Source organism: Girardinichthys multiradiatus, chromosome 4, assembly GCF_021462225.1.
Source record: "Girardinichthys multiradiatus isolate DD_20200921_A chromosome 4, DD_fGirMul_XY1, whole genome shotgun sequence".
NCBI lineage: Eukaryota > Metazoa > Chordata > Actinopteri > Cyprinodontiformes > Goodeidae > Girardinichthys > Girardinichthys multiradiatus.
This window is the reverse complement of record NC_061797.1, coordinates 1817914-1884678: the sequence shown is the minus strand read 5'-3', so window position 1 is coordinate 1884678 and position 66765 is coordinate 1817914. Positions and strand designations below refer to the sequence as shown.

Sequence of the window (66765 nt, the reverse complement as noted above, 5' to 3'; positions counted from 1 at the left end):
CACAAAACGGCACTTTTACCACACGTCTGGTTAAAAGGTCACGCAAAAAACACCGTTTTTATAAGTCTGAACGCCGTAAAATATGGCGAAAATCCCATCAACACGTCGTTTAATGTGGCATTTTAAGAGCACCCGCAGAATGCCTTAAAAAACGGCGTTTTTCTGGTCACTGAACGCCACTTTTTACGCATGTAAATCCCATCAAAACGTCGTTTAATGCAGCGTTTTGAGAGCATCCGCAGAACGCCGTAAAAAAACTGAATTTTTCTGGTCACTGAACGCCGCTTTTTACACGCGTAAATCCCATCTAATTCTGTGGTGCTCTTTAAACAACATAAAAAACTCAGTTTTTCTGGTCACTGAACACCGAAATCCGCTTTTTACATGCGACGGCGTTCAGTGTCTCGAGAAAACGCAGTTTTTTACGGCGTTCTATGACACTTTTTACGCCGTCTAAAACGGTGTTTTCTCAAATGAAGCAAGGCCCTGCCCACACTCTTCTTATCCAGTAAATTTAAACTCCAGCCACCCAATAAGAGAAGTAGAACTGCAGACTCCACTAATTCATAACAGATCAACTGTGCTGAAATGAGATCTGATGTTTCTATCTGATAAATGTCATATATTCTGCAGCACTCAGTGTAAGCGTTTGCTTCTGTAATTATTTCAATGTTAATTTTAATATCTTTAAAGTCAAAAGAAGAGAAAAAATACACAATAACTGTCTGAAACAAGTGAAGATCGACATGCAATTTTGAAATCCGAATTGTAGCTGTAATACTATTCTCCTCCACCAGATGGCACTCGCACGGGAGCTGGTCTACAGAAACGCTATCTGTGGACATTTGGTGGTTGTAATGTTATCAAATACAGAAAAATGAATCTTGTACTCCGTGTTTGCTGTTATTTTTCAATTCAATTCAGTTTATTTATATAGCGCCAATTCACAACACATGTTGTCTCAAGGCACTTCACAACAGTCAGGTACATACATTCCAATTAATACTAACAATTGAACAGTGGAGTCGGAGTTAGCTTTTTATTCAAATTGGATAAAAAGTTTTTCTATCTAAGGAAACCCAGCAGATTGCATCCAGTCAGTGACTTGCAGCATTCCCTCCTCCCGGATGAGCATTTAGAGACAGTGGACAGTCACTGGTGTTGACTTTGCAGCAATCCCACATACTGAGCATGCATGTAGCGACAGCGGAAAGGAAAAACTCCCTTTTAACAGGAAGAAACCTCCAGCCGACTGGTTGTTTGAGAGAACAGAGCAGAGACACAAAAAGAACAAAGAAGCACTGATCCAGGAGTACTTTCTATGGGAAGGAAAAGTAAATGTTAATGGATGTAGTTCCTTTAGTCGTTTCACCGAGAAAGAAAGAACAGATCAACTCTGAGCCAGTTTTCAAGGTTAGAGTTTGAAAGAGAGCACATAGAGTTTGTTACAGTTAAGCTCAGTCAATCGCCATGTCTAGGAGAGAGAAAGGGTTAAACATTAAAGACAGGGCTATGTGGATCATTGGTAGAGGGTGAGCATTAAGTTGTTGCCAGCAGAAGCTCGGACGATTCCCCTCTCCAGAAAGGTGTCACAGGTAGAAACAGAGCCAGGCCAGGTGTAGCTTCTAGGAAGAGAATAGAGAGAACAAGGTTAAAAGCTGAAATAACAGCAAATAATGCAAAATTGGAGAGTAGTGTGAGAATGTAGCGAAGAGGGTGAAAGTGGTCGTTATGTCCTCCAGCAGCCTAAGCCTATAGCAGCATAACTACACAGATAGTTTCAGTTCAGATTATTTAGTTAAACGGCGCTTATTTACAACAACGTCATCTCAAGGCACCCCACAAAGGGACCCACTGATGGTCATTGTTACACTAAAAACCACAAGGATTGGGATACCTCTCTCTGTCAGACTGATTATAACCATTGGAAAAGAGAAGGGGTCACACAAGTAGCAGAAATGGAGGGTGTGTTTGCACCTCAACCATAACTGAGCCGGTTTAGGCTAAACCTGACTCCCCCTTACTCAATCCAACAGGGAGGGAAGAAGGCTCCCTCCCTGATAAACTAAGCCACTCTAACTATAAGCTTTATCAAAAAGGAACGTTTTAAGCCTAGCCTTAAAAGTAGACAGGGTGACTGCCTCACGGACTAAAGCTGGGAGCTGGTTCCACAGGAGAGGAGCCTGATAACTGAAGGATCTGCCTCCTATTCTACTTCTAGAGACTCTAGGAACCACCAGTAAACCTGCAGTCTGAGAACGAAGTGCCCTGTTAGGAACATATGGAACCATCAGATCTCTGATGTATGATAGAGCTAGATCATTAAGGGCTTTATGTGTGAGGAGGAGAATTTTAAATTCTATTCTGGATTTAACAGGGAGCCAATAGGCTATAGGCTTAGGCTGCTGGAGGACATAATGACCACTTTCATCCTCTTCGCTACATTCTCATACTACTCTCCAATTTTGCAATATTTGCTGTTATTTCAGCTGTTAACTTTATGTTCTCTCTCTCTTCTCTTCCTAGAAGCTACACCTGGCCTGACTCTGAGTCTACCTGTGACACCTTTCTGGAGGGGGGCATCGTCCAAGCTTCTGCTGGCCACAACTTAATGCTCACCTTCTACAGATGATCCACTTGGCCCTGTCTTTCAGTGTTTAACCCTTTCTCTCTCCTAGATATAGCAATTGACTGAGTTTTTACTATAACTAATTATATGGCTCTCTTTCAGACTCTATCCTTTAAAACTGGCTCAAAGTTTATCTGTTCTTTCTTTCTAGATGAAACGACTAAAGGAGCTACATCCACTAACATTTACTTTTCCTTCCCATAGAAAGTACTCCTGTATCAGTGCTTCTGTGTTCTTTTTGTATCTCTGCTCTGTTCTCTCAATCCCCAGTCGGTCGTGGCAGATGGCCGCTCACAGTGAACCTGGTTCTGCTGGAGGTTTCTTCCTGTTAAAAGGAAGTTTTTCCTCTCCACTGTCGCTACATGCATGCTCAGTATGAGGGATTGCTGCAAAGTCAACGCCACTGTCGCTACATGCTCATCCAGGAGGAGTGACTGCTACAAATCTCTGACTCGATGCAATCTGCTGGGTTCCTTAGATAGAAAAACTTTTTATCCAACTCTTCAATGGTTAGGATTAATTTGAATGTATGTACCTGACTTTTGTGAAGTGCCTTGAGACAACATGTGTTGTGAATTGGCGCTATATAAATAAACTGAATTGAACTGAATTCATTAGGTAAGGTAAGGTAAGGTAAGTTTATTTATATAGCTCTTTTCAGCAACGAGACACTCAAAGCGCTGTACATACAATTGCAATACAATCACAAAGCAAATAAACACAGATACAGACACAGAAAAACAAATCAAATGATAAAATCAAGCAACAGGTAATTTAAAAAAGTTAAATAAAATAAAATAAAGAGAATAGAATGATGGACAAGAAAATGAAAGGAAAATTGGACTGAAAACACAGCTAATCATGCCTAAATGGCACAGTCAGAGGCCACTCTAAACAAATAAGTTTTTCATCTTGATTTAAAGCAACTTAGGGTTTCGGCGCTTTTACAGTTTTCTGGCAGTTTAGTCCAGATTAGTGGAGCATAAGAACTAAAAGGTGCTTCTCCATGTTTAGTTCTGGTTTTGGATATGCAGAGTAGATTTGAGCCAGAAGACCTGAGAGGTCTGGGTGGTTGATACACTGACAACAAGTTGGTAATGTATTTTGGTGCTAAGCCATTCAGTGATTTATTGACTAACAGAAGTATTTTAATGTCTATTCTCTGAGCTACATGGAGCCAGTGTAGGGACTTTAGAACCGGGGTGATGTGCTCCACTTTCTTAGTTCTAGTGAGGACGCGGCCAGCAGCGTTCTGATGTTTTGATTCAGCTGAAGAAAATGTAGGCCCATCCATGCATTGATTTCTTCTAAGCATTTATCTAGCACTTGAATGGGTTCATGGTCACCTGGTGACATCGTAACGTATAGCTGTGTGTCGTCTGCATAGTTATGATAACTTACGTTGTTGTTTATTAGAATCTGAGTTAGGGCGAGCATGTAGATATTGAATAGGAGGGGCCCTAAGATGGACCCTTGGGGAACACCACATGTGATTTTTGTGCTCTCTGATGTAGTTACCTAGTGACACAAAAAAGTCCCTGTCCTTCAAGTAGGATTTAAACCAGTTGAGTGCTGTACCAGAAAGGCCGACCCAGTTTTCCAGGTGCTCTAATAAAATGGACTGATCAACAGTGTCGAATGCTGCACTATGGTCCAATAATACCAGCACTGTGGTTCTTCCACAGTCTGCATTTATACGGATGTCATTGAACACCTTGACAAGAGCAGTCTCTGTACTGTGGTGAGCACGGAAGCCTGACTGGAAGACATCGAAGCGGTTAGTCGATTTTAGGAAGTTGCTTAACTGCTGAAACACAGCTTTTTCAATAATCTTACTGATGAAGGGGAGGTTTGATATAGGCCTGTAGTTCTGTAGTAGCAGCTTGTCCAAGTTGCTCTTTTTCAATAGAGGTTTGATAATTGCTGTTTTTAGGGCCCGGGGGAAAACACCTGACAAAAGGGACGTGTTTATTATTTGAGTTGAATCATATGTTATTACAGGCAAAGTTGTAGGTTATATCTGTATAGTCTCTCTTTATAGATAATATAGTGAACCTGGAGTCCAGTCTTTCGCCACCTGCGTTCAGCTTTTCGACATTCCTTTTTGTCACTTCTGATTGGTGGAGCACTTCTCCATGGAGACTTTTTCTTCCCAGAAACGAATTTCACTTTAATTGGAGCAATTGAATCAATGATGTCCGAGATTTTAGAATGAAAGTTATCTACCAGCTCATCTACAGTGTTACAGGGCAAAGTGGAGGTAGAAGAGTAAATCTGGTTAAAGGTTTCAGCAGCTGCGTCCTTAAAGATGCGTTTTCTTATCATGTCTCTTTAGCAAACTGAGTCATTGCAGATGATGCTTTCAAAAATAACAGAAAAGTGGTCAGTTAGGGCAACATCAGTTACAGACACATTGGAAATGTTTAGACCCTTAGTGATGATCAAGTCCAAAACATGTCCCTGTTTGTGCGTTTGCCGTTTAACATGTTGAGTCAAACCAAAATTTCAACTGAGTGTCACATAGATCTATTGTACTTCTGTCTTCAGGATTGTCCATGTGAATGTTGAAGTCTCCCACAATAATTAAACAGTCATAATAAACACAAATCACAGATAAAGGCTCATTAAAATCACTGATAAAGTTTGTTTTGGACTTAGGAGACCTGTAAATATTCAAGAACATGGTTCGGACAGGGCTCTTTACCCAGAGAGCCAAATATTCAAGAGTCAAATTTGCCCAGAAATACTTTTTTACACTCTAATAAATCTTTAAACAAAGTGGCCACCCCTCCACCTTTTCTTTGCTGTCTGCTCTCACAAAGAAAATTGTAGTTCGGAGGTGTCGCCTCTATCAGAATGGGAGCTTCATTAAATTCATGTAACCATGTTTCTGTGAAAAACATAACATCAAGATCGTGGTCAGTAATGAAGTCATTGATTAAAAATGATTTTCCTGACAGAGATCTAATGTTCAGTAAAGCGAGTTTATATGACTTAGTTGCTGATATTAACTGTGTGTGGTTGTACCTGACAGTTTATGGCTTTTGTTGATTGTTTATTACTGTCTCTTATCCTTTTGGCTTTGTTCTTTCTGTCACGTATAAGCACAGAGATTTTACAACTATCTCCTTTTAAGGGCCCAAGTTTTTCCTGGACATGCTCATTTCTGATAGAGTTACCATTGGGGCACACACTGTATCACAGAGAAGTGATTTGAAGGTCCTGATTAGGAGGAGATAGATTAGGAGGTGGTGGAGGTCTGCGGCATTTGGAAGATGTTGGTTTAGTAGCAGGGCCTCGGCCACAGGGGGTGTTGAATGGAGACGATGTCCTGGTTTTCATTCAGTCGTGGGGCAAATCTGTTTTGGAAGGGAATTCCATTATTTCCAGCTGTCTCACTCCTATCAGTTGTTGTGACAGAAGCTCGCTGTCGAAGTCTCCTTTTCACAGGGGAAACGGGGGCATTTCTCTGTAATTCTGGCCATTCTAATTTATTTAATTGCTGAGATCTTCCAGTGTGTCGTCCACCTTGATTTTTTGGGCATGCCACTAAAACATGCCAGGGGGGTCTGCCGGTAGGTTTATTCTCAGTGTTCTGATTGCCAGGTGAGTTGTTGAGCTGGCTGTCACTGTTTGGGATCACAGGCAGAGTTGAATCATCGTTGTACCCCATATTCACCTCCACATTCACTTCTAGTCGATGGATTTTCATCTCCAAAACAGCCAATTTCTGTAAAAGTTTGTCGAAGTCCTCTGTGGTGAAGGGAGGCATTTTGTGCTGATTAGCTGGTGTCAACTTGTCCTGCTTTCGAGTTTGATTATAAAAACAAAGTCCTTTTAAAAAAAAAAATAATAATAATCCTTGGGAGTCGCTGGTAAGAAGTTGTTTTAGTCCAATATTTCCGTAATTTTGGCTAAGAGATAAAAAGTTAGGAGTAAAAGAATGCAAGCAAGCAGGGAGCTTAGGAGAAAAGCATCTGAGCAGGCAGAGAGGTGGAAGTATTCTTTAGAGTACATATTTCCCTTAGGTGTTACCCATTTTTTGTAACTTCTATATGACCCGCTTGTTTCTGGCACAATATCACATCAGTAAGTCAAGGTCTGACAGCTGACTTCGGACCAATTCTTATTTCATTCTTTCAGTGTTTAATTTATTTCATGGAGTGCATCATTTTAACTAAATGTGAACTGAGGTCTGCGTTTAACCTCATTTCTTTAGGGTTCCATTTAATTTGGACTTTGATCTCACAATGGAGAAATTGCTCTTTGCATTTAATTCATCTCTTAGGGAGCAGTGGGCTGTCACTGTGTCACTCAGGGGGCAACCAGGGGCTAAGGGTCTCGCTCAGGTACCCAAAAACAGATGGAACAGGAGTTCAAACTTGCAACTCACCAGTTACAGGACGAACTCTTACCTGAGCCAGTCACCCACAAAATTCCCTATTTTGTGTAATATTTAAGAGGCCATAATAATCAGGTCATGTCTTCCCCTTTTTGATTTTAGTTTTCAAAGACAGCAAAAACCATTAAATTTATCTCATGGGTTCAAGCATATGGTTACTGCATTTCATTCTGTTGTGTAAAGCATTTAAAATTCAGCAATACTTCAGAATCTTATGTCAATACACTACAACATAAATTTTGCCAGCTTTGTAAACCAGTAACCCCTGTTACACAAAATAAATAAACTGCAGGTAGATTCAACAAATTTATTGAAGTGAAAACATTGACATCCAGTGATGACAAACAAAATACCCAGAACAGATACAGTCCAGCCCTACTACACCTTCCCAACCCCCATTGAGCCCTTCCGTGCCATGTGAAGAAGTTCCCTGAATTCTTCTTCATCTCCAACTCCTCTCGGAAGAAACAGGGTCAAACTGCATTTTGATGCATAGGGTATGCGCCGACTTCCTGGCTCCTGGTCATAGAAGTTGATACTGCAGGACTGCGGAAACCCCAGAGGTGGCAAACAGTCAGTCCCGGTAACAAAGACCAACACCTTTTCGAGTGTCTGGTCCACCTCTTTCCCTGTTGAACAAGGAGCATAACCTTGTGACGTTAAAGAAACAAAAAAACAAAACAAAAAATGTTTTGTTGCTTTGTTAACACTACCTTATCTTTCTGGATTTACTAGCAGTTTTATAGTTAATCTGTATAGATTATGAGCTTGTTCAGACTCAAATAGTTCCATTCACTTGTTTCAGGAATCACCCAATTTCAAAATGTTTCATAAAACCAATCTTAACACACAGATTTGATCAAATCTGGGTAAAATCTGTAAGACTAATAAGCCAGTGTGAACATGTGTTTCAAGATGTAATTTTAATAGAGGAAGAGAATCAAAATTCCTATTCACTGGAGGGTGAGTGTAAAAACAGAGTAGCAGGTAATGGAAGCTCTGCTCCCCATGATATGACACGCAAAAGGAACAAGATGAGTGGCAGACCAAGATCTGAGAACAGGTAGCAGTGATGTGAAGCAGGTTACAGAGATTAGGGGCAAGGGTATGGATGTACTTAAATATGACAACATTTAAGTTTATCCTAGCTTGTAGAAGCAACTAATGACACTGTTGAAGAACTGGGCAATGTGTTTTTTTGTTTTCTTTTTGGAGTACAAGACATGACTCCAGCTGCAGAGTTCAATAAGTTTGAGTTACTTATTGTGAGACCAAATAAAAGGGTTGCAACAATTCAGGAGATAAGACTATGGGCAAGGATGGTAGCAGCATGGCCAGTAAAGGAGGTACGAAGTTGATTAATGTTTTGTAAGTGATTATATGCAGATTGGGTGATATGACCAATGTGAAACTGAAATTAAATAAAGTACTATACAGTATGACAGACTCTTTACCTGCTCACATCATGCAAAACAATCACATTATGTTACTAGGACACCTTCAATGGCCATAATCCATCATTCTCACTGGAAAATGGTTGCCTCTTCCTCCTCCAGATGTTTGCTCCCCACGGGACTCCAGGAAATGGTAAAGAGATTCTGGAAACTTTGCCTTGAAAGTTTCTGTCCATTGTTGGTAAAGACAAGAATAAACTGCTTCCAGTATCTCTTTACCATTTGCCAGAACTGACCACAGGAATTCATGCCATCAACATACTGCTGGATCATGCTGGCCACCCTGTTGATTACAAAATATGTCATTTAATTTGATTTCCAAGCATAATGAAAAGGCACTTGCAAATAGAAAGGTCATCTTTTGTAACTTATGCCATACAGAAGAGATGGGTAGTAACAGTTTATATTTACTTGAGTAACTTTTTGAAGAAAGTGTACTTTAGGAGTAGTTACCTTTCTGTTTTACATGAGAACTAGTGTAGTGAAATATAGCTTCTCTTGAGTAAAATTTCTGGCTACTGTACCCACCTCAACTATGGAATTAATCTACCATATTTTCTTCAGATATCTACAGTCTGTTAAAGTGAGACCTCTTGTTTGAAATCAAGGAGTTTGTTTTAATTATATTTTCCCCATCTCCTAAACTCTTTTTGGAGATCAAGTAAATATACAGTAAACAGCAGATATGGTCACTGGAAATGTTTTGCACTGTTCTAACAAATATACACTGCAAGTACTCATTCCATTAAAAAAAAAAAAGGCACTTATTAATTTTGTTTATGCAAATCTTTAAATACCAGAATTGATACAAAACCTGCCATTTGTCTTAACTGATTTTCAAATATGAAATCAGATGTTACAATCAACTACTACTTTAGTAGCCCTTTTACTGTACACCTTTGAATATTTTCTTAGACTGTCACTTTTTACTTTTAGTTCCATAAATGTTCAAGTAATGTTACCCTTACTCAAGTACAAGTTTTGGCCTACTCTACCCACCTCTGCTAAAGAATTAAAGAGTGACTAGTTAATGGTGAACTAGCCCACATTTATGATACATTACCTATGAAACACAAAGTGAGCCAAAACCTCATTTCTCATCTGAGGTAGATCCAACAGTGTGGCAGAGAAAATATCTGGTATCCCACAGCTTGCAATCCGTCCCCAAGACTGGATTTCAACTCTGCCAGATCTTGCAGGTTGCTACAGTTTGAAACCTAACACAGACAGGTATTTAATTGAATTATCTAGAATATATATTACATAAGTCTACATTACATCAACATGGCATCTTAGTTGAAAATTTTAGTGTCACTTTAGGCGTACATGTGTTTTACCAGTTCAATTTTACTTTTGATCTCATCATCCAAGAAGACTCAAAGATCAATTTTATCAAAAGATGGTATCTGTCCACACATCATTTCAAAGAGCTCCTTGTTGAGGCATCGAGGTCCAGGCTCATTGTGAATTATTGACCATTCTGTCAGTTTTCCGGCTGTATAATATTTGTTGCTTGAAAGCAACTGCTAACTGTAACAAAACAGGAGATTTTCAGGCTGACCCTCAAATATTCCCAGAGATCCCTGAACGTCGATCATAAGTAAAATGCAGGGAGAAGTAAAACTGGTTATAATTATGCCACATATAGAAGGTAAAATAAAGCACAAGTGTTCGATTAGTAAATGTCAGAGTTGAAACCAAGTTACCGAAGAAATTCCCGCCTTGGTCCTCCATAGTCATCTGCCAAGTCTCCCACAAACTGCACATTTGGAGTTTTGCGCCACGGAAAGTATGTCTTTGAGAGTGCCATGTAGGCACTCTTAAGAATATGCTTTCTGCAGGCAATGACAACAGAATTCTCACTGGTGTCAAAGTGGTCCAGTTGAAAGTCCTGCAGAACTGAGGCTAGTTCCACTTCATCCTGAAATGAATGAAAACAGAACCAGATAAATAAATAAAAAATTTAATAATCAAGAAATACTGCAGTTGTTTGCTTTTTTGATCTGAACATACATCAGTCTCATTTGGAATGGTAGAGGCCAATGCAGAGTCCTCTACATCTGAGATCTCAGAGTCAATAAAAAAGTCCTCCCTAAACAATACAAAGCAGATCATTTTTTTTAATTCATGTGCAAAAATAAATAAAGCATTACATTACATTCTGAATAGTCAACCAACTCACTTTCAAATGTGAAGATTGGGCAGACAGGCTAACATGAGAACTAGAAGGCATTATATTATTGGAAGCTAAAGTCAAACAATATCACATGTTCGAAAAGAAACACTGCATTAATATTGTATTCAGTAGAATCAAACCTTAACAGCAATTTCCATTATAAGCAATTAAAAAATAAATTTATCTAAAAGAAAATTTGAATGCAAGCACTCAAAGACCCGATAAACCAAATGTCAGCTTAACATTGTCTGAGTGATCAACAAGGTTGCCTGCAATGCATGTGCTAGTTTAAATGAAACTGTAATTATTACATGAAGAACCACTCACCTGACAATCTCTTGCTGTTCGACCTCTGGATTCCTAACAACTGGAAGACCCACGCTATGGTCATGCGTCTCATTTACTGGCAGCACACAGCAAAATGAGAATTTATTAATGGGTTTAAATTAAAATTCAGTTAAAAATATGTTAATCCCAAAGTAAATTTATATGTTGCTGTAACTCATATACATAGGTTTCTGTAAGTGGTAGCTGTAGACCCTGATAGCTCATTGTTCAAACACGGTTTTTCATGCATTTATAGTGTTAGCTTCATGGTTGACAAGAAAAACATCAAAAAAACATACCTTTCCATTTCACTGTGCACATTTTGGGAACCAGTTGAAGCCTCATTGACATCTGTTATCTAAAAGAAAAACAAAACACTTTACAATAGAGATAAGCTTTAGTAAACATCAGTTACAATAACTTTTTTTTATCCCCATTGCTAGGATACAGCATACAAATATTGTTTTTTTATAACTAAAGTTGCTTCAGACTGAAATGTGGCTAGATACAACCTTTATCATAGTGTACTGTCTTAAACATAATCAGCCAAATGAACCAAGTGACAAACACAGACAATAAAGGACTTAAATAGTAGAGTGAACAACTGCAGACAATGGGCAAGATGAGGAAGTACAGGTGTAAGAGATAAAGAAATTAGCAGCCAGAGTTGTGAACGATGAGTAGATGGATCTGTGAAGAAACAGGGTCATTAAAAATAATACAAACTAAACAAAACACAGAAAGCAAGACCTGATAAATACTAAAATAACTAAAGACAGCAAGTAAAGGCACATAAATAATAACATGAACAAAAATAGATGATAATGAAAATAATTCTATAGAAAACAAAGTGACAAAAAGAACAGAATGTGGAATAACCAAAAAAACAAAATTAACTCAAAAGCAAATACTATGAAAAAATGTAAAACATTTAACAAGGCAGTACATGACTATTAAAGTACCTTTGGTTGAATGTACAAATTTGAGACTATTTTGGTTTTTTATTTCTCTTGGTGTCTGCTCTTGCAGGAACAATGTGAGAGACTAAATGTACATCCTTCAATCAAACGAGGTGGGAAACTTTTGACAGGTGGGCGGGACTTCCGGTGGCGGGACTTCCGGTGGCGTAACCGGATATCGTCATTAACCGGATGTTGTCATCACAAGGAAGCGAATCTTTCTAATTGTATGTTTTTAGATGTTTTTACATCTAAAAACGAAACATGTAGTTTATCCACTTTAAAGGTCACTCAGGTTAATGCAGGCACATCACACAAAATTCTTATAAACTTAAAGGTCACTCAGGTTAATGCACGCACGTCACACAAAATTCTGATAAAAAGAGAGAACCTGACAGAATTGTAAATTTATTTTGTTTTAATGCAGGAGTTATTTAGATAGATGTTTTTACATCTAAAAAAAACAAGAAAGACAAAAAAAGTAGATACAGAACCTTTCTTCCTCTGCTCAAATGTTTGAGTAATCTAATATGCACCAGCAACTTGTAGAGATGATCTAAAAAACAGAGAAACAAATGAACTGAAAGAAATAGTTAAAAAGTAAGCCAAACATGGAATTATCTAAAATCTTATGAGTGCTCACTATGCTGTTTCCAAATTAGAAATGGATTCTACAGCTAAAAGACTTTGTTTGGAATCATGAGAGACTCCATTTGGTAAAATGGATGATAATTTTAGTTACCTTAAGCTTTTCCTTTTTCATTTTAGAGCAATAGTTATTGAGGATTTAGAGAAAACAGTTTTCTCCTCATCCCACGTGGGAGCCAGAGGTTGTGGAAGGATTGTAACTTGGTTGTAACCTGTATGTGTGGTCTATGTAAAACGTCACAAGAAACTGAAAAAAAAAAAATAAAGGTTAAAAAATCCTCAGACATGTCACTGTTTATTGAATTAAGGCAGACATCCGCAGCTGTTTCTTGTGTATTGTCTCAGACAAAGTCTTCACACTGACTGTAGTCAAAGTAATTAAGACGGCCGTGCTCTTTCCTGGCCCAAAGTGTCAAGCATTGTCTCAGTCAATATACATCCACTGTTTATTGAATAGGTGATCAGACCTCAGACATCCGCAGCTGTTTCTTGTGTATTGTCTCAGACAAAGTCTTCACACCGACTGTAGTCAAAGTAATTAAGAGGACTGTGCTCCTTCCTGGCCCAAAGTCTCGAGCATTGCCTCTGACAATTCACATCCCCTGTTTATTGAATTAACGCATCTGCGCTGTTGCTGAGGTGTCTCCGGGGGGTGTGACCAAGGGGCGTAACTATGCACGCTGATAGGATTTCGTCATTGGAAACAGAGAAGGTGGCGTAGTCCGTCATCCTGGTTCTATCGAGAGATACAACCCAATCTTTACTGGGAGATCAGCTTCAAATCTGGTAGCTAAAAGTTTATTTTTAACCAATTACACTGAAATATTTTTAGAACACTTGTAAAGAGAAACAAAAAATGTCGGAACATATTTCAGGAAACGAAGAAGGTGGTGAAAATTCTGCTTCTATCGAGAAATACAAAGCAATCTTCAGTAGTAAGTATTCATCTTTAAGAATTCCTTAAGTGCTTGTGAATGCTCGTTGTATAATAATAATGTTTAACTTATATTCTTTAGAACCCACGAGTGACGAGCTGGATGGTATCGTTTTTACACAGTCCGGCTATGGTAATTATTAACTGCAACAACATCTAGTTTAGTCAACTGATGAATGCTATTTTGTGATTTAAAAAATAAATGAAATAAATTCTACTTACAGATTTAACAAGAGACGTATTCCTGGATGTTGGAGAGGTCAGCGTTTGTAACTGTCTGCCTCCGAAAAAACCAAAGTTGAGACGGAAACTTGTCTTTAAAAAAGACAATCCGAACCCAGCTAAACATATCCATGAAAGAGAGGGCGTAGCCATTCATGCGCCACAGTCCCCTGACTGTGCGCCGGAAAAATTAACAGCTCCGAAAGAGGAGAGTAAGTAAAAAAAGAAAATATATATATATATATTGTTGGAAACATTTAAAATACTTAATAGGGTCTGAATTGCTATGCTCAAGTTATGTTTAATAATGTGTGAAATAAAATGTATTGTGTAACTTAGTGGCCTGCCTAACAGGCCTCTGTGTGTGTTTGACTTAGATATAATTTGCCCGGCAACAGTGAAGATATGGAAACAAAGAGTTCAACTGACATCTGATAAAGTGTCTGTTTTTTCTTGCTTTTGAATAAAAACTGCTGAAGCTGGGGAGGAGATCAGAAGCGTTCGTGGTGAGCAGCAACGGGGCCGCAGCATTTCTCCCTGGCTGGCCAGGCAAACATAACTGCGCAGTCTTCGTGATTTCTTTTATTATTTAGTTTTACTAAAACAGTATAGCAGGACTTAGCTTTACCAAAACAAATGAGCACGCAGGAGTTCTGGGGAACAACTCCAACAACTTGGTGACCCCGATGTGATCTAGGGAAAAGCAGAGAGATTCGGATAAAACAGAGATCCACCAACGGACATCTGACACCGGGTACCTATCTAAACTACAAAATAAGGTAAGCAGAACCTGTTTAATCAAAGTCTGCTTTTGGCATTTTTCGATAGGCCTAAATTAAATGGTGTCTTATGTCCAAGTAAGTGGAAAACTCTGCTAAATGTATTAAGAAAAAGTGAACGAGGTCAATAATAACAATAATGTTCTAAAAGAGGTTGAAGATTTTTTCCTGAGCTTGGCAACTCCACATGTTTTTTGACGAAAATTCATGATTGTGCTGGGTTTGAGGCCCGTAGTCTGGGAAGCTACGAATGCTGTGTGAAATATAAGTCAAGATTATACACTGAGACCAGGCAAAAACAAAAGGGTGTGAATGCTGTGTTTTATGCGAGTTCTGCCTCGATAAAACCAGATTACAGATGTAATAATACACAAAGCACACACTATAAGTCCTGTGAAGCAATGAATTACTGTGAACAGATTATATGAATCTGTGAGACCAGTAATAGTGAGAGCATGACTGTGAGTTATAAATGACATTTATAACAAGACCAGCATGAGAGAACTATGAGCTGAAATTAGGATGATTCAGCAAGACTAGTCATAACTGGACGGCATTTAGTGCATTCCAGAAAAAATAGAAGTTGCACAAAACACAAACACATAAAATATATGAGCTGTTCACAGAAAATATAATCTGTGATACAGACGTTGTCAGGAGGAGTGAGTGAGTGAGAAATAGCGTGAGTGGAGAGACGCGCTGGTCTCAGCAACTCTCATCGCAGGTGACCAAATGCAGTTATCTGTCTGGCAAACCTCGCGGTGTTAACAAGGACAGATGATTGATTGCTGTTTTGTATGAATTACTGAAACACTTGTGGTGTCTTGAGAATTGATTAGAATAATTATCAATTAGACCGGAAGCTCGGGACATAGCGTGCCATACGTTCCGGTTGGCCACAAGTGTGTGAAAGATGGACTGAGAGTTTGATAGGGAGATGGATGACTCAGGTTGGGGTACTGAGGTGCCGGAGTGGAAGACGTTTGAGGAGCAGGTGTATGTTGTCAGGCAGCTGGTGCAGCAGACTCAGGAGGGAAAACAGGCTGAAAAGTTAATTAAGAAAATTAACCAGAAAATACAGCAGGAAGTGGAGAGAGATGGCACAGATAAAAAGAGTAGAAAGTGTTGGAAGATGGTTTTGGCTGAACATGAAGAAAGCTAAAAAAGAAAAGGAGTTGGCAGAAGAGAAATGCAAGGAAAGTGGATGGTTTGAAGGCAAGTGGAAAGATTTAAGAGACAAAGCAGCAAAAAATGAGACTTTCTGGTCTCAGATGGTGTTAATATGGCAGGGAGGAAAACATGCAATGTTTGATAAACCTGACACCACACACACAGAACCACACACTGACAGGAATAAGGAAGTAGCTGACAAGCCACCACCCTATGCACCTCCCACTGGTTCTGCCCAGTATCCTCCCCCTCCTACATCTCCTCCCACAGGGCTGTACCCTGTACTTGACGTCAAAGAAGGGCATGTAACTGTTCGTGGCTTGCCCAGCCCACAGGCTGTTCTCACCGACTGTCCCACCCCTACAGCTCCACAAGAAGAACAAAAGGACTTAATTTCTTTCTCATCTGAATCACAAGACTCTCTGTCTGTAACTGACCCAGCTTGCTCTGAAGCACTCTCTGTTGGCTCTTATACTCAAGTAAGCCCAGATGGGTTTAAGCTAAAAAAATGCGAGAAATCTTGGATGGTGTAACAATTCCCATTCCAACTTTAACTCCATCTCAGCACCATCCCTCACCCCATTCACCCTGCACAGATTATTCACCCCAAAGCATGACCATGGCAACACCTGCCCCATCTAAGCAAGTAGGCTCAGTGACTGTTGCTGTGTATGGTGACTGGCAGCCTGATGCCACACTTCCTCATAGATTGACACACCTGAGCGCAGTGCCCCCCAACCAGAAACTCAAACCATGCAACCACGCGTCCTCCGTCAGGTGGCATCAAGAGGGGAGCCTGGGTTCTTTAAAAAACAGATGCCCCTCCTTCATCAACCTGGGTCCGGGGGTCAGCGTAAATACAAGCCTTTTTCCCTGGGGGATCTTACCACACTCTGCGACAAGCTCCCACCCGTAACTGAGGGTGCTTCTATTTGGTTACAAACATTAGATTCTCTTACTGCAGGCACCACTTTGGCTCTAGGGGATTACCGGGCTATTGCAGCGCGTTGTATGAAACCACACAGCTGTAGAGAGGTTGAAGCGAGTGCTCGCTCCCTTCTCTTCCCAGATATAGATAATTTCTCTCTCCATGCCCAAGACTTAGGGGACGCGCTGAGGGAGCTATACCCTGTAACCAGGGGGCGCACCATTCCTAAGTTCGAATGGAATCCCAACACTAACCCCAGAGAATATTTGGACCAATGTAAATCCATGTGGCAAACGCAAACAGGAACCAATCCAGATAGAGAAGGGTCACAGAGAGATTGGTTTACCCACTCAGGTTAAAACCAACATGGAAGATAATCCTGACTTGCCAGGATCTGACACTAGAATGTGGAACCGTCATTTAATTCACCATTTATCTAAAATAAGAGAGGAAAATAAGAAAGATGAGGAAGAGCTCAAAACATTACAAACTCAATTACTAAAAATGCAGCTAGCAGAGGCTAAGCAGAAAGCAGGAGACAAGAAAAAAGAAAATAAACCTACCAAAATAATGTATGAAGGTGCTGTGTCTCACCCACCCAAAGCTCCTCCATTTCCTGGACATCAGGACACGTTTGCACAGTGGCCACTGGCCTCTGGTCCTCCTCAGGGACTTGCTGGTCGCTTCCGGGGGCGGGGTGGGCCTAGGGGACGTGGATTCCAGCGAGGACCACCACGGAAGTCGAGTATTGCTGATGTATGTTATTACTGCGAGGAACCAGGTCATTGGGCTCGCGAATGTCCTTACAGGACTCTTCAGGGCAGACATGGACAGCATGGTCCTTTTGCAAAACCAGCAGCTCGCCCTTACAGAGGGAGAGGTGGTCCACCACGTGGAGGTCAGCAGCAGCAGCTTTCACTCCAACTGCCAGCCTGGGAGGAACCCGGTCTCTGGCCGGACCACCACTGACGGTCCCCACAGAACCCCCCGGACAGAGGGACTGAGGACCCCTTATTGTCTGTGACGGTGTATGGACAAAGTCTTCCTTTTCTAGTGGACACTGGGGCTACATGCTCAACCATCAAACAAGCCCCTCCCTACACTCTCTCCACAAGGACTACCACTGTCATGGGGTTTTCTGGGGCTAAACAGGTCCTACCGTACACCAAGCCCTTAAAAACTGAAATAGGAGGGCAAACTTTGAACCACAGTTACTTAGTGTCCGCAGACACACCAGTAAATTTACTGGGCAGAGACATATTGATCAAAATGGGCGCAACTATTCTGTGTGGTTCTGATGGACTACAGGTGAACCTCCCTAATGGCACCCAACTTTCCTGTGACAGCAGCACCTCCTTCTCATCTGGACAGTACTTAATCCAGCCCTTGCCCGATCTTATGGCTGACATTTACTGGGTCCTGTTACACCCAGAAACCACAGCATGCAGAGGAGTTCTCTCTTCTTTCCTTCGGTGGAAATCCTGGATCTCCACCCTGGCACCCTACATCCCTCCTCCTGTCACCTTGTTTTATGACAGAAATAACTGTGAATGCTACCAGGAAAGCTTTGCTGACAAGCTGGAGGGTAAGAAGTGGGACATTGTCACCACTGACATTTATGTAGCTCCAGAGGGCGTTGTCGCCTCTGTAAAGTTATCCAAAGAACAGGAAGGGTGGTTTAAAATGTGGTCTGATGGCATTCCGCACATCAGAGTTCTGGGGAACAACTCCAACAATATATATATATATTTCTATGCATATGTTTTCACAGGTCTATGTGATATTGCAGACTTGTCTTAACCCCTGATAAAATATTTTACAGATATATCGAATGATTTAATCCAGAACCTAAACCTGGATAACATTCAGCAGAACTGTACCAGTTCAGTGCAGGAAGAGTTGGCGCTGCCCGGAAACGTTCAAATACCCCGTGTATGGAGTAAGTTATAGTATTTCAAATTCTGTTCTATCCAAATCTTAACAGAAACAAGATTTTTTTTCAAAAGACCTGCATTGTAAGGTAACTTTATTTTGTTTCACAGAATATCTTAAATTGAGGAAAAGACGGCGAATCTGTGCTCTGTATACCAGGGCGAAGCTTGTTAGAGGTTTATTGAATGGTAAGTTTAATTCTTCTTATACTCATTTACCTACTGAATTAATTTGTATATTTCATTAATTTATTTTTTCTTTATCTTTCCATAGTCAACGTTGATGGTGGAGCAGATTTCATCGAGACCTGGACAGCAACAGCGCAGACAGAGAGTTTCCCTATCCTTATGTGACCGTTGTAAAAAAGCATCAAGTTTAACGCTTCTGGCTGCATGTCAGACACTGTTACTGAAACATTGTCCTGATATCAAGGTAATTTAAACTAATCCCTGGGTCTTATTATTATTATTGAGTTCCGTCAGCCGTCAGACCCCAGCGAGCGGGCCGAGATCCAATCCCGGAAAGGGTCTGTGAGTCTTCCTGTTGAAGCCTGCCATGCGCACAGTCTTGGCTGGAATCTACCAACCCGCTGGAATCCTCAGGCGTAATTGGAATCCGGCTCCGAAGGACCAAATTAATGTCAGGTTTAAACAACCTAAAATACTTATAACATCACAAAAAGAAGAGAAAGACAAATAATTAGTTATTTACTCGCTGCGAGGAGAACGGACAGAGATGTGCTTCAGTTACAAATCTCCTACCGCTCTGAAAACCATCTGTCCGCACCTCTCTTTTTATTATCTTTCGGGGGCCCCTAGTTACAAATAACATTACTCTCTAAGGATGGGAAAAACAGCTGCATCGTAAACAGGTCATAAACACCATTATCTTTTAACAACACACTTCCACAGTCTCCCCATCTTAGGATCAGTGCGTCTTCTGGTTAGCGCAATCAGCCTTCATCTTTATGACTTCCTCAACTGCTTCCTTCTCAGCTCCACTTTTGATGTTTGCCTGCAGACAACTCACACATCCTTTACTCACACAAACATCATGAAATGTTATAAAATCAAATAGTCAAATTAAAGAAAACGAAAAAATATAAGATAAAAGATAAAAACTACATACAATTATTCCAACAAGTTCACCTAAGAATTTTAGGAAGGGGTGTTTCTCCTGACGAGGTCTCAAGGGGTTCTTGAGGTTTCTCAGGTTTGGCTCCCCACCCAACCAGATAGACTCTGGTTGCCGTGGAGACGAAGTCCACGCATAGTCATGCTGACGGGGGTTTCGGATCTAGTTTACCTGGATGGTCGGTTTCCCGTTTCGAAGGTTGTGGTGGTGCAGTGGCCTCACGCACCGCTTCTGTTACCATCTTGCGTAAGGCCTCCATGTACACAGAATATTCTTCCCTTAAAGCTTCGCAAAGGGTTGAATAACGGTCTCGGACTGCGGGGGTCAGGCTCTCCATAAAAACATGGACGCTCCTGGATGTTGTCTTCCAGATGAACTTCAGTTTTTCCCATGCTGATCGGCAATACAAATCTAGAAGACAGCATTCAACTTCCCTAAGATAATCATCAATGGTCGATTCTGCATTATTAGGGTTGAAACGCTCTATGTCTTTGGCCAGAGACTCAAGCTGGCGGGTACGCAATCCACTCTCAGGGATTGGTGCCAGCCCATCTGAGTCATCATCAGAGTGTTCACTCCGGCTGCACTCAGGGTGTACCACTGCCTCATCCTCGGATGCTCATGGTACAACGGTGGGCCCTGTGCTTCCCGGACTTGGGTCCTGGGCAGCGGTTGAGGGCGGTAGGAACCACCTGATTCCCAGAGGCGGCTTTCTTGTTGCCTTGGCGGAGGTGAGGGATCGTAGAGGACCGTACTGTGAGTCAAGTTTGAAGGCTGCTCGCCTCTGAGCCGTGAACTATTTACACCTGCTGGGTCCCCAGCCAGGTACCGTTCATGGCTGCTGATTATAGTGGGGTGGGGCACCGCACCACTGAACCTATTCTGACTACTTACACCTGTTCTTGCCTTGGTGGATGTATGGGGAACCCCATGAGCCTGGAAAGGTAATCTCTGGAGAGCAGCTTCTACATCCTCCAGATCTGACCTGCAGGTTCTCTCAGAGTTTCGCTGGTGTGGCTCACCTTCAAAGGTTTCAACCTGTGAGGTGGGTTTCGGTTCGCCCCCCCCATTCCTCCAGGGATGGGGGGGGGTGGCATGGATACCCTCTATTGTCTCCAATCTATTTCCAACTTCTGTTAGTTCACCTCTAAGGACATCCACCGTCTGCAAAGTATCATTCAGCTCAAATTGCAGTTTAACACGCTGGTCAACTTCCAACATTAACCTTCGCTGATATAACAGAGTGAACTGTCCTAACACATCTGAGACCCGTCTGTCCTTTGGTGGGTTTTTGATGACTTGGAGCAACTCCTGAATCCTGGTTTCACATTGCTCAATGCCATAATCATTGAGACCTTTACGCTCCTCTGGGGACAACAGAATCAATGACCCAATCACCTCTTGTGCCTGCATTCCTATGGGGTCCTCCACCATACACACATCTCCAGCTGTAGTCTGGGATGTTCCCTCCATCTTTGGCCCAAAATGCACAATGCAAACACACAAAACTGTTTATCTATGAACCACCACTAAAGAAATTAGCAGCAATGCAACAGACTGAGTTGTTCAGTGACCAATGATTACTAAATTAATTAGCAGCAGCACAAACAGGCTAGGCTGTTCTATGATTAAAGAATTTCTAAATTAATTAGCAGCACACAACAGGCTAGGCTGTTCTATGATTAAATGATTGCTAAATTAATTAGCAGCACACAACAGATTAAGCTACTCAGTGATTAAATGATAGCTAAATTAATTAGCAGCACACAACAGGCTAAGCTGTTCAGCTAGCTGTCTGATTCATATATGTATCTTCCAGGTGTATGGGTTTGCTTAAAATGGGCACACAGGTTTGACCATTCAAACTGTAGCTTACCCAAGTCTATGCTTTAGTGGGAGTAGTCAAGCAAACACACACAAAAAGGGAAAGAAAGAAGAAAACAAAAATGGACATAACCCAAAACCAAATTCAAAGTAAAATTTAAAAAATGGGGAATGAAACTAAACATTCAATGCTGTTCTTAGCTTCAAATAAATGTTAGTGCTCTCTAATATGGATCACCTACCTTCCTGTTAAACAACTAAGTTAGTTTTATGAGTTAGATCAAAACATGCTTCACACAATAAAACCCAGCACAAACACTTACATTTTATCCAAAAGTGGTAATGGATGATCTGTAACTTCAACTTTCAACTTTAAGTTATGCCCTTTTGATCATAGGTGATGGAATTATCTGCCTGTGTTAATGAATTGAATGATTAAAATCAAAGTAGGAAATACAATTCTCACTAGTGACCACCAGATGGTACCGAGTGCAGGTCTGTGGTTTGGGAAATCCAGCTGCAGCTGCAATTTTATTAAATGGCCACCAGATATAGGTGTTGTTCTCTACCTGACTGGGAGAATGTTGATCACAACTGTAATTACGCCACTGGGGGCAGGTCTGCTGCTTATCAGCGCTGGTTTTCTGCAGCTGATGCAGCAGGCTGGCCGGCTGGAAATTAACTTTAAATTTTCCATAAGTTAAACCAACTTTCACCTTGCATCCACAACAAACACCTATGAAAGATTATTTTATCCTCTGCAGCAGAACTTAGCAAACTCTAGTCAAGATATCCCCTACTCACGAACGCTTTCTGCAAAACTCAGAAATCTCACAATAAAATGTCTGGTTAACCGAGATCACAATTGTTTATTCTGTGCAACAGTGATGTGATGTGTGTCTTTAATTAATCTTTATCAATAATTATAATTAAAAATCATAATTTGACAAAATTTATTTCTTAACCAAAATCCTTATTTATGAATCGAGACCAGAGTTGTCTTCTGGTGTTGTAATTGTGGTTCAACGCCTTTGATAATTACAACTGTTAAATACTCAGTAATAATTAATAACTATTACCAGAGATGCCACTGTGGCGTCCAACAACGTGCAAATGGTCCAATATTCAGCAAACAAGTGGTCCAACACAATATAACTTCAAGTTGATACAAGTCCATTCAAAATCACACAAAACCCATATTCCTTGTACTCATGTCTTTATACACAGTAAAAAAGATGTTTGCCTCTGTCCCATCTCATCACACCTGAGCACCATTGAACCTAGGTTAAATAGGCGTGAAGACAGTGACAGGTAGCATTTCTGGTTCCTTTTGTGCTGACCACGTGCAATAAGACCCATTACATGAAATGGCTCTAACAGGATCTTGTTACAAACAACACAGGTATTATGCCAGCAAAGGAATGGGAGCATGTTTATGAAATGATTTCATTCCCAAGGGTGGCGGTGTGATAACGTAGGCATGTGCCATTTGAATCAATAGGAAAATCCAACTTCAGTAGATACTGTTCAAGCCAAGGGAGGCAATACGGCTTCAGGATTGATATTGATGAATTTAACAAGTGCACATGGAAATATAAAAGAAAAATCCAAAGTAATACAAAGACAGCCCTAGGCTAACTTTATATTTCAAAAGAGGTTAATATGAGGTTTAGTCACTTTTAAATCTTATAAAAATATGTTTTGTTTTTGTGTTTTGCTATTAATGCCTCACAAACAATTTGAGTCGGACTGGTTTCAAAAGTAGCTTACCGCAAAAGTTTTCTTATAGTACTGACTGAAACATTGAAAATTTCTGTCATCTGACGAGCTTTGAAGCCACATGAAATCAGGACTGACAGCCGTACGCTGGTGATGAGGTAACGGGCTCGACCCCTACCGCTTCCCCAAACCAATGGGGCCTGATATCCAACACAGCCTGCAAAATACCTATTTATTGACATATGTTCACACACGTTCACAAATTTGTTTAGGCATTTATAGAGTGAGGAAAATCAAGGTAATACATGCACACTTTGTTGGTTAGGTTGAGTTGACAATCTGACCTCTTGAATCAATTCAGCCAAATCACTCAGCAGTTGATCAGCTGCATTTACACTGATCAGTCTTCATCTTGACCACTGGAGACTTCTCTGTATAATTTCAAGCCTAAAATCACATCACATAATCTCACATTATGGTAATATCTTAATAGCCTACTTGCAAGCTGTATTGCACAAAGAAGAACTAAAAGTCAAGTCAAGTTTATTTATTTAGCGGTTTTCAGCAACAAGGCACTCAAAGCACTGTGCATGAGGAAAAACATTACAATGATACAGAAAGTCAAACACAGAAAAATAAATCAAACGACAATAATAATCCTTGGGAGTAATAATAATTAATAATACTTCTGGGTTTACTGGTAGAAATTGGTTCCAAGCCACTCTCAATAATAAAGCATCTTATGCTAAAAGAAGATGATAATATTAATAGTCTCATCATTCCACTGAATTCTAACTAGGGAAGCTGAGTAACTGGTTCAAAACAGCTTTAATCCACATTTTCAGGTGTTAAAAATATATTGCTTTTACTGGTGTTTAATTTTTTTAAATGTTTCAATGTTTTAAATTCTGGGGGGAGGAGCTAGTTAAATTATTAACATTCCATCATAAGACATAAATATATTTTGAAAAAACATCAACATACCAAACTTGTTATACTGCAATGTTTTCTAATTGCAAAAAATTGTCTCGCCAAAGATTCCCGTAGCCATGAAGTTTTAAAGCAAGTGTAGATCATACCTCCTTAATGTCGACTGTTGAACTTCAGGGCCAGCATCATCCATAAGCTTCCTCCTTATGCAATCATTGAGAATACTCCTGGATCTCAAAATGAAAATTCTTCTGGCCATTGCTACCTTTATATACTTTTCCCCTCTAAGTTACAAAAGCTACACAAATTATTCTAGCTACATTCATATGGCTAGGTTTTTCCTCAAATCAAGCCATTGACCACTCTCATTCTTCTTCTTTACCTTGTTGTGTGGCGAAAATAACGTTAGGTGCGCATTCCCGCCACCAGTTGGTACAAAATGCCACAAAAACATTGGGATGTTAAAAAAAAACTATTCAAAGTCCTGGTGATATTTTGATGCCAAAATGCTCTTCATTGTTTTCATTATTTGTGTTTCACAAATAATACAATACCAGTATTATTTTACAAAATGCTGTACATTTCTCTTGTTTACAATGGAGTATTAGGGCAAGACTAATAGTTTTTTCTAACATAATAAAGTTGTGACATTATGAGAATCAAGTCGCAATTTTACCAGAATGTCTTAATATCATCACTACTTAATTACAAGAATAAAGCCCTAACATTACGACAATTAAGTCATCATATTGGTACGACTTTATGCTCATAATATTACAAATTTATTCCCGCAATATTACGCGAAAGTCGTAACTTGATGAGAACTGTTTGCTTCTTCTTTCTCCAATCACGTTTCAACATTTTCTGCTGATCCAATCACCTGTTGTCGCGCCATCCTTACGATTTTGGGATTGTCAATATATAGGACCAGGGTTTTGGTGGACTTTTGTTGGAGAATGATGTCAGATAGGAGCCGAACGTTAAGGCGTAGAGTGACAGAAATTAGAGATAGGATGAAAGCGCAATTCAGCCGCTTACTAAATGAAGATGATTCTCAAGAGGGGACATCTCTTTTAGAAAGGTGAGCTATGTATTGGCAAATATTTGGGCATTGGATACTAAAAGTAAGCTAAGTTTAGAATTATGTGATGTAGGCTACGTCAATTAAAATAATATTGGGCTTACCAGCCTTCAAGAGATGTACTGTGTGGTTTATAGAGTATATCTTTCCACAAATGCACCAATGCGTAATAACAGTCCAATTTTAGAATCATTAACATAAAAGTATTTATCTATCTGTGCTACCAATGTTAATACTAGTTAAAATATTAGAGTTGTCTTGAATTTGCATTTAAAATGTAAAATACATTTCAAATATGGCATTGATGTTCGACTGGCTGCACACATGCCTGGAATTTGAGGTGAACTGAACCATGCCCCATTGGAGCCGAACTGCTGTGTGAGATGGGAGATTAGAAAACAGAGAAATAAATGTGAAAAATCATGAAGACATATTTATATTTTAACCATACAAAAAGGTTGTAGGGGTTCTAACATGTGCATGTGTTGTTTTTATTTGAATTTTTATCACAGTGAAATGTTTTTTTTTTTGGGATAGTTTTGAAGTTTTTTGCCAGCAAGAGTGAGTTGGAGGACCACTTCGCAGACAAAGATGTGGTTGAACCAGTCCTTGTCAGATCACATTCAAAGTGTCTGTCTTTAAGAGTCCTGCAATTACCAAGTACTGATCTTATCGGGGTAAGTTTCTTCAAATTATGTTTACATAAGAATTCTCCATAGCATTATCATCAACATGAAAGCAACCTCTGCAAATTGATGGAATATTATACAGTTTGGACCAGTGTCTTCATTCCTGTATTATCCTACAATGGATACGTTAGAGTGTTACAGTGGCAAACGTTCATTTTAAAAATATGAAAATGAAACATTTGTAATTTAACCTGTACAGGAGATTCAAAAAATGTAAAAAACATTAATCTTCCTATAGGTTTTGATTCTCAGCTCGAAATCATATGGAGAAAAAAACACCTACTAGACATGTTGGGAGCAGTTATGGTTAAAAAACAATATTGTTTCATCAAGATTTTGATAATAATATAACATATCAAAATATTGAGGTGTTAGATTCTGGTTTTAATTTCTGTTCACGTTTCAAGCATTTACTTGTTAATCATGTTCTTAGAGGTATTGTCATGTTCTGTTTTTAGCCGCGTGAAGCTGACACCCCACCCACATGAAACATTCCACCAAATAGACAGAATGGTTAGTGCTTCGTTTGTGCAGGTTTGTGCTGTTAAAATTTTTGTTTGGGCTGTTTTGGTTTCTGAGATATTAAAGATTATTTTTTAGGTCATCCAGAGGTCACCATCCCCCCATTTTGCTCCAAATTGAACTGAAGCGGGCTCATTTTTTAGTGCTTCATTTGTGCAGGTTTGTGCCATTGAAATTTTCGTTTGTGCTATTATGGTTTCTGAGATATTATAAGTTTTTTAATTTTGGCCGATGACCTCAACATCCCCCCATTTTGCTCCAAATTGAACCAGAGTGGTCTACCTTTTTAATGCTCTGTTTGTGCCGCTTTTATTTATGAGCTAAATAATTTTCTTTCAGGCCATCATTGACGACTTAAATCGATGACGTCTATGATCTACACTGGACATCATCACCACAAAGCAAGCAGTTATTAATTTTGTGTTTTTCTTTCATTATGCTAGTTAAATTGTGTTTTTAGCTGATGTTGTAAAATGTGTTCCGTGTTATATTGTTTTGCACTTTATTCCTTAATAAAGATTATGAAATTTGTTTGGTCTCAAAGAAATTTGCTTTAAATATGTCAACTAAGTCACCAATACATTTAGCTTTCTACACAGTAATTCAATATTATCCTCTCACAAATGGGGAAAAAAACACCAGCTGCAGCCTACACATTGCTTGCCCAAACCCTGACATAGTCTGCGAGCACTATGATGTAATGTTTATAATTTAAATAACTGTTCTACCTGTGTTATAACTGTTTTTTTAAAGGTGGTTTTAATAATCTAATTCACCTCGTGTACGCTGGACACGTGCGAGTAGGTCATTTGCTCAAAGTTCATTTAACCAAGTACCGTAAATTTCGGACCATAAGCCGCTACTATTTACCCACACTTTGAACACTGCGGCCTATACAACGGTGCAGCTAATGCATGTTTTTTTTTCATGCCGCCAAAAACATTTTGCCTGGTAACAGTGGACCAATCAAATTGATGACTAGTTCAAAGATGTCCGATGAACTTGTGCAATAAATCAAAAGCACTTTCACAATTCATTTACCGGTATTGTAAATCAGGCACTTACATTCAACCTCATCAACATGGAAAATCACCAACGGGTTTTGAAAGGCTGGACTGCCGCATGATGAATGGGACCGGGTGTGCTCAAGTGAGAGCGACAACGAAGAGGCTGAAGTGAGTGACGAGATTCTGAGGCTGTTCAATTCGGACACTGAAGAACAGGACTTTGATGGTTTCAGTGCGCAGGAAGAAGATGAAGAAGGCAATCAATGACTTTTGACCTGGTAGTCTGCAGCGTATATCAGTTAGGAGATATTGGAATGTTGTTCGTGCACTGTTCAGTAAAAAAGCATAAGCAACGTAATTTGTGTGTTACTGATAACGTACATATAGTTAAAAGTAGCCGTGTTACAGGCACTGTTCGAAAAAAAGCATTTGCAATATGCATTTGTTTATATTACCATACGGATTAAATTAAAAGTTAAAAATGCTCACGTGTAATATCTTTCTGTGCAAATATCTCATATTACAAAATGGCACATTCGCGGCTTAACATCCGGTGTGGCTTGTACAATTACAAAATTGGTTTTCTTTCTAAAATTAGAGCATGCGGCCTTTAATCAGGTGCGCTCTGAAGTCCGGATTTTATGGTAATTTACTTTTTGTTTTAATAAAAATTGAAATGCATCAAGCATTTAATTTCTAATTTCTGACATTAAGTGTAAGAATTTTAAAAAGAGCATTGAGCGTTTGGCAACTTTGATATATGAAGTTCTCACACAATGTCATAGGGATTGGCTCCACCCACGTAATGACCCCCACCACAGTGAGCCAGTGACCATGTTAAGGCAGTAATTTAAACTTCCCGTTCAAAATTTTCCACTGACCAGTAGCTTTTAAAACATCAAATAGTGTGTTTTTATGAAAAATGTAGGCTACATCCTTAGAATTTTTACTACACTGTTAAAATTTGATCTTTGTACAAGGTAAGTAAACTAATAATGTTGAGGTTTTAGATAAAACACTATTGCCACTGCAATCCAGCCCCCGATTAGCAGAGAGGAATGCATGGTCATGCCTTACATTTATATTTCTGTAAACCCACAATTCAATTACATTTTAAGTCCAGACTTTTATAAAATGTTGAAACAAAGATTCTGCAAGGCTTCATTTTGCAGCTTTTCCATTCATATTCAGTCATCGATGCTAGATGCCTCGACAGCTATCAATAGACAGGGATTCCCTTGTTGCAGTTCTCTGCACTTCAAAAGAGGCTATCCTTCTAAATGGCAAAATAGCAGCTCCAGCTGCCACTATTTGGACAGAATTAAGTCATTAGCTGGAAAGCAAGATGTCTCCAAAAGCCCTGTACACTTTTGTAAAGTCAAACAGAACATAACATCTGGTCATGGGGATCAGTGAGCAGGAAAGTGATTGTGAGAGCAGTGTGGACACAGAGTTTCTCTGGCTCCATTTCTCCTGGACAAGACGACTGCTCAGGTTTTCAGCTTGAAGTTCCTTTTGAGGAATGGATCAAATTTGTACCTGTGAAAGTGAAATATAATGACAAAATTTCATCTGGCAAAAATAAATATATGATTTTAAAGCCTGGCACTTGGAGTTATGTAATAACCATCTGATTAAGTGTGAGAAGCATTGTGAAATTCAACAGATACAAATATGAAAAATACATTGAGGATCTTAAAAATGCTCTTGAAGAGTTTGATGAGACCAGAAACCAGGTGTTAGATGAGTTGCTCTAATCTTGGTCCTGATACTGATGTTGTGAGGTTGCAGTGTGAACATAAGGCAACAGAGCCAGACAATGAACAGGAAAATGTGCCTGACTATTGTTCTCAGTCTGCTGCTGTCACAGAAATGAGAGCTATCAGGGAACCCCCAGCTATGGATCCAGCTGTGCTGAGACAGATGTATCAGAACGTGAACCAAAAACAGGCCTGTGTGTTCTACGCAATCAGAGACTGGTGTGTAAACTTGTGTGTGGTCTGAATCCAGAGCAGTTTTTTCTTTATGTCAATGGTGGTGCAAGAATGGGAAAGTCCTATCTGATCAAATGCATTTATTCAGAGGCACATAAGATCCTAAGCACACTGCAGTTATTCTCAGAGGAGGCTGACATATCTATCCCAATTGTTCTGCTCACTGCTTTCACTGGAACTGCAGCTTTCAACATCTGTGGAACAACACTGCACTCTTTGTTAAAGCTTCACACTTGTTAAAGCCAGCAATTCAAGGACTTTGTAACCAGCTGGATGAACTCAGGTCTGAACTTTTCAATGCTCAAATTATCATTATCAATGAGGTCTCGAGGATTTCTAAGTCCCTCTTTGCTTATGTGGGTGCACGACTGTCAGTTTTAGCTGGTGGAGATTTTTATCAGCTGCCTCTGGTGCGACAGTCTAAACCTATCTGTGTATATTGTCGAAGTACCCTTTAAAGGGGCCTTCTGCGCGTTCGTTTATTCACCGTAACCTGGAGGAATTCACAACACATTAGAATAAATCACACGGAGACAGCTGTATGTCATACCTGGACCCAGAGAGAAGAGCTCACACCGAGATGTCTTCTGAGGCTCTCTCACTGGGCTCATTTCTTTTATTAAAACACACATGAAAAATGGGCAGCGCCCTTGTTTACAATATTTCTCTACACATACTCATGTACACACTTTTCCGGCAGACCATATTTAGACAGGTATTGTTCTCCAGCTGCATCCCGTATCTACTGATATAAGCAGGGAGTAAGTCAGTCAGTTGTACTATCTCTACTTTTCACACACTCCTGCAGTTCTCAGTAATTTTCCACTTCACCTCTCCAGTGAGAAATACTTCTGCACACCACACAATACACAATGTCTTATACTAACACATGTTACACATTTTATTTCCCACACTGGTTATGAACATAGTAATAATAATGATGCACACACATAATATATCTCCACAATATGATCCAGCTGACATCGACATTTGGCAGGAGCATTTTCAGATGATCACTCTGACTGAGGTCATGAGACAGAAAGATGACGTTGCTTTTGCAGAGATGCTGAACAGAATTCGGGTGAAAGAAAAGACTGATGAGCTCTCTCAGGCTGACAGAGATTTGTTGTCACAGTCCATCACTGAACCAGCTCTTAGTCCCACTGAGATTCTGCATATTTTTCTTACTAATAAGTTGGTTGATGAACACAACTCAGCAACACTGGCTGTGTTTCATTCTAACATCATCACTATTGATGCAGATGACTTCCAGAAAGATCCATGTAAAGGCAGAATGGCACGGAAAGACTAACCATGTAAGAGGGGCAGAAATGATTTAGTAGACACTTTAAAGGTTGCTGAATGAGCTCGTGTCATGCTCACTAGAAACACTGACATACAAAATGGTCTGGTCTTTGCTACACTAACAACTGTTGTTACTTCTGAGGATGATCAATGTATCACTAAGCTGGGCCTGACAATGGATCATCAGATAAGTGTGACCAGAAACCAAAGTGGACCTCCAGAATCTGCCAGTGTGGTTTACATCGAGACAGCAGAGGAGAATCTGAAGCAGAGCAGAGTGGAACGTAGACAGTTTCCTGTGAAGCTGGCCTTTTCCTACACTGTCCATTAAACTCAGGGCCTCACAACACATGCAGCTGTGGTGTCACTGCAGAAAATCTTTGAACCAGGTATGGCTCATGTAGCTCTCAGCAGAGTGACGTCTCTCAGTGAGCTGTATCCACTGGATTTGGATGAAAAGAAAACCCTGAAGTCACTGCAGCTCTCCAGACCATGAGACAGGCCAGTGTGGATCATATGATGCTTCTTCTACAGGTGAGAGAATCTATAAACACGCCTGACACTCAGATATCAAAGTAATCTGGTATTGGAGTGACACTGTATTTAAGGAATCAGTTTGTTGTTTAACACTTTGGAGGAAATAAAGGCTCTTTTGTTTTCAGAACAAGTATTTAACCAGATATTGATATAAACTAGATATTGATATTTTTCTCAATTATATTTTTTTTCAGATCATTAAATTTTTCTAGTCACTGAGAGTTGTTTTAGATTTTGATTTATTGAGATATTGGCAGGTTTTTCAGATTTTTTATACTGACTGTTTTTCGGGTTTTAAGATTTTTAGATATTCACAGTTTTTCATATTTTAAAATATTGACATTTTTTCTGGTTTTACGATTTTTAGATATTCACAGTTTTTCAGATTTAAAAATAGACAGTTTTCTATTTAAAGATTTTAAGATTTTAAGATATTGACAGTTTTTGTACAATTGAAAATATAATATATACAATAAACTAAATATCATAATGTTTGTTATAGATCTGACCCACAAGCAGAATAACACTCAGGAGAAAGGTAGTAAGTTTAAAAGATTTATTTTCACCGGAGTGAAATGGGTTTGGGATCTGGGACCGGTAAATCTCCAACTCCACAAAAGATGGGGAGAGGGTAAGACCAGAGGAAATAAACAGTATAGTAAAGTTGGTTTGTCTTATGCTTACTGGGGAAGGAAGATGAACCGCCAAAGGGATGAGAGATTCGGGTCTGAGAGCACGACACAGGAGCAGTTCTGTGAAGGTAGGTCCTAGGAGCTTTGATCCAGGACTATGTGATAAAAATGGATTGATGGTGTGGAGCACAGGTTGGAGGTACTTTTGTGAGAGTTGGTTGGAGGGTGGACAGGGTTCGCTTATGATTTGATCCGGGTGGTGGAAGAGCCAGGAAGCTGCCAGCTTGAACTTGATCCGGAGGAAATAACTGGAGACTTGAATCCTTATCCAGAAGTCAGAAAAAAAACACTCTTTAAGAAGAGTCTGGAAACCAGCTTGAACTCGACCAGGTCTGGAAGCAATCTGAGGAGGAGGACACACTTAAATTATTCAGAGTTCAGGAGGAAACAGGAAAGCAAAACTAGAGCTAGAGTTTGGCGAGAGTTTGTTACCACTGGTGGCTAGTACTCAGGCGTCGAAGTTCTGGCAGGTTCCAGTGTAAATACATCTCCAGGTAATTAGTGAGTGCGAAGCACCTGTCCCCTTTGCCTCTGTGAACTCCAACACCATCTAGAGACCAAACAGAGTAAATAGCAGGCAACACAAACACACAGTAAACTAACAGACCCCGACACTAAATGGATGAATGTAAAAATTTGAAGATGTAATAATTTGATATAAACACATATAATGCAAAACAAATTTTATATACATATATATATATATATATATATATATATATGAAAAAAATACTTGCACTCATCTTCTTCTACTTCATTCGGGACCGAGTCACGGGGGCAGCAGACTCAGTAGAGACACCCAGACTTCCCTCTACCCAGCTCCTCCGGGGGCAGCCCAAGGCGTTCCCACCAAGAGACATAGTCCCCCCAGCGTGTCCTGGGCCGTCCCCTGGCCCTCCTCCCGGTGGGACGTGCCTGGAACACCTGCCGAGGGAGGCATCCAGGAGGCATCAGGTATATATGCCCGAGCCACCTCAACTGGCTCCTCTCGATGTGGAAGAGCAGCGGCTCTACTCCGAGCTCCTCCCCCAATGGCCAAGCTCCTCACCCTATCTCTAAGGGAGTGCCCGGCTACCCTACGGAGGAAGCTCATTTCAGCCGCTTGTATCTGGGATCTTGTTTTCTTGGTCATGACCCAAAGTTCATGGTTCAGGAACGTTCAGGGTAGGAACATAGACTGACCAGGAAATTGAGAGTTTAACTTTTTGGCTCTGCTCTCTCTTCACCACAGCGGACTGGCACAGTGTTACCGATTACTTTGGCTGCCGCATCGATCCGTCTGTCGATCTCCCGCTCTATTCTCCCCTCACTTGTGAACAAGACCCCAAGATACTTGAACTCCTCCACTTGAGGTAGGAACTCTTCTGTGTTCTTTTTCCTTCTCTTCGCTGTTCTCTCAAACCCCCAGTCAGTTGTTGCAGATGGCTGCTCACACTGAGCCTGGTTCTGCTGGAGATTTCTTCCTGTTCACCTTCCTGCTGTCCTTACTCAGTGCTTGTACAGAGCAAGGTAGATTTCACAGAAGGCGAGAAACACACTTTTCCTCCCCTAAACCAAGACATAAAAACAACAAAAAAATAATAAAAAAATAAAACACCCGACCCCTCTCGGACAGGAGGGGGAAGGGTGAGGGTAAGGAAGTATAAATAAATAAACAAATAAATAAATAAATAAACCACATTTGGGACAGCGAGTGGGGAGGGGTAAGGGAATAAAATAAAATGAAAAACATACCCGAGTAAAAATAAAAAAATAAATAAAAAAAATGAAAAGCATAGCTGGGTCCAACTGACCCCCTCTGGGAAAGCGGGAGAAGTAAATAAATAAATAAATATCTATGCCACATAAAGTTCCAGGGTGTGACAGGTTATAATATATCTTTGTCAGGATCTGTCCCCCCCCCCCCCCATCTCTTTCACTTACAGAAACCGCTTCAGTAAGACATGAGCACAAACTCAGAGGATATATGGATTTTATTCACTCAATCACAAGACAGCATACATGAGAAGGTTCACTCACTTCAATAATAATAATAATAATAATGAGGCTCTCCAATAGAGCACAGTTGTCTTAGACAATAAACTTCATGAGTGTTTGCATATATCTCTAGAATCGCTGCGTGAATTCAACATGAAGATTTCAATTCATACAAGACCGTCTCCACTATTATTTTCAGTCTGATGCTTTTAGGCTTTATTGCGTCAGCAGATTCTGACCAGCGGGAATGAGATGCGGAATTTGGAGGCGATGCACAATGGGATCGTAGTGGAGTTGATAATAATCCTCCTCCACAACCAGGCATTGGTGTCGATTTGGGCTGGAGCGACCTGTGTCACAGCCGCAGCTTTCTCGGTTGGAATTTATCACAGGTCGCATTGAGCAAACGAAGCAACCCAGGCGTTTTGTTGAGTTGACCGACGGTCAATGTTGGGAGTTTGGGGACTTTATACTCTCAGAAGAGACTAAACAAACACAAACAAACGAGAATAAAAAATAAAAAAAACTAAGCTTTATTTTTTTTTTTTTTGGAAAGAACTTACTACAATTTGTACACTTGGGTCTGCACCTGGGTCTTTGCATGCTTTGAAAAGTGCAACTGTGTGTTTCTGGCTCCATCAGCCACCGCTGCTGCTGCCGCTGCCACCGCCACCACTGCTGCTGATGTGGATGATGATGTTTGCTAGCGTGCTCCTGGCTGTTTGGTTGAACTTCACACCCAGGAAGGCATAGAAGATGGGGTTCAGGCAGCAGTGGAAGGAGGCCAGCACTTTGGTCATGGAGATCCACGTCTCCACCACCAGCTGCACCTCTCAGCTTGAGGACACGATGACGTTCAGCATCGTAAGGGTGTCCACGAAGATGCCGAGGCAGTAGGGCAGCCAGCAGCCGAGGAAGCAATCGACAAGGATCACAGTCTTCTTCAGAGCTTTCTTCTTCAGCACCTGGCCCTTGGCACCTCGGGAGAGACTGGAGATGATGATACAGTAGCAGACAAGGATGACCACTCCAGGTTGGATGAAACCCACCACAATGTGCTGGAAGCGGAAAACTGCCGTCCACGTCAGACCGCTTTCCGCCGGGTAGATGCGCTGACAGATCGTGGTGGAACCCCACTGGAACCCACGCTGAAACCCACGCTCTCCGTGCCGTCCTCCATGAAGAGGTAGCCGGAGGAGCTTACATCCTGGACTGGCAAACACCAAGTCAGGTACGGTCAGGATGGCTGCAGGCAGCCATGCTCCGACGTAGTTCACTCTGCTCGCAAGCAGCTTTCTCGTGGCCCAGCTGTCGGTGGCACAGACGACCGCTAAATACCTGTCCAAGCTGACGAAAGCCAGGATCAGGACGCTGCAGGTTCACCGTGTAGATCACGTGCACCGACGCGCAGAGGAAGCCTTCGAAGTGCCACGTCTCGACAGCATTCACAGCCCAAAAGAGCAGCGTGAGGACGAACAGGAGGTTGGCGACAGAGAGATGGAGCCGGTACTTATCTGTTGTAGTTTTGACCGTCTTCTGGTAGCCCACGACAAGAACGACCAGTCCATTGCCGATGATGCCCAGGGTGAAGATTATGCCGTTGGGAGGAAGATCTTGTTGAAGTTGCCGCTGAGTGCTTGAGCGCACGGCTCATGGATGTTTAGGTCAAAGTCTGCAGACCCGTCGGAGGTGTTGTGTTGCCAATGCTGTTGTCAAAAAACAGCTCGAATGCAACGTCTTCCTAAATAGAAAAGACGGTGTTTTTTTTTTGCTATTTTGTTTGTTTTAAAGTTCTTAAAAGACAGAAAACAATTGTTTATAAACTAGAGTTTCTAACCACAATACTGGTCCTAACTTTAACTGCTCTCAAGAATAACAGTTTAAAAATCTTTAAAGAGCTGTTTATTGATATAGGAAAACACCATGAATAACAATGTGAGCTTCGCTTCATTTAAGAAAAAAACAATAACAACACAGAACCCACCTCTGCCATGTTCAGCTCTTGTCGATCTTGTAAAGTTGAGGTAGGGATTGCTGTAAACTCAACGCCAGTGACTGTCCACTGTCGCTACATGCTCATCCAGGAGGAGTGATTGTTACGAGTCACTGACTCAATGCAATCGACTGGGTTTCCTTAGATAGAAAAACATTTTAACCTATTTGAATAAATAACTGAATCTGACTGCACTGTTCGATAGTTAAGATTAATTGGAATGTATGTACCTGACTTGAAATCTATATGATTCAATTGACTTAGCCCATTTTAAAGTTACCCACCTTTCACACAATGCAACAGGAAACAACACTCTCCAATCATTTTTACCTCTGCCTTCCTCCCTCCCTGTTGGATGGAGTAATGGGGAATCAGATTTAGCCTAAACTGGCAAGGTTATGGTTGAGGTGCAAACACACAGTCCATATCTGCTACCTGTGCGACCTCTTCTCTTTTCCAATGGCTATAATCAGTCTGACAGAGAGAGGTACCCCCAGTCCTTGTGGTTTTTAGTACAACAATGGCCACCAGTGGGCTCTAGATGGACAAACTTTATCAGTTTATTATTTTACTTTTACTTTAACATTAAGATATTGACAGTTGATATTGACAGTTTTTTCTCATCCACTTGGGTAAACCCCAACAGCTGAGCCGGGGGGGGCAACAAGCAACAAGCAAACCCACCCCAGCTCGCCACCTCTCTCCGCGGGCCACTCCAGGGTAGCAGAGAGTCCAGCCTCCCTAGAGAAGCTCGGTTCCAGAGCCCAAGCTGTGCATGTAGTCAATATCTCTCGAGCTCCTGCACAAGTTTAGGCTCCTTTATCCCCAGCATGGTGACATTCCACGTTGCTAGAGCCAGCCTAAACATCTGGATATCGGGCCGTCAAGGTCTCCACCTTTGTCTGCTGCCCAATCCTCTTTGCACCGGTCCCTCATGGTTCCTCCTGCAGGTGGTGGGCCCACTGGGGGATGGCCTCACGTCTCTCGTTTGGGCTTGGCCTAGACAGGTCCCGCGAAGAGCAACCTGGCCATCAGTCACTCTCCGACGAGTCCTGACCCCAGGCCTGACTCCAGGGTGGGACCCCGGCTCCCGGTACCGGTCACGTTCCTCGATTTTGTGGTCCTCATGAAGGCATCTTGAACTGCTCTTTGTCTGACCCGTCACGGAGAGCCTGTTTGCCATGGGAGACCCTAAAAGTGGGCATTTAAGCCCGTGACAACATAGCCTCTAGGATCATTCAAACACTCAAACCCCTCCACCACGTTAAGGTAGCAGTTCCAGGAGAGGTGAAAAACATTGTACTTTATTCAATTCAATTCAATTCAATTCAATTTATTTATATAGCTCCAATTCACAACATATGTTGTCTCAAGGCACTTCACAAAAGTCAGTTACATACATTTCAATTAATCCTAACTATTGAACAGTGCAGTCAGATTCAGTTATTTATTCAAATTGGATAAAAAGTGATGTACAAGGAAACCCAGCAGATTGCATCAAGTCAGAGACTTGTAGCAGTCACTCCTCCTGGATGAGCATGTAGCGACAGTGGCGTTGACTTTGCAGCAATCCCTCATACTGAGCATGCATGTAGCGAGAGTGGAGAGGAAAAACTCCCTTTTAACAGGAAGAAACCTCCAGCAGAACCAGGCTTAGTGTGAGCGGCCATCTGCCACGACCAACTGGGGGTTTGATAGAACAGAGCAGAGACACAAAAAGAACACAGAAGCACTGATCCAGGAGTACTTTCTATGGGAAGGAAAAGTAAATGTTAATGGATGTAGCTCATTTAATTGTTTCATGTGGAAAGAAAGAACAGATAAACTCTGAGCCAGTTTTCAGGGTTAGAGTCTGAAAGAGAGCACATATAATTAGCTACAGTAAAAGCTCAGTCAATTGATATGTCTAGGAGAGAGAAAGGGTTAAACACTGAAAAACAGGGCCATCCAAGATGGCGCCGACGATGGCAGCCTCTGAGCTTCTCTTTGTGTATTTTGTGTGTTTTTATGTTTTTCTAGCAACAGTGCTGTGTTCTTGGGCCACAATTCTGTGGTCTCATTCAGTAGAGAGGAACTTCTCAACATTAGAGAGTCCTCTCTTGGGATTTTTTCACCATCTTTCATCGATCCAAGCTTAACTGAGCTTCTGGCAAGCGGAGCCGCAGCACAGTATGGGATACTGCGCCGAAAGTGTTGGAGAGGAAAACACGCTGGTGAAGCTCCGCCAAAGAGGACTTCGCACACCACTGCCTTCAATCCAACTGGCAAATGTCCACTCTGTAAGTAACAAGATGGACAAGCTGCTTCTTCTCACCGGTAAAAACACGGACCTACGTGGATCAGCGGTTCTCTGCTTTACCAAGACATGGCTCAGTGAAAACATCCCGGACTGCGCACTGATGATGCCGGGATTCCAGCTGTTCTGAGCGGATCGCAGCACGGACCTATCGGGGAGGAAGCGAGGAGGCGGAATCTGCTTTTATATAAATGAAGGATGGTGCAGAGACATAAAAGTGCTGGGGAAAACATGTAGTCCTGATCTGGAGTCATTTGCCATAAACTGTAAACCGTTTTATTCACCGAGAGAGTTTTCCTTGTTTATAATAATTGGCTCATATTTTCCACCGCATGGCTGCACTTCTGCCGCTGAAAAACATCTCGCTGAGACTCTTTCGTCATAATACTTGGAGATTTTATCAGTGCAAACCTCTCCAATGAACTCCCCAAATACAGACAGCATATTAAATTTCCCACCAGAGACAAAAACACACTGGACCATTGTTACACAACTTTAAAGGACTAATATCATGCTGTTACCAGGGCTGCTCTCGGATTTTCGGATCATTCTCTTATCCACCTCATCCTGACCTACAGGCAGAAATTAAGAGCTTCCAAACCCACGGTTCACACTGTTAAGAAGTGGACTAAGGAATCAAAGCAGACGCTACAGGCCTACTTTGAATGCACAGACTGGACTGTTTTTGAAACTTCAGCCACTGACTTAAACCAACTGACTGATGTGGTGACATCATACATCAGTTTCTGTGAGGACATGTGTGTGCAGACAAAGACATTCTGCATCTTTGGGAATAACAACCCATGATTAACTCCACATCTCAGGAACTTGCGCAGGGATAAGGAAGAAGCTCACAGCAATGGACATTGGGCGCGGTACAGGCAGGCCAGGAACAAACTAACAAAGGAAATCAAAGCAGCCAGGAGAAGGTACAGTGAGAAGCTAAAGAACAGCCTTTCTACTGGTGATGCTTCGGCTGTATGGAGCGGTCTGAGAAACTTGAGTGCCTATAGGAGCCCCCCAACCCATCCTGAACAGAATCATTGCCTGGGTAACCGTCTGAATGGCTTCTACTGCAGACATGACAGGAAGCCGTTCACTCCCCAAACAATCTCCTCCACATCCCATTTAGGAACAAATTCTTCCCATAAAGCAACCAACCCCCTACCTTCAGATCCTCTGCCTGCACTAAAGATCTCTGAGGAAGATGTAAACAGGCTCTTTCAGTGCATGAAAACAAAGAAAGCTGGAGGACTTGATAATGTCTCCCCATCATGCCTGAAAGCCTGTGCAAATCAACTCGCCCCGATCTTCACCCAGATCTTCAACAAGTCACTGGAGAGGTGTGAGGTCCCCTCCTGCTTCAAACGATCCACCATCATCCCAGTGCCCAAGAAACCCACCATCCTAGGATTAAATGACTACAGGCCTGTAGCCCTGACGTCTGTGGTCATGAAATCCTTTGAGCGGCTGGTGTTGAAGCACCTGAAAGACATCACAGGCCCCCCTGCTGGACCCCCTGCAGTTTCCTTACCGAGCAAACTGGTCGGCAGATGATGCTGTCAACTTAGGTCTACACCTCAGACACCTTGTAGACTTCAGCTCGGCCTTCAACACCATCATACCAGACATCCTCCGCCAGAAGCTCACCCAGCTCAACGTCCCAGCCTCCATTTGTCAGTGGATCAACAGCTTCCTCACGGACCAACAGCAACAGGTGAGACTGGGGAGCACCTTCTCCCACACCAGATCAATAATTATTGGTACCCCCCATGGGTGTGTTCAATCCCCACTCCTCTTCTCCCTGTACACAAATGATTGCACCTCAGCGGACTTGTCCGTGAAACTCCTGAAGTTTGCAGATGACACCACTGTCATTGGTCTGATCCACGACAGTGATGAGTCGGCATATAGACAGGAGGTGGAGCAGCTGGTACACTAATGTTGTCAGAACTACCTTGAACTCAACCCACTCAAGAATGTGGAAATGGTGGTGGACTTTCGGAGAACACCACCCCCATACACCCATACACCCCCCTCAACAACACCGTGTCAGCTGTGGACTACTTCAGGTTCCTAGGAACCACCATCTCCAAGGACATGAGATGTTCCTCACATATAGACACTGTTCGGAAGAAGGCCCAGCAGAGACTGTACTTCCTGAGGCAATTCAAAAAGTACAACCTTCCACAGGAACTGCTGATCATCTTCTACTGTGCCATCATTTAGTCTGTCCTGTCTTCATCCATCTCTGTGGTTTGGCTCATCCACAAAACAGGACATGTCCAGACTGCAACGAATAATCAGTTCTGCAAAGAAAATAATCAGGGCTGACCTTTCCTCCATCCAGGACTTATACAGATCTAGCGTCAGGAAAAGAGCTGCGAAAATCTCTGCAGACCCCACACACCCTGCACATAAACTATTTAGAGTTTTACCTTCTGGCCGTTGCTACAGGGCCCTGTTTACTAAAAGTAGCCGCCACAGGCTGTTTCTCCGATGAACATTTAATAGAGTACCAAACAACAGCACACTGAAGCTACAAATGCACCTTTATATATGTGTGTATTTGTATATATGTATTTAAGGGCATAAAGATATATGCATAAATATATCTTATAACGCATGAAAAAAAAGAAAACCCAGAGAGCAAAGTGTACCGGAGTCAAATTAATTGTTTGTATGTACGAACTTGGCAATAAAGCTGATTCTGATTCTGATGTGGATCATCGGTAGAGGTTGAGCATTAAGTTGTTGTCAGCAGAAGCTTGGACGATGTCCCTCTCCAGAAAGGTGTCACAGGTAGACACAGAGGCAGGCCAGGTGTAGCTTCTAGGAAGAGAAAAGAGAGAGAACATAAGGTTAAACAGCAAATAATAAAAATTTGGAGAGTAGTGTGAAAATGTAGCGAACAGGGTGAAAGTGGTCATTATGTCCTCCAGCAGCCTAAGCCTATAGCAGCATGACTACAGAGATAGCTCAGCATAACCTAAGCCACTGTAACTATACGCTTTATCAAAAAGGAAAGTTTTAAGCCTAGCCTTAAAAGTACACAGGTGTCTGCCTCACGGACTAAAACTGGGAGCTGGTTCCACAGGAGAGGAGCCTGATAACTAAAGGATCTGCCTCCCATTCTACTTCCAGAGACTCTAGGAACCACCAGTAAATCTGCAGTCTTAGAAGTGCTCTGTTAGGAATATATGGGACAATCAGATCTCTGATGTATGATGGAGACAGATCATTAAGGGCTTTATATGTGAGAAGGATAATTTTAAATTCTATTCTGGATTTAACAGGGAGCCAATGAAGGGAAGCTAAAATAGGAGAAATATGATCTCTCTTTTTAATTTTTAAGTGATTGACTAAGCAGTTTCTTTTTTGAAAGACTCCGGTCCAAAGACAACTTTTGTCTTGTCTGAATTTAGAAGCAAAAAATGTAAAGTCTTCCAAGTTTTTATATCTTCAAGACATGCTTGTAGTCTATCTAATAGGTTGGGCTCATCAGGATTTATGGACAAGTAAAGCTGAGTATCATCAGGGTAACAGTGAAAATTTATCCTATTGTTGGAATAATTGAATATAGATTTATCTTATATTTTCTCCTATTCTTTAACTTGACTATTTGATGTTATAACCTTTCATGCTGTATGTGTGAGTAAGGATGTGTGAGTTGTCTGCAGGCAAAAATCAGTCCCTGAGAAGGAAACAGCCGCAGTTGAGGAGGTCATAAAGATGAAGGCTGATTGCGCTGAACAGAAGATGCACTGATCTTAAGATGATGGAGAATGTGGAAGTGTGTTGTCGATGTGGGACTCCTGGCTGGATGTGTATGGGAAGTATAACATTTTAGTATCATCAGTAATAATTTTCTTTGCAGTTTTTGCTGCAATTTTTGGCATTGTGTGGATGTTGTTGTATTCCCTGCCTTCATTCTCTGCTCATTCTCTCATCACCACAGCTAAATCTCCTATGGAAGACAGAGTTACCCAACTCTATCCGTTACTTAAACAGCAGGATGATGAAGATGATGAGGATGCGACTGACCACTCATCTGGCCTGTATCCAGATCCATTTCTATATGATTCTGTGATTTAAATGTCAGTAAGTACCTCTGAGTATAATTGTCTTTGTACTCATGAAAATAATATTACAGTTAAAAAATCCGAAAGAAGTGGCTATTAAGTAATATGGGAATATGAGCAAATATTCTATAAACACGGAGGACATGTTGGAATAATTGTATATATATTTATCTTATATTTTCTCCTATTCTTTAACTTGACTATTTGATTTTATAACCTTTCATGCTGTATGTGTGAGTAAGGATGTGTGAGATGTCTGCAGGCAAACATCAGTCCCTCAGAAGGAAGCAGCTGCAGTTGAGGAGGTCATAAAGATGAAGGCTGATTGCGCTGAACAGAAGACGCACTGATCTTAAGATGATGGAGACTGTGGAAGTGTGTTGTTAAAAGTTAATGGTGTTTATGACCTGTTTACAATGCAGCTGCTTTTCCCATCCTTAGAGAGCAACGTGTTTTGTAACTAGGGACCCCCGAAAGATAATAAAAAGAGAGGTGCGGACAGATGTTTTTCAGAGCGGTGGGAGATTTGTAACTGGAGCACATCTCTGTCCGTTTTCCTCGCTGCGAGTAAATAACTAATTCTTTGTCTTTCTCTTCTTTTTGTGATGTTATAAGTATTTTAGGTTGTTTAAACCTGACACCTATTCTGCCTGATTATTTTACCTTTTGGAAGCATATATATACTAAAGAGAATTGGCCCAAGTACTGAACCCTGTGGTACTCCACAATTAACCCTGGAGTTTAAAGATGATTTATCATTTACATGAACATACTGGAATCTGTCAGACAAATAAGATTTAAACCAGCCCAGCGCTGTTCCCCTGATCCCTACAGCATATTCCAGCCTTTCTAAGAGAATATTGTGACCGACTGTATCAAATGCAGCACTGAGATCTAACAGGACAAGTACAGACACGAGTCCATTATCTGAGGTCCTAAGAATATCATTAGTGACTTTCAGCAGAGCTGTTTCAGTGCTATGATGAGCTCTGAAGTTTGACTGAAACTCTTCAAACAGGTCATTGCTGTGTAAATGCTCACACATTTGATTAGCAACTATTTTCTCAAGAATTTTAGATAAGAATGGAAGATTGGATATAGGTCTGTAATTTTTCAAGTCATCATAATCAAGCGAAGGTTTCTTAAGTAAAGGTTTAATTACAGCTATCTTAAAAGCTTTTGGTACATATCCATTTACTGAGGATAGATTAATCATATCTAAAATGGGGCTGGTAATCAGAGGGAACACCTCCTTAAATAATTTGGTTGGGATTGGGTCTAACATACAAGTTGAAGGTTTAGATGAAACTAATATTTCTGATAACTCAGGAAGCTCCACAGGATCAAAACAGTCCAAACACAGATCAAGTTCTACAGTTACTTCCAATTTTGTCTTACTTGCTGAGGATGACGTAATCATCTTCAGGAGTATGTCAAAGATTTTATTTTTAATAGAATCAATTTTATTTAAGAAGAATACCATAAAGTCATGACTGCTGAGAGCTAAGGGAATGGATGGCTCAACAGAGCTATGACTGTGTAAGTTTAGCAACTGTACTAAAGAGAAACCTAGGATTATTCTTGTTCTCTTCTATTAATGATGAAAAATAAGCTGTTCTGGCTTGGCGAAGTGTCTTTTTTTTACAACAGTAGGCTATTTTTCCAGATTAAGTAGGAATCCTCTGGGTGTGTAGAGCGCCATTTTCTCTCCAATTTTCTAACATTGTGCTTTAAAGTACGCAGCTCTGAATTAAACCAGGGAGCCAGCCTCCTATGAATATTTACCTTCTTTTTCAAGGGGGCTGCATTGTCTAATGCACCACGCAATGATGAAGTAGCACTATGAACAAGAGAATCAATTTGTGAAGGGGAAGAAACAAAATTATTGCCCTCCACTGTGTTTTTCTGTGATAATGAGGAAATTAAAAGTGGAACAGATTCTTTAAAGGTTGTTACAGCATTGTCTGATAATGATCTACTATAATGAAATTTTCTTTCAGGTGTGGAGTACTTGGTTAAATTAAACTCGAAGGTTATTAAAAAATGGTCAGACCGGACAGGGTTATGAGAAAATATTGTTATGTCTTTACACTCAATGCCACATGCCAGCACAAGGTCCAGGGAATGAAGACAACGGTGGGTAGATTTGTTAATGTTTTGAGCAAAGCCAATTGAGTCTAAGATAGCATTAAAGGCTACATTTAGGCTATCACTTTCAATGTCAACATGAATGTTAAAATCCCCCACTATAATAACCTTATCTGTATTTAACACTAAATCAGATAAAAGGTCTGAAAACTGATCTAAAAATTGAGAGTAAGGGCCTGGTGGACGGTACAAAACAACAAACAGAAGTACTTTTAGTGCTTTGCAATTTGGATGAGGAAAACTAAGGATTAAATATTCAAAAGAGTTGTAGCTATTGATTGGTCTGGGACTAGTCAATAAATCGGACTGAAAGATGGTTGCTACTCCTCCTCCTCAACCAGTATTTCGAGGAAAATTTAAATAATTAGTAGCAGTTGGGGAGGGGACCAGAGAAAATTACGGAGTCCGACATTGTTTTGGCAAACTTACACACGATTGACGTAACCAGGTGTCATTACCGCCAGCGTGAATAACAATCTGACTGTATTTATGCTTATCCTTAGCCAGCAGTTTCCTTCTCAGTCCTATTAATTAACTGTTTCTTAATTAAAAGCAAACAATGTCTGGGTTCAGTCACTACAATCCTTATCGCCCCTGAACAGTAAGCACAACAATAGATGAATATAATAAAAGAGTAAAATGCAATAAAAGGTAAAATATTACTTTTGTTAAGTAAAAAGCATAAATTGAATTTGTTTTTAATATATTTTTTTTTATCTCGTCCTTTCGTCTTCTGGATGGCGCATTCTCGCTGTTCGTTGGTCCCTTATACAGGTGACATCTTATGCACTGGTGTCTGTTTGTCTTCTTTCTTCAACAACTAAGGTAGACTGCCTAGTTGTCTGACACAGCTCAGGGGATTATTCTGCCCGTTGTGATGGAGCTGTGTTTCCTCTAATCTCCTGCAGGGATCTCCCAGGTTCTGGTGCCTCGGCGCACTGGCTCCAATGAAACCATGTGTCTCCTTTGCCTTTCAGCCTCACTGCATGGGATGTCCGTTTGGTCACCTGGTATGGTCCTGTGAACGTTTGGCTCCAAACACTTCAGCTTGATGACTTTCAACCACACCCACTCAATCTTGGGTGTTATTGGCTCTCCTGTAGATTTCTCAGCTCCCAGAACTTTGTTGTAGGTTTCCATCACAGTCTGTAGCTGAGAAAAATAGTCTTTGTGTGACAGATTCTGTATATCACCTGTAGATGTCAGAACTGCTCCTCGTGTTCCTGGAAAACTCCTTCCAGTTTCCAGCTCGTATGTAGTGTATCCTGTGGTTGAGTTCACTGAACACCTGATTGATATCAATGCAAGAGGTGCATCAACCCATGATAATTTTGTCTGTACACAGATTTTAGCCAATTTGTTTTTCAGGTTTTGATTCATTCTTTCAACTTTTCCTTGGGACTGAGGGTGATACACCATGCCAAACCTGTGATTCAGTCCCAGACTGGACTCCACCTGTTGCAGCTCTTGGTTCTTAAAATGGGTTCTATTGTCAGTCCTTATCTTTTCAGGAATGTAATGGTTAATGAGACATTTAACCACAGTTTTGCTATCCTCCTTTTTGCTGGCCATGCCTCTGGCCATTCTGTGAAAGCATCCACACACACAAGCAGATACCTGAAACCTCTTACTGACTGCACCATGTCTGTGTAGTCAATAATTATTTCCTTTCCTGGTCTTGTGATTAAAGGAAATTTTCCCTGCAATGGTGTCACCGTTTTCTTTGGGTTAAATTCCCCACACACTGTACAGCATTTCACAAAGTGTTTCACCATGTTGTCATAAAAGGATGCCGCCACTTCTTCAGATTTTCCAGCATCTGTTTAATTCCAACGTGTCCTACTCCATGTCCCTCAGACAAAAGTTCCTGTTTAAGTCCAGGAGGGAACACCATCCTACCATCTGGTCCTCTCCAACATCCTGACAGCTCTGTAGCTCCTCTTATCCTCCACATGTTCTTCTCCTCAGGGGCTGCTCTCCTCTGCAGCTCCACTAGTCTCTCGAAGGTTAACTGTTCTCTCACTTCCTCCTCTATGGCCACCATCATCATCTGAGCAATATAACCTGCTGTTATCTTGACGGAATGGTCAGCACCCCAATTCCCTCTTGCTACTTCTGAATCACTGCTGTCATGTCCTTCACATTTATTCACTGCTACTTTTGCTGGTAACAACAAGTCTTCTGCTAGCTCTTTCATTTCTGCTTCATGTTTTGTAGGTTTTCCTCCAACTGTCAAAAATCCTGTTCTCAACCACTGACAGAGTTCCACATGAACGGCTTCTGCTGAGTAGGCTGAGTCTGTGTAGAAATTCCCTTCCTGCCGCTCTGTCAATCTGAGTGAAGTTATTACTGCCATAACCTCTGCTCTCTGCGCTGATTGGGGTCCTTCCAACCGTCTTGCTTCCACTATTATCAGTCCTGATTCTGTCTGCTCTATTACAGCATAAGCAACCTTAAGTCCTTCTATGTCATGCCTGAAACAACAACAACCATCTGTGAACAGCTGTCTCACCTGTGGTCCCTCAAGCAGGCTGGCTTCTAAATCGGGTCTTACCTTTTCTATCCTGCTTACCAGCTCCTCACATTGATGTGGTTCCCCCTGCGTTATCTCATCCGCCATGTTGATTCCCTTGTGAGTGTAGGTCATGTTGGGTGCCTCCAGGATTTTGCTGAGCCTGTGTTGTCTCAGAGCTGTCATGGTGAAACTTTGAGAGTTCACATATGCCACCACACTGTGAGTTGTTAAAACATTCAGAGGGTGTCCCATCACTAAGTGAGCTGTTTTTTTAATTAATTTTGCCAGCCCTGCTGCATGTTGTGTGCATTGTGGGTGGCATTTTTTCAATGTTATCCATCATTACTGAAACATACATCAGCACACTCCTCTCTCCCCCTTTTTTCTGAAACAAAACTCAATTTACTGCCAGTTTTGTTATAGAAACATCCAAATAAAGTGGTATGGTGTAGTCAGGGAGCATAAGCTGTGCTGCGTTGGAGAGAGGCTGCTTTAACGCAATAAAGGCTTCCTCTGCTTCCTGTGTCCTATCAAGGACATTGTTGAAATTGCGCATGCCTCCCAATTCCTTAGCTTGGTGCTCAGGATGCAAAGAAAGAGAAACATGACGAACAACTTCATCTGACATTAAATACCATTCTGCTTGGTCAGGTGTTAAATCAACTGTTGCAGCAACACCCTCAGGGGCCACATAAATATTTTTCGATGAAATAAACCATGTCCTACCTTCTACTGTTTCATTAAACAAATCTTGGTACCATTCAGTGTGACAACGGTCGTAGAACAGAGTGATATGGGGCGGATCAGGCGAAGAGGAGTAGGGGCAGAGACTTTGAATCCAGGGTTTCCACAGCTGATACACAGAGAAGATGCCGCTTGGAGATGAAGTTGCGGTCAGCAGTCCCCAGTAGATGTCCGCATATTCCTCTGCAACTGGCTGTAATAGATATTGTCCATGCTGCAGCATTTGTCCACATGCCAAAGAGGAACCATCTGGAAAAGTACTGTTAATCCATCAGTACCACACAACACTGATGCTCCCAGCTTCACTAATAAGTCTCTGCCTAGCAAATTAACAGGTGTGCTGGGTGAACACACAAAAGGGTGAGTTACTCTTTGAGTCCCCACCTGAACAGGAAGTGGTACAGTCACAGGCAGAGTTTGTGCAGCCCCTAAAAATGCCAATCACAGAAACAGTCTTGGTAGAAAGCAGTGGTTTAGGAGGTTGCTGTGTTATGGTGGAATAGGTAGCTCCAGTGTCCACTAAAAAATTCAGACAGTTCTCTCCCACCTTTGCAGGCAACATGGGGTCTGCCGTGCCCATACTGTTTAGGTCCTCCTCAGAGGCGTGTCAGTATGGGCTGTAAGATGGGTATCCACCCGTCTGTGGATACTGGCCCAGCAGGGGTGGGGGAGGTGCCATACATGCATTATGAGGGACCATAAGTCCTGGAACTCCCTGCTGTGACCCCCAGTTGGGGCAGGCACGTGCCCAATGTCCAGACTGACTGCATTTGTAGCACACATCTCCAGGTGCCCTGCTGGCTCCACCCCTTCCTCTGGGTTCTCCACGCCGTCCACCACGACCATGCTGACCACCAACATGCCATCTGCATCCACGACTGGGGCCACTGTATCTGTAATTATAAAATGGATAGGGTGGAGGGGGGGCAACACAGGTCACAGGTGGTGGCATAGACATGGGAGTGTGTGCTGCTGCAGCTGCAGCAGGAGGAATAGGTTGAGCTGCAGCAAACATTACATTTTCAGTTTTATCACATTTCTCTTACTTAATTTCACTTTGGCCTCTTGCAGCTGCAATTTAAGGAGCTGATTCTGTAGCTAATCCTTCTCCTCTTTTTCCTTTTTCTCTGCCTCTTGAGCTGTATGTAAATGGTGAATTAAATGTTTTTCCCACTTTGTGAAGTTTTTTCCTTGCCAATCAGGATTATTTTTCATCTTTTGACACAGCTCAGCAGGAACCCCTTTTAATACAGCTTCTCTAAACAGCTCTCCCATTCCTGTCCCATCACCCTTGAGATTAACTCCTGTGTGTGGCTCATCCAAGTGTCCACTGCACCACTAATATACTCTTTAGGAAGCTGGTTAGGGTGTTATGATTCTGGCCCGTCTGCCTGCTTTCCCCTCTCCCTCCCGTCAGCAATCAGCTCATCTGCTTCACCTGTGTGCCGCTGCACTGCAGCGCAATCACAGTCATGCCATTCACCTGTGCGACAGCAGTTATATTCAGCCTCTGGCAGGCAGACGGTGCCAGATTTTTCAAAACTTCCACAGTGAGTAAATATCCAGCGTTTCTGCCTGCCTGATCACGTTTCCTGACCTCGTCTTGTTTCACGGATTTCTCCCTCCTGCCTGACCCTTTTTTGGACGTCACTAGCCTTGGATTTCGACACTGTTTCTGCCCCTGGATTTATGCCTTTGCCCAGTCCTTGGATCTGTCTGACTGAGCCTACCTGCCTCACCTCCCTGCCTTGCTTCCACCCTATCTCCTGTCAGGTGGCCTGTCGCAGCTCTCCAAGCTCTCGCTTTAGCTTCCACTTACCAGCTGGTGATTTTGGATCAGTTGGCAATTCGACATCAGTCAGCTGGACGCCCTCGCACGGACATTCTGGATTGTTTCCGGATTAACCACTTTCCCACTGAGGAGCCACTTCCTGGTCCCCAATCTCATACGAAATCCGAGAAGGTTAGTGGCTTTTCTGACTCTCACGTTAATCAGAGTTTTAACAAGCCTCTAACTCACTTCTCTGACCCTAATGATTCCTGGAAGCTGATTGGTGGTTACCGGTGCGTCGGTTTCCAAGACCAAAATAAATCTTTTAACTTTTACCTTGTGTCTGGCTGAAATTTTGTGTCTTCAGTCCTGGTCTTAATAGAAAAATCTGGCCAAAATATTTACCCATCGCCAGCACAACAGTGGTGCGCTAGTGTAGATCACTCCATTGCCCGTCTTGATTCTGGCATGAATGAGATCATCACCATGCTACGCACCATGACTCCTGCTTCTACTCAAGCGCAGTCACAGCCAGCCCCCATTAATGCTCCTGTCCTGCCATGGTTAAAGAACCCAGACTGACCCCCTGAGCTATTTAAAGGAGACCCTGATCAATGTCGACCCTTCTTAACACAGTGTGAGATTCACTACAGCCATCCTCGTTCCCTACTGAGCACCCCAGGGTGGAATATGTGATTTCTCTACTGTCCAGCAAGGCAAAACAGTGGGGCACAGCAGAGTGGTGGAATGGTTCAGTCACCTGTGCTTCCTATGCTGCTTTCTCCAAGGAACTCGTTAGGGTGTCTGACCCTGTTCTCCGCAGCTGTGAGGCCGCCAGGGGGTTGCTTTCCATTTAGCAGGGAGACAGAAGTGTAACATCTGACATCATTGATTTTCATTTATTGGTAGCTGACAGTTGCTGGAATGAGCAAGCTCAGATGGATGCTTTCATGCAGGGGTTAAATGAAAATATTAAGGACGAATTGGCTACCTGAGATTATCCGACCTCCCTTCCTGAACTCAAATACTTGGCCACTCGTATTGACCTCCGGCTCAGTGAGAGAAGAAGGGAGAGGCGCCAAAGGGAGGCTCGGTCCTCTTCAGCCTGATGCTCTGTTCCCAGTCCCGAGACCATGAATCTTTCTTCCCTTACTGTACGCACTCCCGATCCTGAACCCATGCAACTGGGGAGAACAAAAATCTCAATGGAGGAGCGTTCTCGCCGGAGACAGTTCAACTTGTGTTTCTACTCTGGGGGTCAGGGCCACCTTGCCTCAAAGTGCCCGTTAAAAGCCCAGACTCAGTAGAGTTGAGGAGAACTCTCCTGAGCCGTAGTCTGATGTCTGTCTCCTCATTTTCCTTCCCCGCTAATATTGTGATTTCCTCCATTTCTCATCAGGTGTCGGTGTTTATTGACTCAGGAACCGACACAGAGTTCATGGACGAATCTTTCGCCAAAGGCCATGGCATACGACTCTTCCCTATGTCTGACACCTTAATGTTCTGGCTCTGGATGGACACAGCATGAACAGTTCCCATTTGTTGACGGAAAGGATTAACCTGACACTAGGTGGCAATCAACAGGAGGAAGTCTCATTCATGGTTATTAACTCTCCTAAGTTACCCATTGTTTTGGGAGCCTCGTGGCTCAAGAAACACAACCCCCATATTGATTGGCAGGCCGACGAAATTTTGGACCTGCTCCGCCCCCTGTTTGTCCTCAGCCAGTACTGACGTCATCCATGATAACGCCATAGAGGAGACATATTCAGACTTGTCCAAAGTGCCTCCTGAATATCATACTCTGAGTATGGAGGTTTTTAACAAGTCTCGGGCCACTGCACTCTCACCTCACAGGCCCTATGATTGTTACATCGAGCTCCTTCCTGGCACGTCTCCCCCTAGAGGACGTCTCTATTCTTTGTCTGGACCAGAGCAATAGGCAATGAAGAAGTATGTGGAGGACTCCCTCAAAGCTGGAATTATTCGACCCTCTTCATCTCCAGCTGGGGCTGGTTTCTTTTTTGTGGGGAAAAAGGACGGGTCTTTAAGACCTTGTATTGACTACAGGGGCTTAAATGACATCACAGTCAAGAATCGTTACCCCCTCCCTCTCATGAATTCTGCCTTTGACCACATACAAGGAGCCAAGATTTTCACCAAATTGGATTTAAGAAATGCTTACCATTTAATCCGTATTGAGGAGGAAGATGAATAGAAGACTTTTAACACCCCCACTGGTCATTATGAATACCGAGTCATGCCTTTTGGTTTGACCAATGTTCCAGTTGTTTTCCAGTCTTTGGTGAATTATGTTCTAAGGGACAAGGTGGGGCAATTTGTTGTCGTTTACCTTGATGACATCTTGATCTACTTCCAAGATCTAGAAACCCATAGGAGTCATGTTTGAGCTGTTCTCTTCCACCTTCTCCAAAACCATCTGTTTGTTAAAGTGGAGAAATGTGAATTTCACACCACCACTACTTTGTTTCTCGGATTCATCATCTCCCCCAACAAAATACTTGTGGATCCCTCCAAGGTCAAGGCAGTTGTGGAGTGGCCCTCTCCTACAGACCGCAAGCAATTGCTGAGATTTCTGGGGTTTACAAATTTCTACTGGCACTTTATTAGGAACTATAGCCAGGTTTCAGCCCCTCTCAATGCCCTCACAACTTCCAAAGTAAGATTTGTCCGGAACGAGGTGGCCGAGAAGGCCTTCATCAAGCTCAAGACCATGTTTACATCTGCTCCAGTTTTGCGGTTCCCCGACCCCGAGAAACAATTTATTGTAGAGGTTGATGCCTCTAGCATGGTGATCGGTGCTGTCTTAGGCCAGAGGAGTCCTGAAGGTCGTGTTCACCCTTGTGCTTTTTTTCCCCAGGACATTATCTCAGGCGGAGCACAATTATGATGTGGGGGACCGAGAACTCCTTGCTGTCAAGATTGCCCTAGAGGAGTGGAGGCATTGGCTGGAGGGGGCCAAGGAACCGTTTCTTGTCTGGACGGACCATAAGAATCTGGAGTACCTAAAGTCTGCAAAGCGCCTTAACCCCCGGCAGGCCAGGTGGGCTCTATTTTTTGGACGGTTTAACTTCACACTGTCTTTCAGGCTTGGAACCAAGAACAGCAAACCAGATGCCTTGTCCAGGATGCAGGAGCCATCTGAATCTGTGACCAATGGTGAGGATGAGTATATTCTCCTGGAGTCTGTCAGGCTGTCCATAACTAGGTCTGAGTTGGAAGGAGAGGTCAGGGACGCTGCCAGGGATCTTCCTGCCCCAGCTTCATGTCCCCGTGACCGGTGTTTTGTCCCGGAGCACCTCATACCAAAGGTACTAGAGTTGTGCATTAATTCTCGTCTTGTTTGTCACCCTGGAATCAACAGGACACTTCGACTGGTCTGGGCCCAGTTCTGGTGGCCTTCTCTGACCAAAGACGTCACAGATTACGTCTCCGCCTGTTCCCAATGCTGCCAGGCCAAGCCGTCACGCCCCCCACCCGCTGAGTTGTTATTGCCTTTGTCGATGCCATCTCGTCCCTGGTCTCACATCGCCATGGATTTTGTGACAGGTTTGCCTACCTCTAATGGTTTCACTGCCCTGCTAACTATCATTGACAGATTTTCCAATATGGTCCATCTTATTCCCCTCAATAAGTTGCCCTCAGCTAAAGTGATGGGAGAGGTCTTGGCACGGGAGGTCTTCCGCCTCCATGGGTTGCCTACGGACATAGTATCCGACAGAGGACAACAGTTTGTTTCCCTTTTCTGGAAGGAATTCTGCTCCATGCTGGGGATTTCCATTAGTTTATCCTCCGGATTTCATCCGCAGTCCATTGGACAGACCTAAAGGGCAAATCAGGAAATGGAGACCAAACTTTGCGCTCTCTGTAAGTCTGACCCTACTAAGTGGTCTCACAATTTACATTGGGTGGAACATGCCATCAGTACCCTCCTGTCTAGTGCCACTGGTCTTTCCCCTTTCCATGTTGTGTTGGGTTTTCAGCCACCATTGTTCAATGTCCAGGAGAAGAAGGCCGAAGTTCCCTTGGCCCACGTTGCCGTGCTGCACCTTTTTTCAGTTAAATACACAATCATTCTATCTTCGGATGTCTCCCCAGCAACTGCATAAAAAACAAATGATACATTTCACATTTAATGAAAGAATTGTTTTGCACACATCTTCTAGAAGTTTCTGGGTGGAATAGTTATCAGACGTTTTGGTCAGCACAGAGGAGTGGCACACCGCCCCATAAACACTCCTGGCTCCTCATGGTACAGACAAAAAACACCTTTAAAAATGCACACTCATTATGTTATAATACTGGAAGCTAAAGTTAAGGTTTTTTCAAACTATCAAAAGCATAATTAAAATTCCTAATTAAAATCAATCTATAAGGAGCAGAGTCCCAAATATATCTTAGTCTTAGCTACTAATAATAATTCATTTATATTTCCACACAATCCAAGATAATAATTTTGAATGAACATCTGCTGACAACATGTAAAAAACAGTATAAACAAAAAATTCACGAGGTAAAAACATGATGGTAAGATATCATGAATGTCTGAAGTCATAATCTAAGAAATGATGACCATCTTATGTCATTGTGATTTCATAAAGGAAAGATTCATGGTATTCTGAAGAAACCATTATCTTGACAATCCAAGATAATAAGGTGAAACCAGGATGTGCATCTGCTGACAACATGTAAAAAATAGTATGAACAAAAAAGTAATGAGCTAACAACATGATAAGATGATGTCATGAATGTGTGAAGTCATAAGCTAAGAAATGATGAGCATCTTATGTCATGGTGCTGTCAGAGAGGGAGAACAGCATGGCATGAGGTAATAAGCTGAGAAAAAGAAAGGCCATGTGATGTCATAGATACCTTGTTGAAAATCCAAGGTAATAACGTGAAACCAGGATAAGAATCTGCTGTCAACATGTGAAAACAGTATGACCATAGATGTCATGAGGTAAGAACATGATGATGAGATGATCTCATGAATGTCTGAAGTCATAAGCAAAGAAATGATGAGCATCTTATGTCATTGTGATGTCATAAAGGGAGAAAAGTGTGGCTATATGAGGTGATAAGCTGAGAAAAAGAATGACCTTTTGATGTTCTAGAGTGAGACCATGTTAACAATCCAAGATAATAAAGTGAAACCAGGATGAACATCTGCTGTCAACAAGTGAAAACAGTATGACCACAGATTTCATGAGGTAATAATTTGATGAGGTGATCTCATGAATGTGTGAAATCATAAATTAGAATTGATGAAAATCTTATGTCATTATGATGTCATGAAGGGAGAAAAGCATGGCATTATGAGCTGATAAGCTGAGAAAAAGAATGACCATGTGATGTCAAAGAGTAAGACTATGTGGACAATCCAAGATAATAAGGTGAAACCAGGGTGAGCATCTGCTGTCAACATGTGAAAACAGTATGACCATAGATGTCATCACGTAAGAACATGATGATGAGATGATCTCATGAATGTGTGAAATCATAAATTAGAATTGATGAAAATCTTATGTCACTATGATGTCATAAAGGGACAAAAGCAAGGCATTATGAGGTGATAAGCTGAGAAAAAGAATGACCATGTGATCTCATAGAGTGAGACCATGTTGACAATCGAAGATAATAAGGCGAAACCAGGGTGAGCATCTGCTGTCAACTGTCTAAATGTGAAAACATTGTGAACATAAATGTCATGAGCTAAAAACATGACAAGATGATCTCATGAATGTCTCAAGTTAAAATCTAAGAAATGATGACCCCCTTATGTCATTTTTATAACACAATTGGAGAAAAGCGTAGTGTTATGAGGTCATCAGCTCAGAAAAAGAGTGACCATCTGATGTCATAGAGTGAGATCATGTTGACAATCGAAGGTAATAAGAGACCAGAATGACCATGTGCTGTCAACATGTAAAAAATAGTATGACCATAGATGTCTTGAGGTGAGAACATGATGAGAAGATGATCTCATGAACATCTGAAGTCACAAGCTTAGAAATGATGACTATATTTCATCATTATGATGTCATAAAGGAAGAAAATCATGGCATTCTGATGTCATAGGCAGAGAAAGAATGACCAGTTGAATTCATAGAGTGAGACCATGTTGACAATCTAAGATAATAAAGTGAAACCAGGATGAACATCTGCTGTCAACAAGTGACCATATATGTCATGAGGTAAGAACATGATAAGATGATCTCATAAGTGTCTGAAGTCATAATCTAAGAAATGCTGACCATCTTATGTCATCGTGATTTCATAAAAGGAGAGAATCATGGCATTCTGAAGAAACCATTATCTTGACAATCCAAGAAAATAAGGTGAAACCAGGATGAGCATCTGCTGACACCATGTAAAAAAAGTATGAACAAAAAAATACATGAGGTAAGAACATGATGAAAAGATGATATCATAAGTGTCTGAAGTCATAAGCTAAGAAATGATGAAAATTGTATGTCGTTGTGACGTCATAAAGGGACAAAAGCATGGCAATATGAGGTGATAAGCTGGGAAAAAGAATGACCATGTGATGTCATAGAGTGAGAGCATGTTGACAATCCAAGATAAGTTGAAACCAGGATAAGCATCTGCTGTCAACATGTAAAAAACAGTATAACCATAGATGTCATGAGGTAAGAACATGATGAGAAGATGATCTCATGAACGTCTGAAATCACAAGCTAAGAAATGATGACTATTTTTCTTCTTTATGATGTCATAAAGGGAGAAAATCATGGCATTCTGATGTCAAAGGCAGAGAAAGAATGACCAGTTGAAGTCATAGAGTGAGACCATGTTGACAATCTAAGATAATAAAGTGAAACCAGGATGAGCATCTGCTGTCACTCTGTGAAAGCAGTATGACCATTGTTGTGGAATTTTCTTATCAAAGTGGGTAGAAGTTGACTCATAACAAGAGAAAATCCGGACTTTGTCTTTATAAATTTTATTCAAAGGCATTCAGCATTTGAAGACCCTGTCACTGAGGTTAGTCAGTGAAACAGAGCCCCGATCACCATTTACACACAGTATTTATACCAGAACATGACAGTGTTATCTCAACTTCAAAGAGTCTGTGTTTTATGACCCCAGACCCTTCTCGGGTTCATAGGTGACAAGGTCACCTAGGAACAACCATCTACTCTCCCCGAGGCATCACCGTAACAAATGGCCTTAACCATTAAACTTCTGATAATGGCTTTCACAGCTTTCTCCAATAACACAGATGTTCACAGGAGTGAGGTAACCCAAAGGTCACACACTTTGGAACACTTAATAAAAGAATTTCCATTACACTCCTTTCTTCTGATTACAAGATAATCACAACTAAAGGAAAATTCTTCAAAACCATCACCCTCTCAGCTAACAGATAATCCAAAGCCATTTTAGTTTGCAAACTCATCGTTTTAATAGCTTAGGCTGATTGAAGTATAAGTTGTGACTGTAGGTAGTAAATGAGCTAGATAACATACTCCAGACCAAGTAGCAGGCAGATACAAATATAATCTATTTCCACACATCCAACCCATGTTCTGAGGACATGAGTACCCATCTCATAAAGGAAAAGTAACAAAAACCCTGGTTAATTTACCTGCCTGGCCATACACTTAACCTCCATCCGGTAAGGCTGTAAGATTAAGAGTTAACACAAAGGGATCTGGAGCCAAAGATTCTGAAATAGTATAAGGATCAGTTCTGATAGGACATGATGCAAATTTATGCCTGTTGATTAAAGCACATAAAACAGATATAATAGCTTCGCAACCTACCCAAGCAACCCAAGGAAATAAGGTGTACTTTCCTCCTGTGTAATACAAATATCTGGATCTTTAATCGGATTTCTAATACCCCGAATTCTATAAAGAGTTCCTGTTGACGCACACGTTAAATTAATCTCACTAGAAAATCTACTAACATTTCTGCTTTCCCTTACACTATAATTCCTCACAGTTTTGATGCATCAGTTGCCACCAAACATTATCAGTATGATCATAGTAGTCAGAAAAGTGATGAATCTCTCTTCGAATCCGCTGATGAGTATTATTAGTCAGATTAACCACACATTGTCTTTGCTGTACCTTTCCCAAAATGAACACAAGAGTTATAAAAATACTTGCAATACCAATCATTAGCATCAGAACAGACCATCTTCCATATAGCTGCATCGTGACCTTGAAGTGGAATGTCCTTTCTTCTGGTACTGAAAGCAAACAGCTTTTTCCAAAGAAAACAAATTATAAACACAACTTAAAAAACAAAAAATCCTGCTGTCTCTCCTGAGTGGCTTCAAGCTGCCCTGTTACCAGTCTGGTACAGGTGGGCGGTCGTAGGAAGCTCCTCTAGAAACATATTTAGAAACAGGAACTCTAACCTGCTGGAAGTTAGGCTTCCATAGTCCAACTAAACAACAGTGGAAATGAACACATTAAAACTTGTAATAATACCATAATGATAAATATCAAGAAATAACCATAAAAGTTAGATAAAAGCATCTGAGATTTCCTCCTCAGAGTCAGTCTCGCTGTCAAAGTGGGAGGAAAGAATCTCTCACTGTGGTGTGTGTGCAGTGAGGCAAATGACCTTATGATTTCTAACTTTCAGGCAATGCGATGGCCTTAAGTAGATTCTGAAATAACGTTGCACTGCCCAAGGGATTATTGTGCCCTTGTAAGAACAGTGTTCTTCAACCACCTCTTCAATCACTCACCAGTGATCAGCTTACAGTTCTTTGTCTTGTGGTGGTCTGTTGTCCTCAAACCTTTCAAGCCGTGGATGATCCAGTTGGAAGATGACTTGTCCTGGAAGCCAGATGAAGCTGGAGGAGCTTTCCTGGGTGTCTAGTAGGATCTGATATGGGCCATTCCAGCCCTGGACTTCCTGTGTTTTCTCCTAAATTCTCTGACCAGAATCCAGTCGCCAGGAATAAAGGACTGGATGGTGGAAGTGGCTGTTTCTGGTAATGCAGCCTTCACCATCTGTGAAACTTGAGAAAACTGTAATGGAAAATTCTTTTAAAGTGCTCTGATATTCCCTTCACCTCTCTCCTCTGACCTCTGTGTTTTATTAGTGTTCTGTTATTTAGAGCAGATGGACTCTAAATTCAAATGCTGGAGAGTTTTATGGTTAACACTTCCTGAAGTGTATATTTCAAGGGAAGGTAGATGGGTGCCCTCATAAATAACTTTGTTAACTCTGACCCGGGGAGGGTCTAGGGGCCATATTTCTAAAACTCTTTGAAGTTGAGATAACACCCTCATTTTTGGTATAAATACTGTTTGTGATTTCTGTTCGTGGCTCTGTTTTCACTGACTAACCTCAGTGTCAGGGTCTTCAAACGCTGAATGCCTTTGAATAAAACTTATAAGACAAAGTCCGGATTTTCTCTTGTTATGAGTCAACTTCTACCCACTTTGATAAGAAAATTCCACAACAATTTTAGCGTCACGAACAGGATCTAACGTGCCAGAGGAGACCGCAGGATGGGACACGGACGCCTGGCCAGCCTGGAGACGTTGTCCTCAGTCCACTTCCATTTTACGGAGGGGAGTCCTCATGTCCGCCTGCGGCTTCTGGCTGATTAGATCCGAACAATTTGTCGTCAAATATATCTGGGTGAGAAGTTGCTCTGTATGATATAATGTATATTATTATTTTTATTACACATTAACCATCATCTCCTAACTAATTAATTAGGTTCCAGAGTTGCGAGAGGGAGGACATCAGCTGAGGGCCCGGTCACCCTGCAAAGGAATGGCAGGGAGGTTCTTATTGGTAACAATAAGATAAAGCAAAACACAGGGTTTTGCAGGTGGTTTTTAGCAATTTTCTACACCTCATAAAGGAGAAAAGCCAGTGGGCAGACGTGCCGCTGAACAGGTAAAAAAAAAAAATGGTTCCGGAACCTTGAGGCATCAGGGGTGTCTCCTTCTTCATACTCTGATTTATAAAATAATGAAAGGAAAAAGTGGGGATGATTGTGTTAAATGTGCTTTAATTTGGAAGATAAGTTTGGTTTTTCACAGCATGGAAGTTTGAGTGTAAATAAGTTAAATAGTTTAAAAAGTTTCAAGTAAAACAGTTGATGGAAAAATAAATAAAAAACATAAGAAAAGATTAAAAAGCCCAGAGTGCATCAATTAAGGGGTTAAAGAGTTAAAACTTTCCTGAAGGAAGTTTCGTTTGTCTTAAATATTGCAATCAGTCGGTAAAGAAGGTAAAAGTGAAAAGGGACATTAGAGAGTCGAAAAGAAAGTTGTTTTAGAAAGGAGTATAGTTCATGTTGTGGAAGGAAGTAACAGGCAGGGGGACAACTGACTGACTGACTGATAATATTTCTTTGTACAAAATCTGAACCTATACTAAACTTTTCTTTTGCCTCTCTCACACACAAATACACACATATATGGGATTTGAGTTCAACATCTGCGTTTTTGAGTCTGGATTTTAGAAACCTGCCCTTCTTCCATGGCTACTCCACCAGAGACGCTTCTCCAGCACGGCCTGAAAGAGAGAGATCTGCCTTCCTGCATGTTGAAAATCGCAGTGTGACTTTCTACAAGGAAAAAAAAAAAAAACGAAACTCAGAAGAAGTCTGGACCCACTGAGATGGACAACGATCCATGCTGTTTGCAAGAGCCAGAAGAGTGATACACTGGATTTATATTGAAAGCACATCTTATGCGGGCAGAAGAGAAACCGGAGCAAAGTTTCTTCTTTCTCCCTCCTGGAGAAGTTAAAGTGGACAAAGAATGATTGAATGTCTCACCAACAGACCGGGGAAGGGCCTGGTTGTTTTTGGACTGATAGAGGACTGTGTGCCATGACAGTCTGACTCTGGAGCGATTTAGAAACTGATGGGGGTAACGTACAAACACACACACATTTACATAAATCTTTTCCTATTTTCTGCAACGCTTATTAACCGCTGCTCATGTGACGCTTGCTTGACGTTGACAGATATAGCGGGTTAAAATATTATTTTAGGGTTAGAAAAGTATCTTTAAAAGGGTGATAACTTAACTCATTTGATACTTTCCAGTTAATTCTTTCAGAGAAACAAGTTCTCTTTCGTCGTGGAATATTCAGGGTCAATTATTATAGTTATTAAAAGTTATGAAAATGCAGAGGAAGTTACAACATCTCCAAAACTCAGCAGTAACCAAGTGTTTCTATGTTATTCTCAGGACAGATCTCATGAAGGAGCATTTTTAAAACCCAGCGCATGCGTAAAACCTGATGGGTTTCTCCTTCAGATATTATTTTCTGTTGTCAGAGTTTGTATCCCATAAATCTAATGGGTAGAGACCTCATTAAAACAGGCTTAGTTCTACTGCAGATGGTCTTCATACAGTCTCTGACACAGTATTTACAGTTTGGTGCCGTTTTTGTCCGCAAGTGTTAACTGACGCTTGTGGAAAGTACAAATTCATTGTTTTTCACAGCAGCTGCTGGGAAGAGGTTATATTAGTGTTTTTTTCTTCCCTCTTCTGATTCATGCAGCGTGTTTATTTACACTGTACCTTATATCAGGTCCTGACAAAAACTATGAAAGGTTTGGTTCTGCAGGTTCTTTTATCTCCCTTTGGAGAAGGAAAGGACACCTGATCAGTTCTGTGTTGCATAGAAATATTAAAACACTTGTTGTTATCTAAGATATCACCAACTAAAAACTTTTAAAACTTTTGAGAGTAATTGGTTTTGTTAAACACATTTTCCTTGGTAAAACAAACCTTTAAAATGAGTATGAAAAAATTGGGTTATTTAGAAAGAATCTGATTGGACAGTGGTACCACACAAAAATTAAACTAATCTCATGCTTCCTAAAAGACTCAGAACCGTGGAGTTATTTTCCACCACAGTATAAGTTTTTAAGGATGCTTTTTCTTTATTTTAAAACAGATCTGGGTTTTGTTTTGTTTTTGGCTTTTTAGCATAATGTTTGTCTGAAGCTTCTTATGAACTGGGTTAGGAGCAAATATGATCTGAGGTAAATTAGGAGCTGTGAACTAATAATTTTAAATCTGATTATGGTCCAAGCAGAAACAATATATTTAGCCAATCCTTCAATCTCTGCAGAAAGTTAACACCATTGTTCAATGCAGTAGTACTCAACTTGTGGTTCCTGGACTCCTGAAGCCTGTAAGCCATAGATTTTGGGTCCATGAAATTATAATACTTAATTAAAGGTAGGCCGATTACCTATTAAAATAGATCTAAGTCAATGATGAGTTCCAGTCATTTTGGTGACTTTGAAATGCAATAATACTCAAAAATTCTACTCTGGGGACACAGATTGGGGTTGAAGAGTTTAGTTTTGGAACCAAGGTTAGGATTTTTATAACAGAATCAAGACAAGTAAAATCCTTTATTTTAGGAAAAGAAAAGAAATAAAGGCTCTCTTAACAGTAAGAGGATGGTCGGCACAAACTCAAGTCTCCTTGTTTGATTTCTTAAGGTTTAAAGATTAAAAGAATACATATGAGTACAAAGATACACAAGGTAATTTCAGATTATTAAGAGATAAAATATTGAAACATTTATCACCATTTGGATTATTAAAGAGGGGTTCTAGTAATAAGTTCTCCCCAACTCTCAAAATTTAAATAGCCAAATTAAAGAAAATTATGTTTGTTCTTTTTGAAACACTATGTGGGAAAAAGTCCAGTTTGGAGACAAGCTTCTTATCTTAATTTCTGATTAAGTCAAACACTGCAGTTTTGTTTAGTTTGGGTATAACATGAAAATGTAAACGCTGACTTTTCTAATTTCCCCTCGGGATCAATAAAGTATCTTTGAATTTGAATTGAATTAAATAAAAAATACTTCTTTGCATTTAACTTGAAATTTTGCAATGCAGCTGCGATCAAATTGAGCCAAACAAAAAGAGAACTATAACAATAACTCTCAGGATTGTAGTTATTATTACAGAGTTACAGTACAAAGAATTAGCAAAAGGTTTCAGCATCAGTGAATTTGGATTAATTTAAGATAAAACTGTTGCTGTGCTTCTAAATAGTTTGAGATCTTTTTGGACTATGTGCACTCATCTTACAAAAGGATCCTGACGATTGTCATAACAAAATTTATCAATTATAGCATTAAAAGATATGGTTGAGAAAACATATTCTGAAAAGAGATTGTTAAAAATTTCTTTGAATTCTTGAAGCTTCAAATTTGGCCATTTGTCTGTCTTTGTTTTGTTGGAATTAATGTTTGTTTATATGTTGCATGACAATAATCCATGTTTGGAATAATGTTTCTAAATCCCAGATTGATTAAAACTTTGAGTTTTCAGGAGAGTTAATAAGCAGCTTGTTTCTGAGGTAGGTGCATGTTAACAGTTTTGCAGTTTAAGTTACACTAATGTGGGATGGGATGAAGAAACTGTGGGTCCGCCCATAGGCTGTCAATCAGAGGTTAGTTCTGCCTGACTCCGCCCACCTACCAGGTTGGTTCATGCCTTTGTTGTCATGGTAACGCTCAGCACCTCCCTTCCTGAGTTTTAACATTGTTTAAGAGACAATAGAGTCAAAATGCTTGTAGTGATTGTTGCCTTAAAAACATGTTTTTTTTGTATAATAATTAAGGATGTAGCATGACTTTTAGATTTATGTGTTTTATTACTAAAAGGTTAATGAAATAGTTTAAACTAGTTTGAAGAATTAGTTGTGCATGCAGAATCATTGGTGATTTATTAGATTGAAAGTTTCCCTGGTGCCATTAAGCTAGCTGACAGTTCAAGATATGCAAAAGTAAGGAATATATTTTTGATAAAGAATCAGAGTCATGCCTTTATACTTGGTGGGAATTATTTATTAGATTCAATTTGTAGGGTTTATTCATCCAAATTACATTGGATGTCCATTAATCTAATACTCATCTTTGTACAAGACAAATTAGGATGATGTGTGACTAATTTCTAAGTGAGACATTGATGATGTGAATAACTAAAGTTTGTGTTTAGTTGTTGATGGAACTGAATTGCAGTTAAAAACATCTGGATTTTCTTTATGTTGCTTTTCTTAAATTCATAGTGACACATAGTTATGTCAGAATTCATTTCTTTGGTTCTATGTAATGTGATCTTGGTTACTAGAACATTTTTGTACAAACGTTTTGCTGGATTGTCGCATGGGTTGGACCCTGCGCCAGAAGAGGGGAATGTCAGAATAAAGTAACATGGGGTTCTAAAAGTTTTAGCACTCATGGGAAAAAGGGTAGCTCAGACCTCCAGTGAGGACTTAGTGACAATGCGAGAGAGACGTTGTACTTTGTTATATAAATGGTGCATAGCTCCCTAAGACCACATTATGATAACCTCTCTGAAATTATGGTGTTGATTTTTTGTGAAATTTTATATCTCCACAGATTAGACCATTTTTGAAATTCTTTTTGGGTTTTCAGAAACTATGAAATGTTGACCTGTAATCAGACCTTCCTCAAACATCATGTCACATTTTTGATATTCAGAATATTTAGCTGATGGTCATTGCTAGTATATCAGGTGAAGTCAGAAGATCAATTCTTTTGATTTTGTTGGATGTTTTGATGAAGTTCATGTAGTTAAGCACTTAGGTTTGAGAATGGGACTTTGAATTGAAAATTAGCCAAGTGTTGTGAAGGCTCTACCTATTGTTCTCACTTATATGAGATTTAGACAAAGGACAGAGGCAAATCTCAGTCCTTTTGAAGTGCTGTGTGGCAGGTCTCCTAATTTGGACATGGGGATATTGCCAAGATAATTTTCTTCCACATCTTTGTGTGAAGATAGGATGTTGTTTTACTGTCAAAACCTGTCCACTGTGTTTTCTCAAGTTTCACAGACGGTGAAGGCTGCATTACCAGAAACAGCCACTTCCACCCTCCAGTCCTTTATTCCTGGCGACTGGATTCTGGTCAGAGAATCTAGGAGAAAACACAGGAAGTCCAGGCGCTGGAATGGCCCATATCAGATCCTACTAGACACCCAGGAAAGCTGCAGGAAAGCTGCAGGAAAGCTCCAGCTCCTCCAGCTTCATCTGGCTTCCAGGACACGAGTCATCTTCCAACTGGATCATCCACGGCCTGAAAGGTGTGAGGACAGCGGACCACCACAAGACAAAGAACTGTGAGCTGATCACTGGCGAGTGATTGAAGAGGTGGTTGAAGAACACTGTTCTTACAAGGGCACAATAATCCCTTGGGCAGTGCAACGTTATTTCAGAATCTACTTAAGGCCATCGCATTGCCTGAAAGTTAGAAATCATAAGGTCATTTGCCTCACTGCACACACACCACAGTGAGAGATTCTTTCCTCCCACTTTGACAGCAAGACTGACTCTGAGGAGGAAATCTCGGATGCTTTTATCTAACTTTTATGTTTATTGCTTGATATTTATCATTATGGTATTATTACAAATTTGAATGTGTTCATTTCCACCGTTGTTTAGTTGGACTATGGAAGCCTAACTTCCAGCAGGTTAGAGTTCCTGTTTCTAAATATATTTCTAGAGGAGCTTCCTACGACCGCCCACCTGTACCAGACTGGTAACAGGACAGCTTGAAGCCACTCAGGAGAGTCAGCAGGATTTTTTGTTTTTTAAGTTGTGTTTATAATTTGTTTTCTTTAAAAAAAAACTGTTTGCTTTCAGTACCAGAAGAAAGGACATTCCACTTCAAGGTCACGATGCAGTTAAATGGAAGATAGTCTGTTCTGATGCTAATAATTGGTATTGCAAATATTTTTTATAATTCTTGTGTTCATTTTGGGAAAGGTTCAGCAAAGACAATGTGTGGTTAATCTGACTAATAATATTCATCAGCGGATTCGAAGAGAGATTCATCACTTTTCTGATTACTATGAACATGCTGATAATGTCTGGTGGCAACTGATGCATCAAACCGTGAGGAAGATAAGAAATGATTGTTGTTATGTTTGTTGTTTGATTTCACGTGCTATTAATGATCAACCATTTTTGGTACCAGTTCCTATTGATACTACTTATGCTCTAGCTACTTTCTTTCCAGATAACCGGTTGGTGGAGGTCGTTTTTCCTTGGGTGATGGTTTTGTAGAATTTTCTTTTAGTTATGTGATTATCTTGTAATCAGAAGAAAGGAGTGTAATGGAAAATTATTTTAAAGTGCTCTGATATTCCCTTCACCTCTCTCCTCTGACCTCTGTGTTTTATTAGTGTTCTGTTATTTAGAGCAGATGGACTCTAAATTCAAATGCTGGAGAGTTTTATGGTTAACACTTCCTGAAGTGTATATTTCAAGGGAAGGTAGATGGGTGCCCTCATAAATAACTTTGTTAACTCTGACCCGGGGAGGGTCTAGGGGCCATATTTCTAAAACTCTTTGAAGTTGAGATAACACCCTCATTTTTGGTATAAATACTGTTTGTGATTTCTGTTCGTGGCTCTGTTTTCACTGACTAACGTCAGTGTCAGGGTCTTCAAACGCTGAATGCCTTTGAATAAAACTTATAAGACAAAGTCCGGATTTTCTCTTGTTATGAGTCAACTTCTACCCACTTTGATAAGAAAATTCCACAACAAAACACAGTGGACAGGTTTTGACAGTAAAACAACATCCTATCTTCACGCAAAGATGTGGAAGAAAATTATCTTGGCAATATCCCCATGTCCAAATTAGGAGACCTGCCAAACAGCACTTCAAAAGGACTGAGATTTGCCTGTGTCCTTTGTCTCAATTTCATATAAGTGAGAACAGGGCCTTCACAACGCTTGGCTAATTTTCAATTCAAAGTCCCATTATCAAACCTAAGTGCTTAACTACATGAACTTCATCAAAACATCCAACAAAATCAAAGAGAATTAATGTACTGACTTCGCCTGATATACTAGCAGTGACCATCAGCTAAATATTCTGAATATCAAAAATGTGACATGATGTTTGAGGAAGGTCTGATTACAGGTCAATATTTCATAGTTTCAGAATACCCAAAAAGAATTTCAAAAATTATCTAATCTGTGGAGATGTAAAATTTCACAAAGGAATCAACAGCATACTTTCAGAGAGGTTTTCAGAATGTGGTCTTAGGGAGCTATGCAGCATTTATATAAACAAAGTACAATGTCTCTCTCGCATTGTCACTAAGTCCTCACTGGAGGTATGAGCTACCCTTTTTTTCCCATGAGTGCTACAACTTTTGGAACCCCATGTTACTTTATTCTGACATTCCCCTCTTCTGGCGCAGGGTCCAA

General features: G+C 41.0%; 1 protein-coding gene and 1 pseudogene across 2 annotated transcripts; both read right to left on the bottom strand.

The window, feature by feature from the left end:
• Positions 1-7012: 7012 nt before the first annotated feature.
• On the bottom strand, positions 7013-11984 carry LOC124867403. 2 transcript variants are annotated; one of them, XR_007038041.1, is made up of 8 exons: positions 11501-11984; positions 11288-11346; positions 10989-11064; positions 10499-10577; positions 10192-10406; positions 9549-9702; positions 8559-8768; positions 7013-7660 (listed from the first exon to the last, which is right to left on the bottom strand). XR_007038041.1 is itself a non-coding variant. In XM_047363829.1 (7 exons), the coding sequence occupies exons 2-7, from the start codon at positions 11337-11339 to the stop codon at positions 7606-7608; spliced, it is 687 nt and encodes a 228-aa protein (XP_047219785.1). In that variant the 5' UTR covers positions 11340-11346; positions 11501-11980; the 3' UTR covers positions 7013-7605. The 2 variants fall into 2 exon arrangements, 1 of the variants encoding a protein (XP_047219785.1); XM_047363829.1 differs by lacking the exon at positions 9549-9702 and having other exon boundaries at positions 11501-11980.
• A 21983-nt stretch (positions 11985-33967) lies between these two features.
• Positions 33968-35964, bottom strand: LOC124867110 (annotated as a pseudogene).
• Positions 35965-66765: the final 30801 nt, after the last annotated feature.

Coding starts and splice junctions, on each gene's coding strand:
- LOC124867403 (XM_047363829.1), bottom strand. CDS start 11,339: ATGTCAATGAGGCTTCAACTGGTTCCCAAAATGTGCACAGTGAAATGG. Junction 11,065..11,287: donor GTGCACAGTGAAATGGAAAG/GTATGTTTTTTT, acceptor GTGTGCTGCCAG/TAAATGAGACGCATGACCAT. Junction 7,661..8,558: donor GAAGAGGCAACCATTTTCCA/GTGAGAATGATG, acceptor CTTGTTCAACAG/GGAAAGAGGTGGACCAGACA.